General features: G+C 37.6%; 2 protein-coding genes and 1 non-coding gene across 3 annotated transcripts; 1 reads left to right on the plus strand and 2 right to left on the minus strand.

Annotated features, from left to right (window-relative positions):
- Window positions 1-7,913: 7,913 nt before the first annotated feature.
- Window positions 7,914-8,046, minus strand: LOC141424488 (small nucleolar RNA SNORA69). The gene has a single exon (XR_012449402.1). It is a non-coding gene; the product is annotated as a small nucleolar RNA SNORA69 (small nucleolar RNA).
- A 19,551-nt stretch (window positions 8,047-27,597) lies between these two features.
- Window positions 27,598-30,429, plus strand: Tas2r42 (taste 2 receptor member 42; the record flags this gene model as incomplete). The annotated part of the gene is given in 7 exon segments (XM_020151926.2): window positions 27,598-27,890; window positions 27,892-28,048; window positions 28,051-28,141; window positions 28,144-28,199; window positions 28,201-28,345; window positions 28,348-28,469; window positions 30,280-30,429. Coding segments are annotated over 7 exon segments (1,014 nt in total), but the record flags the coding sequence as incomplete, so codon positions are not given.
- Window positions 30,430-43,966: 13,537 nt separating this feature from the next.
- On the minus strand, window positions 43,967-47,289 carry Smim10l1 (small integral membrane protein 10 like 1). The gene has a single exon (XM_020151921.2). The coding sequence runs from the start codon at window positions 47,111-47,113 to the stop codon at window positions 46,907-46,909; it is 207 nt and encodes a 68-aa protein (XP_020007510.1). The 5' UTR covers window positions 47,114-47,289; the 3' UTR covers window positions 43,967-46,906.
- Between the last annotated feature and the right edge of the window lie 24,800 nt (window positions 47,290-72,089).

The following is a 72,089-nucleotide window of genomic DNA, read 5'->3' on the forward strand; positions in this document are numbered from 1 at the left end:
TTCAAATATTGAATAAAGCAGACTTAGTAAAATATAAATCAATGCAATTGAGTCACAATTATATGATTTACATGAATAGATTGGTACCTGTGGATACAGCTGAGGAAGGGGTTAAGCAGTTACCTGTATTAAAAAGGACATGGTTTTAAGTTAGTTCTTTTAAATGTTCTAAGAACAGATAATTATAATGCTGTTTTGCAGCATAGTAAAAAAAGGAAAACTTTGTGTCTATTTTCATAAAAGTTATCATTATTTTGACAATATTTGGCATAAGCAGAAGTAATTGTTATTGACATAACAAAAGATAGCAAATATATATTATAAATATAGATTATAATTTCCTTTAAGAGTTTTTATGTAGTAAAAAATTAAAAACAGTCTTGATTTTTAGTTTTTAATACAACTATTAAAAATCATTGTGCATGAGTTTTGATCAAGAGAATGAAATTGAACACTGGGAGGTGTATGTAAGATAGGTAGGAGATTGTGGTTAAAAAAAGAAAGAGAGACCTCATCTGAAAAATAAAGCAAAAAGTGCTGGGGCATGGCAGAAATGGTAGAACATCTGCCTAGCAAGTGCAAGGCCCTGAGTTCAAACCCTAGTACCACCAAAAAACAAACAGAGGAATTCATAATACTTATGGAGAAGAACAGTATATTTAATGACAATTAGAAATTTGTGAAGAATTCCTAAAGATATCCTAAAGGCTTAGGATAGAGACTGACAAGATGAAACGTAACATACACCGGAAAAGATGGCTACAGAGATGAGAAGGACTCTGCCTTCCAAGCCTTCCTGTCATTTAAGAGGTGGCCCTGTAGAAAAAGTGGAGATGATTAATTAAGATAATTGCATGTTTGAAAATCTGGGTGTTCAACACTCAGCTTCCTCTTCTGAAGCTGAGCTGTGGACCCTGTGAAAATGATGAGCAAGTTTTCTGTCCTAACTCCTCCAGGCAGTACACTGCCTCAAGTCACAGACCTAAAGATAAAGCCTGTTTCACAGACTATACAAATGATAAACACAGTTGTGTGTGGAGACTGACAGATCATTGCTGCTTTTGTGACAACCAAAAGGACTGATAACCACAATTTTAAAACTCCGAGGAGAAAGTGAATGTTGTCATAAGTTTCGGGAAAGGAACTGAGGACTTGATAGGATTTACTGAAAAGATTTTTCTTTTTACAGAACTGAGGTTTGAACTCAGTGCTTCCTGCTTGCTAGATCGGCACTTTACCACTTGAGCCATGCCTCCAGCCTTTTTTGCTCTAGTTATTTTGCAGATAGGGTCTCATTTTTTGCCCAGGCAGCCTGGACCCCTATCTTCCTGTGTTATGCTTCCAGGCTAACTGGGATGACATGTGCACCACCACACCCAGTTTTTTTCAGTTGAGGTGGGGTCTTGTGCAAACTTTTTGTGCGGGCTGGCTTGGAACCATGATCCTTCAGATCTCAGCTTACTAAGCAGATAAGATTACAGGAGTGAGCCACCAACACCTGGCAAAAAGATTCCTTTGTAAATGATTTACAGGAGAGCATCAACAAACAGAAGGGCATGGGCAATAATTTTTAAAGCCTCCTACATCGGCCTCTAAATTTATTAATTCAGAACTTTTTTGTAAATGGTACACACAGTAGTCAATAGTTCTGTGGAACTGAGAAAAGAAATATCCTTTATTCTTCAAGCTTGGTCATGCCCGCTGAAATGAGGTTAAATATTGAAGTAGCCAATATTGGCTACGATTAGCTATAAGAAACAGTGGCCTTTCTAAGGCATGGCATTTCCTGTTAGGGAAAGGCAACATTAGACTTAGGGTTCCATCATATGGTTGAGAGGCTGCAGTTATCCAAGGTGAAAAGAAGCAGGTACAGGATTGCGTGTTTTATGTGTTTTGGACCTTGAGGCTGTTATTGTTCCCAAACGAAGCCATGTAATAACTGTGGTCCATTGAAACTCAGGTCCATTGAAAACTAGAAAATAAAAATTGTTCTTTTGAAATGAGCAGTGAGGTGTAAACTTTGGGACAGCCAAAGACCTATTAGGTTTTAAATGACACAGAGAGCATTCAAAGGGATTTTCTATCATCTCTTTGCTCTCTTCTCAAAAAGATATTAAATAACATTAAATATTACCATATTAGTGCTATTGCCTTGCATGTGAGATTTTTTTAAATGTCTGAAAAAATGTAGATTCTTGAGGTTGGAAGCTTAAAAAGACATACAGGATAACAGAGTAGATGATTAACAATAGTAATACTACTACCAACCAGACAATTTTTGAGAGCAGTTAAATTTTATCTTTTGCATATACTCTTCCTATTTTGTCATCCTATTTTTATTTTTGGCAGCATTGGGGTTTGAACTCAGGGTTGCTAGGCAGGTAGTCTACCACTTACACCACTCTGCCAGCCTGTCGTCCTATTTTTAAATGGTTGTGCCATAGCTACCTTGTCAGATGCTAGAACTATCACATACTGTATTTTCTCTCTTCCAGCCTTCGATCAGTCATAGTTTTGTAAGTAACTGTATGTTTAATGGTTTCCCAATTCAAATACACCTTGGAAATACAGGGGATTGTTTCCAGACCACTGAGATAAAACAAATATCACAGAAGAATGAGTCATGGAAATTTTTTTGGTTTCCCAGTGCATGTGAAAGTTACATTTACACTGTTGTGTGGTAAGTGTGCAATAGCATTGTATCTAAAATATAATACACATATCTTCATTAAAAATACTTTATTGCTGCCAGGCACCTGTGGCTCATGCCCATAATCCCTGTTACTCAGGAGTCTAAGATTGGGTAGCTTGCAGCTAGAGAGCAGCCAGGGTAAAAAGTTCATGAGACCCCGTATCAACCAAAAGCTGGATGGAGTGGTGTGTGCCTGTTATCCCAACCTAGTCAGGAGACCCCATCTCTATGGAAAATGGCTGGTGTGTGGCACCCACCTGTCATCCCTGCAAGAGTGGAGAGTGTAACATAGGAGGGTCACTATCTAGGTCACCCGGAGACCCAGCAGAAAGGGCTGGGCATGGCTCAAGTGGTAGAATGCCTGCCTAGTAAGTGTGAAGCTCTGAGTTCAAATCCCAACTTTATTGCCAAAAAATGCTAACACTCAGTAAGTCATAATGTCTTAACTGGTGGGAGTCTTGCCTTCATGTTGTTGACTGCCGACTGGTCAGGGTGGTGGTTGCTGATGGCTGGGTGGCAATTTCCTAAAGTAAGACAGAAATGAAGCTTGCAGCTCCAATTGACTTTCTGTTCACATTAGAGTTCTCTGAAGCATGCCATGATGTTTGACAGCATTTTTCCCACAGTAGAACTTTGAAAATTGGAGTCAATCCTAACTCTGCTACTGCTTCAGCAATTAAGTTTAGAGATTATTCAAAACCTGTTTTTTTTTTTGTCATTTCAACAAGGTTCACAGCCTCTTACCCAGAAGGGATTCCATCTCAAGAAACCCCCTTCTTTGCTCATCCATAAGAAGTTAACTCTCCATCTTTGCATTTTGTTTCGTGAGATGGTAGCAATTCAGTCATCTGCAATTCCTTTCTCCCTTGAGTCTTGAACTGCCAAACTCATCCAGAAAGAATGGAACCAACTTCCTCCAAATGAAGTTTATTCTAATACTTTGACCTTCTGCCATGAGTCCTGACCCTCATAATCAAAAGAGACTTAGAAGATATGCCAATCAGTTGTAATGTAGGAATGTTGTTGGGATTCAGATCCAATAAAACAAACTTCTTTAAAAATAAATAAACACATTTATTATTTATGAAATGGTTGGATATTTGAACACTGACTAGATATTTGGTAATATTCAGGAATTATTGTCAATTTATTTTAGATGTATTAACAATGATTAAGGAAAAACATCCTGGGATGGAGGTATAGCTCAGTGGTAGCATGCTTAGAAGGTCCTGTGTTTGATCCCTGACCCTGAAATAAAAGCTTTCTTATCTTTTATTCATGTATGCAAATATTTCAGGATGAAAAATGATATGAAGTCTAGGTTTTGCTTATATTTATATGAGAGAGGAGCAGAGGCTGATGGTATTATTGTAACTAGCATGGATATGAGGTGATAATCATTGAAGTTGTATTATGGGTACATGAATGTATGTTCTTATACTCTTCATTTTTATGTATATTGTATTTTTTCATAACAAAAGATTAAAATACTAATTATAGCTCTGTGTTGTACATATACCAGAGGGAAAAATTAAACTCTGGAAATTATTTTTTTGTGGAGTTTCGATTGGCCAATGGTGTTGGATCTCTTCTCTTAGTTCTTCCCATTGACTCTCCACTCTTATCCACCCAGCTGTTACCAGAGAGCCTGGGTTGCATCAATCCACTCCTTTTACTTTGGCTTTCAATTGGGTTTGGCCAACAGGAAACTGAGTGTCACAGTAGACTGACCATGATCCTGGATGGAAGATTATAGCTCTTATTAGGCAACTTCCCTATTCTGCTCTCTGTCTGAAGGTTGTGGTAACTTCTGTCCTTTCAGGCCTAGCTAATGGTGTCCAGTTCCCAACTCCAGCTTACCTAACTACTCCTTGTGATTTCCCTATACACAGCCCACATCACTAATTCTCCTTCTGACCACTCAACCTGTGTGTGTTATCGCTGTGCTGCCAGGATCCTAATTACTAAAACGACCCAGAGTCCTTACATTCATGTCAATAGTTTTCTGATAGCCTGGTGCTGAATTGACCTGTTTCATGTCTGGTGACAGCTCCTATAATGACTGTGAGCAGGCATCTCACACCCCTGCTGTCAGTGTGTCTTGCTGTGAAATTTCTTAGAGCTATAAAATCTGCTTTTAGCACATTTGGTCCAGTAGGACAGTCACAATAAGGGCAGATCCCTAGCAGTAGGATTCCAACCCTTGAAGGAAATGGTACCAAACCTGCTGTAGTTTCTCCTGCAGTCTTTAGCCCCAAAGGGCTCTGCCATTCACTCCTCCAAGCCCTGCCTTCCCTCTGCTTTTGTTCCAGGTCATAAGTAGAGTCTATGCACACACATTTTGCCTGCTTTATATTGCTTATTTTAAAAGAATTCGTCACATATTTTAGGTGAGTCCTTTATCAGATATGTGTTTTGCAAACATTTTCTGGTTTGTCTTTTGATTCTTTTGCAGAGCAGAAGCTTTTAATAAGGTCCAACTCAGCAATTTTCCTTAATAGAACATGTTTTTGGTATTGTGTATGATTATCATTATCAAGCTTACCTAGATTTTCTCTTACCTTTTGTTTCAGATTTTTTTTCTAGATTCTCACCTTACATTTAGTTTTATAGTTCATTTTGAGTTAATTTCTGTGGAGAGGTGTAAATCTGTGTTTTTTGAGATATAAATATCCAGTTGTTCCTATATAGTTTTGGGAAACAACCCTTCATTCATTGAATTATCTTTACTCTTTTGCTAAGGTTTAATTGACTATATTTGTGTACTTCTAGCTCTGGGTTCCCCAGTCTACCTATTGGTCTATTCTTTCATCATACCATACTATATCGTTTACTTTAAGTAAGATTTTTAGTAAGGCTTCACACCAGTAGTGCTATTCTCTAAACTTTCTTCTTCTCCTCCTCTTCCTTCCCCTCTTCCTTTTCTCCTTCTCCCCTTCCCCTCCTCCCCCTCCTGTTCCCCTTCTCCTCCTCCTTCTCTGCTTCTCCTCCTCCTCCCTCTCTTCCTCCTCCTTCTCCTCTTCTTGTTGGGATTTTGATTGGTATTTGATTGAATGTATTTATTAAGGTGAAAAGTAAAGTCTTACCAATATGAAGGTTTTCAATCCATGAACACAGAATATCTCTTCACTTATTTAGATAATATTTGATTTATTTTATTAAAGTTTTGTAGTATTCTGCATCTCTTGTGGCTTTTCCATTTTAAAGCATTGGATTACATGTTTTCCTGACTACCATGAAGTTTTCATAAAGCTAGACACTGAAATTGCACTCTTCAGAATTGTGGGCTTTCTTTAGACTGAAATGCTTTTTTCTTAACACAATTGCCCTTTCCCATGACCTGTTAAGTCCAAAGTGAAGTCAAGGTGAGTCAGGGTAAAGCCAACACAGTTCTCTTACATTGTTGTGGAAGAGGTGCGTCTTACACCAGGGTCTTAGAGACTTTCTCCAATTAGGCTGAGAGGCTCTTACCACAGCGGGACAGTTAGCTCTCACTAACGTCACAGTCCTAAATGTCACCATCTCAGTGTCTGTGTGCTTCTTGGCTTTGAAATCCAGGATGTTTTCATTACTTCCAAGCAGATTCTTTCCATTTCATCAGATGGGAATTGTGTGATTTCGAAGAATTTTTTTGTCATTTGAACACAGTGAAAACTACTGATTGCTTCATGATGTTCTTTATGCATTAACTGTGAGACAAAATAGAGATTACTAGTTGCCTGCATAAGTCTTCTGGAGTCCAATAAGATTTCTAATTTCATCAATTCTTTTAAAAATGATCATTTTTTTGGCAGTAACAGGAGTTTGCATTCCAGGGCCTTGCATTGCCTGCCATAACTTTACAACTTAAGCTATGCCCCAATGCCCTTTTGGCTTTTAGTTATTTTTCATTTTCATGTAGAATCTCATTTTTTTTTTTTGCCCAGGACCAGCCTTGGACTGCAGTTCTCTTACCTACACCTCCTGTATAGCTTAGGATTTTTTTTTTTCTTTTTTTTTTTTTTTTTCCACCCTGCCCCCACCCCCTCCCTTACCACCCACTCCACCCCCTCCCGCTCCCCCCCTCAATACCCAGCAGAAACTATTTTGCCCTTATCTCTAATTAGCTTAGGATTATAGATATGAACCACCATGCTCAGCTTGCTCACTCACTGTGAGTCACCTGAGGGCTCAGGGACTGGTGTACCAGACCCAATACAAAACACAATGGAAAAGTGGCATTAGAGTGCAGAAGGTTCATGCTCCCAAGCTGGAGGGGAAAGAAATCAAAGTGTTCAGCTGGAAATACCTGCCCCTTGTGAAGCTTTTGGGCCCCTGTGGAAGACAAAGGAGAAGATGCCTTGCTGAAAGCCTTGCCACGTGAAAAGTGACATATTGCAGATATTAAGAACCCAAGGTCTAGAGCAAGAGGCCTGTGTTTGTAGTTCAATCCACAAATGTCTGACTTCAAGACCCTGGAAAGCTTACCTGACCATTTTTTGTGCCTTGGTATTTCTTTCCTATGAAATAAGGATTATAGTAATAAATTAGCTACATAACTAATATTAACATGTAAAACACTTTAGACAGTGCTTGGCACATGCTATTTATTTTTATTATTGCTGTTATTATCATGATGTCTGGGGGTCAGGGAGGGAGATTACTGTGCTCAATGGAACCATTTGACTTGAAAAAAAAAATTAAGCAAAACTCTCATCCTGGGATCTGAGAGTATTTTGTAGGCCAACTTATATAAATTAAAACTTCAGTTTTTTCCAATGAAAATGTTCTTGTTCATTTCTACATGTACATTGTGTGTTTCACTGATATTAAACTGTTTGTAGGGCTGGGATTGGGGAAGAAACTCATAGATAATTTGGTTAATTAGACCCTTGGAATTTTCAGTGCAGGTTTGAAAGAAAAAATATAATAAAGGCTTAAAGACTATAGTTGGTGAAATTGAAGCTAGTTTTCCAAAACATGGTCCTTTGTGCCAGTGGCTCTTCCTCTGTAAGGGACTACAGCAGAGGTAGGAACTATATTTCAAAATAATATCTGCCATTGTTAGTAAGGTTTGTGCAGTGAAAGAAGCATAGGCTATGATTAAAAAATCTGTTATATGTTGAATTCATGGGATAGAAATTAAGAGGAGAGGGAGTTGTGATTCTTAGAAGTGTATTTTGTTGGTGTTGACACTTGCACTGTCTGGCTACATTTGCATTGACTCCTTTTTTCCCCCCTGAATTGTCCATGTCAAAATGTCATGATTTTACCCTCATAAAGACAAACATAAAAAGCCATCAACATGACTTTTCTTTCAGCAGGATGATGGTGGTACTTCCACAAAATGAAGCATTGTAATTGCAACTTGCTTTCATTGAGTCCTTTTAAGAAAAGGAGATAAAAATCTGAATCCTAGTTGTATATATTTAGTGTGAGGAAGAATTATAGTAGTCATATTTAAATAACTTTTTTGGTGTTTTTGGATATAATTTCAGATTTACAGAAAAGTTGCATGAATAGTAGGAAGAACTCCTGTGGTAACTCCTTTACCCAAATTTACTAATTGCCAACATTTCATTTTTTCATTAGCTTTCATTCTCTCTTGCTTGTTTATTTTTTTAAAGTAGTAAGTTATAACATGATGCTCCTTACTCCTAAATACTTCAATGTATACATATGTTGTATAGATAATGTGTATATATATGCATATATATGAACAAAGACATTCTCTTACATTACCATATAAATGTGTAAAAATTTAAGAGTAAATTTTAACAGTAAAAATTTTGCAGTAAAGTGTCAATTATTCAATCCAGAGTCACAAGTAAATGTAGTTAAGTGTTCTAATATTGTCCTTTATAAATTTTTTTTTAGTAGTCTAGGATCCAGTCCAAGTCTGCATTTATTAGTGATTAATTGCATTAAACATCTAAATTTGTAGTAATTTTTTTCAGCAGCAAAAGAAAACTAGCACACTGACCAAATAAGTAAACCCATGTTTAGTATGTCCAGTGGTTTAGTTGAGTTTTCAAAACAATCGCTTCAAGATGGAAAGTACAAGTTATTTGTTGTTAGTGTCGGTGGCCTTCCCCCCATCTGCCTTTACCACAGGCTCATCTCCCTCGGCCAGCACTGTGAAAAAAAGTTCAGGGACCCCAGCCACTCTGGCCCAGGCCTCGGAGTTGTGAGTGGGGCTGTCCAAGATCAACGGTCCCAGCTCAGATGGCAGGGGAGAATTACCCAGCCACCCACAGAATCACAAGAAATAGTATTTTTTTTTTCATTTTTCTTTTATTATTCATATGTGCATACAAGGCTTGGTTCATTTCTCCCCCCCTGCCCCCACCCCCTCCCTTACCACCCACTCTGCCCCCTCCCTCTCCCCCCCTCAATACCCAGCAGAAACTATTTTGCCCTTATTTCTAATTTTGTTGTAGAGAGAATATAAGCAATAATAGGAAGGAACAAGGGTTTTTGCTGGTTGAGATAAGGATAGCTATACAGGGAGTTGACTCACATTGATTTCCTGTGCATGGGTGTTACCTTCTAGGTTAATTCTTTTTGATCTAACCTTTTCTCTAGTACCTGTTCCCCTTTTCCTATTGGCCTCAGTTGCTTTAAGGTATCTGCTTTAGTAAGAAATAGTATTGTTTGTTATTTTAAGTACTAAGATTGTGTGAGATTTTTGGGCAGTAACTACTGCTGATTGATAAGAGATTACCTCTGACTACCTTCAGTGAAAAGTTCTCTGGCTGTTAGAATCAGTCTGTCCCGTTACCCTGCTTTGTTTCCTGCAAAAACCTTTCCATTATCTAAAAGCTTACTCCTAATTTATTTTTTAAATGTTTTATGCCTTTATCAAGCATAGAAACTCCAGAAAGCAGGGCTTCATCTGACCTGTGACTTGTGGTGCCTCCAGCAACTAGCACACTTTCCAGTGCTGCAAGTGCACAGTAGACCGTTCAGTAAGTGTCAGTGTTAGGGTATGGGTTCTACCTCTTCAAATTGTTTCTGTCTAATGAACTGAAATGGAAGCATACAATAACTTGTGTTTCAACCCAATGAATTATTCTCACGACCCATTAAACTTATTCTTAATTTTTCTTTTTTTTTTTGGTTGATGTTCAGCCAATATGCTTGTAATTTGTATTGTGCTCACAATTTTATAAATAGATTTGCTGAAGATTGGGAAAATTATATCAGCTACCATTTTAAACTAGAAATCCAGTTATGACTCCTTAAGCAAGTTTATTTCATCATTTATAGCTTCAATTTTGGACAGTTTATTTCCCTAAAACCCATTCTTATGTTTTTTAAAATCTTGCCAATAGGTGGCACTGTTGATCCACATTTTTTATTCTGAACAGAAACAAGGTGTTTGGGCATATTGATTTATGCTGCCTGCAGTCCTCACAGTTTAACGTCAACTGCACTCGGCAGTCACAGACAGACGTTTGCTATGACAGACTTCCTTCCTAGTTTTGTATTTTGTGAGTTTGTTCCTGATTCCAGCATTCCAGACCTTAGATTTGGAGAGTTCCCAACATTTACTCTGTAGGGAAAGAAGTGCTGTCTTTTAAGTACTGGGAACATAAGAGTGATCAAAATATAAAGACTGTTCTCATAGAGTTTCATTTTAGAGCTGAGAAGGACAACAAACCAAAACAACACATGATCAAATCTAAGCATGGAAGTAACAAGTGCTAAGGGGTGGGTGGCCATGGAAGGCCTCATTGAGGAGGGATGTTTACATGAAAGCCTGTGGCACTTCCTGGTGAACCCTGAGGATTTGAGTCAGGGGGCTTAGCCCCCCAAAACCCTGAGACTGGGGGGCCTGGAGAATTTGATGAATGGCTTTAAGGGTAGTAGAGCAGTGGAGGTGTGGGTAGAGGGGGAGTGACCAGTAGTGGGGTGGACAGGGGGCTGGGTTGGGCATGGTAGACAAATCACATAAGACCTTGTAGGGGATACTTGGAGGGCTTAGATCAGGGTCCTGACATGGTCTCACCTGCATATCAATGGGATCACTCTTTGAGGCTTGAGTGCTCTCCCCACCCCCATGAGGAAGCTACTTGGTGACAGTAGGAGAGGTGAAAAACACTCATGTTTGGAAATATCTTGAAATGAAAGTAGGTTTGCTGGTCTTCTATGAAAAAAATTCATGCGCACCCTAGTGACTTTTTACATACTAACAATTTACTTTTGTGACTTATTTTTACTTTGTAAAATCAAATAAATAAGTACATGAAACATAGCGCATATTTATTTGATCTTAGCACAAACTTGCAAGGCAGAACTTATTTTACTTTAGTAAAAGATTACTTTATAACAACTTTTGTGATACAGCTTGGGTTCTTGGCTTTCGCCCTCATTCTCATCTGGAGCTGCCATATAACTCAGAGAGAGGATTTAGGGCTCAAGAACCAATCCAAAAACTGAGTAATTTTTTTTTATTTTTTAATTATGATATATTCATTGTATGGGGGGAACTCATTATGACAATTCTGAATAGGCTTATATTGTACATGGGTTAGATCACTCCTACTGTCTCTCTCCCTCTACCTCCTCCCTACCCCACTCATTTGCAAGAGGTTTCTTTATTCTATTTCATAAAAATTTATGAAGTTCATCCATCATATTCCCTCGCCCTAATCTCCTTCATTCACCCTCTTTCCTCCCACAAGTACCCCCCCACTATACCTATTTTACAGTCCTGTCTTTCATTATTAATATTAAATCAATCAAAACAGAGTAATCGTAAAAGGACAGAATGTGGTTGTGACACAGTGTGAAAGAAAGCAGCAGCTTAAGGCTGAGACAGGACAGGAAATATGGTTGAGTTAGATATTTTGATTTATACTCTTCCATTTACTAGGCCCTGAGATAAATTTCTGGCCTATGCACCATTAGGTGACAAATAACCATGCCAGCTCTGGGCTGAGGGTCTGTGGAGGAAACATGTGGGCTCTACAGTCCATATTGGAAGGGAAGAGAAGAGCACTGGTGATTGGCAGGTCTTGAGCCATTCTACTTCCTAGTCACAGCTTAGTGTCTGCAGAGTTACAAGTAAGGGAGAAAGAGTCTTGATATCTGATCAGGTTCTTTCGCTTTCACCATCTCCCAGGTGATGTCTGGTCTTTCTGGCCTGACTTCAGCAAGAATCCTGATAGGCCAGTTTAGCCAGAACATCTACGAGGCCCGGGTTTGGAAGCTTTGCTGAGCTCTGTGAATGAGCAGGAGTGCTTCCTGATCAAAGATTCAGAGATAAGGGTGATGAAGGGAAAATTTATGAATACCAAATAATAGGTGAATGTATTAACTACAGCAGATCATTAGTAAATAATCAAATTCAAACTCAGGCAGGTCCTTCTCTGTGCCGCTGTGCCAAGGTCATGAAGTTTTGGGGTCTTGGAAACATAACTGGGCCAAGAACTATATCTAACAGGTTGACTTAATTCTCTCAAGCTTGGCCATATGCAAAACACTTTGGTTATCGGTGTTGCTGTTAGGTATACGTATAATGATTATTCAGATATAGATGGCATTGGTAACTTAGTTAAAGTTATTAAACTTCTTGACATCCTCAGATTAGTTTCAAATTATTCAGCTCTCTGCTTTGCCTCAGCTCTCATTGTTTCTTATTGGTTTGCAGTGGGATTTTCTCGCCATGCTGTTTTTCTCTGGCTGGAATGAGGATTAACAGATTGCTTTTGTTTTCTTATTGGTCTACTTGTTTTTCTATATAACCAACATTTCGATGACTGAGAGATCAAGTTATTTCTGGACCAACATTCGTATAAAATATAAGAGAAACTTTAGTTGAAAAGTCAGTGTGAATAAAGCTCAATTTTCTCTTGATCAGATAGATTCTCATTAACCTGGCATCTCTGTTCACTGTACTCTCTAGGCTTGTGTTCCTTGTTAATTTTATCCTTAAGGGCCTGGCACATGGAGCTCCAGGCTTCTGGCTCCAAAGACAACAGAAGGCCATATGAGAGCTGTGAATTCTATGATTCTCTCCTTCCTCTTGCTCTTGCTTTTTTTTTGGAGTTTTCCTATTTATTTTATTTATTTACTTTTTTGGTGGCACTGGGGTATGAACTCAGGGTCTACTGCTTGCTAGGCAGGATCTCTCCTGTTTGAGAAACTCCACCAGCTCTCCCTCGCTTTTTTGTGATGGTTTTTTCGATATTGGTTCTCTCAAACTATTTGCTTGGGGCTCACTTTGAACTGTGATCCTCCTGATCTCTGTCTCCTGAATAGCTAGGATTCTAGGTCAGAGCCACTGGCACTCCTGAATCCCTATTGTGTTTAAGCTACTTTGTACCAAGAGGAAAATGGCCCACCTATCTCTTAGGTCACTCATTCATCCTGATTGCAGGACAAGGTTAGGAAAGACTTCTAGAGGTTGCTGAGGCAACTAAAAAAAAAAGCTTCAAAATAGAAAAAAAGGAACCCCCTACCTCCACACACAGACTTCAGAATTTCTAACTTATTTGTCCTATCTTTGAGCATCAATGAATTTTCAGAGTTGTCAGAACTATAATTCAAATAGTCTCAGGCAGCATTTAGTCTGTGGTTAAGCAAGAGAATTTGCTCACTGTAGGTTTTGGTTTTTTGGCTCCATTCTTAAGGGCACTTGGGAATCTGGTGACCAGTATAAGGACAAGAGGTGGTCACTGTTTAAGTATGAAATTCTCTTCCAAGCATCCTGTACAAGTTTATAAGCATTGTTTGGGGAGTGCTTTATAATTTGATGGTTTCCATCTGGTTTAATTTGTTCCAAAGCCTGGCTTTAGCTGTGTGACAATGAGATGTGAAGACTCTTAAATAAGTTTGCTTGTGGTCTCCCTGACACTAAAAATTTACTTGTAAATATCTTGGTAGCTGATGATTTGAATATGAAATGTGTCATAGGGACTGAGGATGGGGGTGCTGATTAGCAAATATTTGCATCCATCACTGCTTATTTTCTTTTTCATTTTGGTGCATTCATCTTGTGACATCTTTGAGTCCTTAATCTTGCTTAATCAATTCATAGTTAAAAATGAGAATGACTTTAAATATTCTGATTGTTTAGATATTATCACCAAACAAAGAACTCAAAAGAATTTTAGTAATTCTTCATTGATGCTGAACAAAGCCTTCTGGTTTTAAGACAATCAAAAATTTCCTTCACTTGATCCCTACAATGGTCAGACCATCTTATACCTACACAGGTACTGCTGAATGATGCAATAAATCATGGAAGAAAATTGAGCTTGAGAAAGGCCCAACAATCAGCCCTTGATAAAATCCAGTGGAGAAAGAAAAAGAAAAGGGGAAATTCAAAATATTACTTTAAAGGGTACTATGAGCACATGATAAAAGCGAGAGCACACAAGGGAGGGGTGAGGATAGGTAAGACACTTAAAAAACTAGCTAGCATTTGTTGCTCTTAATGCAGAGAAACTAAAGCAGATACCTTAAAGCAACTGAGGCCAATAGGAAAAGGGGACCATGAACTAGAGAAAAGGTTAGATCAAAAAGAATTAACCTAGAAGGTAACACCCACGCACAGGAAATCAATGTGAGTCAATGCTCTGTATAGCTATCTTTATCTCAACCAGCAAAACCCCTTGTTCCTTCCTATTATTGCTTATACTCTCTCTACAACAAAATTAGAGATAAGGGCAAAATAGTTTCTGCTGGGTATTGAGGGGGTGGGGGGGAGAGGGAGGGGGCTGGAGTGGGTGGTAAGGGAGGGGGTGGGGGCAGGGGGGAGAAATGAACCAAGCCTTGTATGCACATATGAATAATAAAAGAAAAAAAAAAAAGGGTACTGAAATACAATTTCCGAAAATTTTAAGTATAACAACTTGGAGAATATACACTGCTCAAAGAGAACTTAGTGATTTAGGTCAATTCAAAGATTTCTCTCAGAATAGAGTAAAAAATTATACTCATGTAAGTAAAAATTGTGAGCAGAAAGAAATAAAGTTAGCAAGGAAAAGTTCAGGGATCCTATAGTCACATGAAAGAAATTATAAAAATAGAAATTATGTACATACAAAGAAATAGGAAAAGTGCTCCCAAATGGAAGAAAGAGTGAATGTCTATTTAAAATGGTCACTGAGAGGAGAGCCAAGATGGTGACTAGGGTACAGAAGCACAAAGCCTAAGCATCATGACTCCAAAACCTCCCTGAGATGTTAGAGCCTAACTTGGGTAATTCTGACTGCTTCTAGCCAAAATGATAACTGCTGTCACACTAGGCGCAGGAAAAAATTCAAAGACTGACCCACAAATCAGCCTTTAATTGCACCTAACAGCTGTGACCTGCTGCACAGCCAGCAAGGTTGGTCCAGCCCTGGGGAAACCCTCCTTCCCCATGGAGATTTTTTTTCTTCTTTTCTTTTTTCTTTACGTCTCTTCTCCTTCCTCCATCAAGTGGAAATAAAGCACCAACCAGAATGAAACTTCTGACATCCTGAACCCCTAGCCTGTGGAAAGCCTCCCTATACCATGTTACACTGAGAAAATTTGGTGCCATTTCCCTCTGCTGGCTCCAAACCTGCCTGTGTGTCAATTGACAGAACAAACAGGTGAGCACCATGCACCAGGTAGAACTCCCTTATCCATCCCCTAGGAACATAAACCAGCACAGCCCCTGGGCAGACTGATTCTCCCCCACCCCCAACGAATCTGAATAACAAACAGCAAGCTGTAATCTAACATGGACAGTGGAGAGCGTGGGTGGAATGCTGAAAGTGCACTGGAGAAAGGGGGGAGGCAAGGAGCTAAACTTAGCACTGAACTATCAGTAAACAAACACAGGAAAAGCAGAAAGGCTGAGAGTGGGTGGGTGATAAGCCATTCCCAGAAGCAGGGAGGCTAGTGGATCACAGAGCTCATCTCCTTAGCCAGAGAGCAGCATCCAAAATTGAACTGCCCCACAAAACTGAAATACAAAGAGCAAACTATAGTAAAACATGGACAGTGGAGGGGTGAGTGGAACACAACTTGTCCCAGAGAAGGGGGTGAGGCAAAGAAATAAACTCCCAGCACAGAAATTCCAGTAAACAAACACAGTGACAAGCCACCTCCAAAGCAGGGCAGGTAGTGGACTACAGAGTTGATCCCCTGAACCTGAAGGCAGCATCTGAACTGCCCCATTTCACTGGGGGAAAAGCTGACCAAAACAGCTGCAGCTGAAGGATAACAGAGCTATCAGCTGGGGAAATCAATAGCTCTGACCACCCTGCATGATCTGGCAAACTTACTTCACCTCACAGTTTCAATTTAACTGGTAGGCAGAAGAACAAAACACTACTCACAAGCTAGTCACCTAGTGAGAACACGTCAGAGCTTCTGCTTACATGTCAATACCAGGACTGGATGCTGGAGGAGTAACTCCAGAACTTAAACAAAGATTGAAATTCTATTGTTCCTGAACCTGTTTTCTTGTTTTTTTTTTTTTTCCTGTTTTTTGATTGTTTGTTTTATTATTGTGGGTTTTAAATTTTTATTCCTATTTTATTTTTTTCTTTCTATACTATCAACTTTACCATCATCATCTTCTCATCCTTACTCTCACCCCTTCACTCTCCTTCCTTTTCCTGTGATAAAATCCATTGCTCTCCTACTCTTTCTGCCCCTTCTCATCTACTCTCTCTTCCTGCCCTCACCCTTCCCTCTTATTCTCCCCCAACCTGTCACCAGATTACCCCTCCCTCCTACAAACCCATCACCTGCTGGCCAACCTACCATACCAACTTTACACAACCCCAACCCCCTGCAATCCCTGACACAAGCACCCTACACTACAACAACAGAAATATACCCAAACACACACAAGGGCCACAAAACCCAGCAGCCCCTGCACCATTTCCTTCACTCACCCACCCCACATCCTATCTGTCCTTCTAGTGCCACCCTATCCAACTCCGCAGATTTCTATAGCTAGCTTAACAAATGTTGCCCACCAATTCCCACTGCTTATAGATATCACCAGCAGGAGACTTCCATATAATATATAAAGTACTGGTTGGGTATTGAACCTGTGAATTAGTTATTGCTAAATTACACTTCCAGATCAGGGACATAAATAGTGCATCAACCTAGCTAACAACCACAACACAAAAATTAAATCAAGGGAAAGAAAATGGGTGACTAGAACCACCAACTAGCCTATCAAAAACATAGTTGCACAGTACCAAGTGGAGTGAAGGGAAGAAGAAGAAGGGATGGAAACCACAGGATTCAGAGGGAAATGAAGAAAATGGATACCCAGTTCCTGACCCCAATGAAACAAAGATAAACGACCCAAGGAACCCAGTGTTGCTCACAAAAACATCCTCAAAGAAGAAATCTTGCAAATAATCACTGAGAATTACATGGAGAAGATATTAGACGTGGTTAACCAAAATGTACAAGATGCACCCAAGAAATTTCAAGACACCAAAAATAAAGAATATGAGAAGACACAGAAACAAATAAATGAACTCAGAGGAACCCCAAATAAATACCAAAGTGAAACAGAGACCACTATAAATAGAGAGATAAATGAATTAAAGTGAAAATAAAAAATATTAAAGAGGAAGTGACCATGATATGGAAAACCTCAGAAAAAAGAATCAAAGAGAAACACAAAACACAGTGGAAGGCCACTCCAGCAGACTAGAACAAGAGGAAGAAGGAATTTCAGAACTTGAAGATAAAATGCAAATTAAGGAAAAAAAAACTGAAGAACTGTTAGTCAAACAACTCAAGACCTGTGAAAGGAATGTGCAAGAACTCACTGACCCCACCTGAGAATCATGGGCAGTGTAGAAGAAGAAGAGGTCCAAGCAAAGGGATTTGTAATATATTCAACAAAATAATAACAGAAAATTTCCCAAATCTAGAGAAAGGTTTGCCCATTCAGGTACAGGAAGCCTCCAGGACACCAAACAGACATGACCAAACTAGAACCTCCCCATCGCATATTATCAGTAAACCAACAAGCACAGAGAATAGGGAAAGAATACTGAAGGCTGTAAGAGAGAAAAAACAAATAACATATAAAGGTAAACCCATCAAAATCACAGCAGATTTCTCAAAGGAAAGCTTAAAAGCAAGAAGGTAGAACAGAAACTAAAACACGATAAGCAGAAACTAAAACAATATATGACCACCAAGTCACCACTACAAAAGATTCTCTAAGGAATTCTACACACAGAATAAGAAAGCAATCAAAACCACAAGAGGATGGGAAATATTAAACCACAGGAGAAGAAAAGATAAGGAATCAGAGAGTAGCATTGATTCAGCCCCACACAAACAAATCCTTAAAGCAACAAAAACAATTAAATGGCAGGAATAACCACATATCTGTAAATATTAACACTGAATGTCAACGGACTCAACTTCCCCAACAAAAGACACCATTTGGCAAACTGGATTAAAAAAGAAGATCCAACAATCTGTTGCTTTCAGGAGACCCATCTCATTGACAGAAATAAACACTGGCTTAGGGCAAAAGGCTGGAAACAGATTTAATAAGACAATGGCCCCTGAAAACAGGCAGGAGTAGCAATATTTACCTCGGACAAAGTAGACTTCAAACTTACATTGATCAAATGAGATAAAGAAGGATACTTCATACCAATAAAAGGGGAAATACACCAAAAGGAAATAACAATTACCAACCTATATGCACCTAATGTCAGTGCACCCAATTTCATCAAACATACTCTGAAGGACTTAAAAGCAAATATAGACTTCAACACAATGGTAGTGGAAGACTTTAATAAACCCCTATCACCAATAGATAGGTCATCCAAACAAAAAATCAATAATGAAATTCTAGAACTAAATCACACCATAGATCAAATGGACCTAGCTGATGTCTACAGAATATTTTATCCAACTTCCGCACAAAATACATTCTTCTCAGCAGCCTGTGGAACTTTCTCCAAAATTGATCATATCTTAGGGCACAAAGCAAGCCTCAGCGAATATAAGAAAACAGAAACAATCCCATGCATTCTATCTGATCACAATGCATTAAAACTAGAACTCATGGAATTGGAGAACATCATTCTGAGTGAGGTTAGCCTGGCCCAAAAGACCAAAAATCGTATGTTCTCCCTCATATGTGGACATTAGATCAAGGGCAAACACAACAAGGGGATTGGACTTTGAGCACATGATAAAAGCGAGAGCACACAAGGGAGGGGTGAGGATAGGTAAGACACCTAAAAAATGAGCTAGCATTTGTTGCCCTTAATGCAGAGAAACTAAAGCAGATACCTTAAAAGCAACTGAGGCCAATAGGAAAAGGGGACCAGGAACTACACAGAAAAGGTTAGATTAAAAAGGTCATCTGTGCTAGTCACCCCTGGAAATTGGTTTAATTCCCTTAAGTCATGGTCATAAACAGCTTGTAGCTAGATTTGGATGACAAATCCATCTATTATCTATTCAAAACAAAATGATACAAGAGGAATAAAAAAGGAGAGAGATGGGTTAACACATATCAGATACACTGCACGCTAAAGCAATACAAGGCTGAAAGTTTTAATATCAAACCAACTAAAAAGCAGAGAATTTTAGTAATACAGTTGGCAATATATAAGTGTTTACAAAATGTGTCCATATATTGTCAAACCATACAAAATATAACCCTTTATATTCATTAAAAATCCATCAGCCTATTAATGTAGTAATAGAATTGGAAATCTGTATATGTGTATTTGCACCCATTTCTGTATTTTCTACGTTTTAGTATCTGAAAAATTGGGGGTTAACTCTAAAATACTTAAATATAAATGTACTCTGTCATGATATAATGAGAAAAATAGGAGATATAATTTAGTAGATAAAAAGGGAGCCTGGTTGCCTTTTTGGGCATTTTATATTGATGTACACAGCAAGTAAATCACAGATTTATTTGTCTGAATATATAAGAATATTAAGAAAATTAGCCTCTGACAGTGTCCAGTTGTATCTCAGATGGCAACAGTGTACATCAACTTCCGTCTTCCACAATGTAGCTATTAAGAAATTCTTGCCATGTTCAATCACAGGCTTGAATGTCTGAAAACCTTTCAAGTTTCTCTACTTTGGCGCATTATTCTCATTACAGAGGGGGTGAGCTTGTTCAAAGTATACTGTACATATCTATGAAATTATTACAATGAAACCCCTTGTATAATTAATGTATGCTAATTTAGAAAAATGAGAAAAGCTACAACAAAATTTCACCTAGAATTCTGCACAATGTTTTGACTGGTATTCTTGCCTTCATTGTGTTAACCCTACAATCAAGTCCCAGCCCTTCAGCCTCAGTAATCTTTAAAAAATGCAGTTCTTACCATCTCATAGTTTTGCTTAATCCTACTAAGCCTTTTCATTAATTTTACAGTGAAGACTAAAATTACTTGTATAGTCTTCTTGTCCAACTTTTGACAGAATTTCATTTTCATCTCATACAACAGTCACTTCCTTACTCCACAATGGCCTCTTTTACAACCAGGGAAGCATTCATTTCATTCTGCCATGGAGTCTTTGGACATTCCCTCAACCTAGGACACCTTTACATCTTATCTCATCTCTACTACTGACTCCCCTTCCTCAGGTCTCAGTTCAAATGTCACCTCTTCAGGAAATTTAGTTATGATTACAGTATTGTTACATTACTCATCTTTTTCAAAATTACTTACCTTAGCTTATACTTGCCCTCTAATAGAATGTCATTTTTCTCACTGCATGAAATTCTAGAAGTACCATGCTTTCCAGGTTTCCTCAGGTCTACTGTAGTCTATACTTTATAGACATTCAATAAATATTTGCTGATTTGCTGAAAAGATTTTTGACTCCACTGGGTTTTGGGGGCTGAGGGATCAGGGTTAGCTTTGAAAGTTTATGTCTGTTTCTGTGTTCACTGAAATAATCAGAGAATAGAAATATAAAGAGGAACTGAGAACATTTGTCATTAAAAAATGTCAATATTTTTACATGCACATTGTAATTGCATTGTTTGAAGAGCGTCTGGAAAACATTTCTCTTTCTCTTATAAAATTAACACTTCCAGCCTGAGTTTGTACTGTTTTTGTTCCAGTACAATGTTGTTCTTTAAAAAATTGAATGACTTTGTGTGAGTTACACATCTCCTGTTTGTCACAGTCTCTACCTTGCCTATTGCATCAGTCTTCACTTGTCTATTTCATGGCACCTGGAAGCACTGGAGATTGCGAACACTGAGTAGGTTGCCAGCCTTCTGAAAATTAACGTTAGATATGGGGTAAAATGAGTTTGTAGGGCTGCCTGATGTTGACAGTGCTGGAATTCCTGGGCTTTTAGTGGAGCTGATATAACCTCGGCCCCAGGCAAGCTGCAGAAGGTTGTGATGTAGGACACAATGCTGGGTGTCTTGCTAGGAGCACTGGTGGGGCCCTTGTCTATGGATATGTGGAGCTGGGGGGCTGTGCTGACCACTGAGGCATGCTGATCTCTGGGCCTTCTCTTTACTCCTAATGTAAAACAATGCAAAAGAGGCACCCCTATGAAAGAAAACAATAAAGCAACTTCATCTTGGATATGAAAAATATAAAAAGTCCTCAAATAATCAACTTAACTGCATTTCAAAAGTTTTTTAAAAATAGTATTTAGCTAAGCAGAATTATTCCTATATAGGATGCTTCAAATTAGGAGTCTGTTAATGTAATTAATCTGATTATTTCATTAAACATAACTGCCATATTTTCCATCTCTGGATATAATACAAATGTATTTGACATAACTCAGGGTACATTTCTGTAGATGCTAACTTTTATAAGGGTTACTATAACAAATAAGAAAATTTATGTCTAAAATTAGAACCCTTTACATATTATCATTAAATTCAGAATCAGCTAAAGACATTTAAAATATCTTATTATTCGTAGTTTTCTAGAACTACTGAGTAATAAATAAGATATGAACAGAAAGGATAAGTATTATAACAGAAGAAATTATTTGCAAATGTTATAATTATCCACTTTTAGCATACAGTAGAATCTAAATGGAAGTACTTTTACACCCAAGAACTATACAAAAAATCAGCAGTTTTTCACACAAAACAGTAATCAGAAAATGTAATGAAATATTGTTTATGCAAAATAGAAATCAATTTATAAAAACTATAAAATCCCTGCCAATAAGTGTGATTTTTAGAAATATGCAGTAGTTATGTGAAAAAATAAATTGTTTCTGAAGGACATGATAATCATGAATAAATAGGAGGCTGTAATGGTTAAGTTTCATGTCAACTTGACTGGGATAAGGGATACCCAGATAGCTATCTACTCTTATTTCTGTTGTTATAATTATTTTATAATTAGTAAAATGAACTGGCATTATTGTCTATGATTTCCCCATAAAAAATAATTACATTTTGTTTGGCACACTTCTAAAATCATTCAGGTATTTTAAAAAAGACTCCTAAGTAAGTGGAAAGTGAAGATAAATAACCTAGCAGATACTACACTGAACCTTAGTGAGGATGATTTAACAAGTATAAACATCCTTTATGCTAACATAAGAAGGGAAAATTCAGGCCAATGGAGTGTGAGGCCTTGAGTTCAAACCCTAGTAGCACCAGAAAAAAAATCAAAGAAGGGGAAATTCTGACAAATTTATTCTTTGGGAGTTCAGTTTTTAGATTTATTAGATAAGAAAATATTACAGATATTCTATACCTTGACAGCAGTAATGCTTTAGATATAGATTCTCTTGGTACTCATGGGAAAAAACCAGAGAATAAGGTCTACAGTGCAACATGTTAAGTGTATTTGTAAATTGCAAAACACTTTGTATGCCTCAGACTCTATTCTTCCTATGATAGGCCCTGTTTTTTTTCACCTAAATAGTCTTTATTCTCTTCTTTATTTATTACTATATTATTGTTGCACTGGGGATACATTGTGACACATAACATAGTCATACTTGGCCCCTTGATCAAGACTTGTTTATCACCTTCCTCCCCTTTATTGTCTTAAGGCACATTCCTTCCACACCTAAGTTGTTAAGAGTTGCTATCAGAAGTATGTTGATTTCTCTTAAATGCTTTTCCCCCATGTACAGAGATGATCACATGACTTATTCCTGTTATTCTGGTACAATGTTTATTAGTTCCGTGTCAAACCATCCTTGCATACTAGAGATAAATCAGACTCAAGATGATTTTAATCTTCTCAAACTTGTTATGACTAGTCTTTTTTTTTGTTTGTTTTGTTTTTTGCTATAATAAGTGATCTATTATGGAGAATGGTCCATATGAGCTTCAGAGGAATATGTATCCTCCTACTGTTCAATGGAAGGTTGTATATATGTCTGTTAGGCCCATTTAGCATAAATAAGATCAGCCTACTATTTCCTTATCATCCATGTACACCATCTGACCATGATTGAAACTATGGCATTAAAGTTGCCTGTTGTTACTGTGCTGCTGTGTACTTCTCCCTTGCTATCTGTTGATATTTCTTTATATATTTAGAATTTCTAGTATGGGGCATAGAGGCATAGGTAATGCCTTTCTGAATAGGACTCCAATTGCTTAGGAAATAAGAACTGACAAAAGCAATTGTATCAAATTAAATGTCTTCTGCACGGCAAAGGAAACAATCTCCAGAATGGGATAATATCTTTGCCAGCTATTTTTTGGAGAAAGAATTAATGTCCACAATATGTAAAGGGCTCTAAAAAGTAAACTCCAGTTAATAAATGGGAAAAAATTCAACAGACAGTTCTCAAAAGGTCAAATGGAGAGTAAATACATGAAGAAATGTTCAACATCCTTACATAAAACAAAATGAAAATCAAAAGGACACTGATATTCCACCTCACCCCACTAGGAATGGCAATCATGAAGAAAACAAACAACAAAGGCTGGTGAGAGGGCAGGAGGAAAGGGGTAAGCAAATTAGTGGAGCCACTAGAGAAATCAGAATGGAGGCTCCTCTAAACACTAGAAATACAACTGCTATATGATCCTATGAATGCAAGTCAACAAACTAAATGGATCCTTCACACCCATGTTTATAACACCACTATTCCCATGGGCCAATCTATGGAATCAGACTAGGTGTCCATCAGCTAATGAATGGATACAGAAACTGTGGTACATGGACACAATAGAGTGATAATCAACCTCAGGGAAAAGAGTAGCTGCAGAAGAAATCCCAAGTGACACATAAACCCATGACGAACATATAGTAATCATTAATTAAGAAAAATTATCACTACACCTCCAGTGTTCCTTAGAGGAATAAAGGAGAAAAGATAATGCTTCATGAATTAGGAAAGCACTACCTAACAAGGGTAGCAATGGAAAGAAGATGGGACGATAACACTGGTGATCAGAACAAGATGCATGGTGAAATAAGGATGGAAGGGGAGGTGGATAAAGTAAATACAAGGGGACAATATGAAGGAACAAGGAAATATATAAGATAAAACTAAAGGGGTAGTGAGAAAGGAAGGATAATTGAGGAAAAAAACCAGTCTGTCAATCTCACAACCTACCAATATGATGATATTAAAGGATTGTGTTAGGGGAAATAGAGAAGAAAAATAGAGACAGAATGATCTAATTGCAGATGCAAACAAAATAGAAAGTGGGGGAGGGCAATTGTAGAGGGAGGAGAAAAAGATAGTTAAGAATTAAGTATTAAAAAGTGAGTGTTTTACATCATTTATAATGACTGCAAATTAAAGAAAAGATAAAGGAAGGGAAGAAAGAAGGGAAGGAGGGAAAATACTGAAAAAAAATCTATGCAGAAAAACAGAAAACAAAGTCAGTATTTTCTTATTGTTGTGGTGGCGAGTGTAATCTACTCCTTCCTAGAGCAGTTTTGGAGGGTTTTGTTCTGTTTTTTGAAGTGTAAACTGTTGAAAACAGGAGAGGTTTTCTGGTTTGGACATTTAGCTCAGTAGAGAGTGGTCACTGGCTCCCAGAAAACCCACAGCTTCTTCTGTCCACCTGGAAGGTTCCCACCTCAGTGAAGCAGTATAGGATTGTGGGTTTTCTGACCCTCCCCACAACCATACCCCATGTTTCCATAAAGATTACTAAGACCCACCTGGACCTAGGGGCAGAGCTGCATGGGCATCAGGGCTCTCTATTTTGACTCACTAGTGTTGCTTCAACACATCTCAGACCCTCCCAGAAGTGCTTTGTTAGGTCCATGTGGCACAGCTACCCAGTCTAGCTCAGGGCCTGAATACCACACTGTCTCACCATGCTGCTCCTCGAGCACTGCCTTCAGGCCTGGACTCACTACCAGCTCCTATACCACCCAACAGAGCCTGCTGATGTGTTCATGGCCATGGGGGTGTGAACAAATCCTCCGTGCCCTTAGTCTTGACTAAATGCTTTTGGCAGTATGACTATGAGAAAAGCCTTCAATTGTTGTGTCTATGGGGCAGTATCTCTGGTGGATGTTACTTAGTCACCATTGTGCCTGCCCTCTTTTCATACATCTTAACATTGTTCAGGAACTGCATAGGTGTGGACAAAAAACACGGAGGAGCAATATATAAAGTCCTGTGTAACTGTAATGATTCCTTACAAAGAAATAGAAACAGTCATGGTGACTGAGTTTTTTCAAGAATGTGATATGCAACCATGATTTTGGATGTAAGGTCTAGATTTAAGACCAATCATTGATTATGGCCCTGTTTACTGTTTAATGTTTCCTGAATGTCATGCAGAAGGATTTTCAATTCGTATTTGAGTTGGGTGTGGTTTTCAATGCCAGTATCACCACCGATTTGGGGCCTGAGGCAGGAGGATCATGTCAATCCAAGGTAAAAGGACAGTGGGGACAACACAGGGGCATCCCATCTGGAATAATTTCCAAGCTATTTCTCTCATAAAGGAGCCAGACATATTCATTCTTGTCATGTTCAGCTTTGTTTTAATATTTTTTAAAGCTGCTCTGTTCTGAGATGGTTTTCTGTTCTGGAAGTCCTGGGTGAGGGTTGCAAAGCTACAACCCATGTTGGAAGATACTTCTTTCATGATATAAATACTGGGCATTTTCTCCCTAAGATAAGGCAAGGGACAAGAATATGCATTCTCAGGTATGTTGAAGGGGCTAATGGAGGTGCATGACCATCTTCTGGTGTCCTGTGTCCTCCACACGGCACCCAGAGTGACTGCAAGTCACAGCTCCACTGGCAAGGACACCTCACATCTCACCAGGAGTGAAAGGTTGGGACTCAGGACGTTAGGACTGATTAGGTCCTGTTTTGACTATTAGTTTTTCTCACCTACTGGGATGAAGAAGAATTTAAGTTGACTTTTAAAATTTATAATTTATAAATTTTTTTCCCTAGATCTTTCATAGCTAAAGATAGAGACAAAATTTTTTTAGGCAAAGAATATGCAAAAGAGTGATGTGTATTTGCATCTTAGCAAAGAACAGTGTCCTGTCATCATCACCTCACCTGGAAAACTAGAGCCTGTAGCTATGGACAAAAGGAAAAAAAATCAAGTGGGTGCACCAGATTGGTTTATACTGAGAAAACTTGATAAAATGAACATGTCCTAATAATATGGTAATGATCCTTGCAGGCACTCTACCACTTGACGCATATCCATCGTCCTTTTTTGCTCTGGTTATTTTGAAGATATGGTCTTGCTTTTTGTCCATGCCATCCTGGACCATGATCCCCCTATTTTAGGCTTCCTGCCTAGCTAAGATGACAAGTGCATGCCACCAGCTTTTCACATTGAGATGGAATCTCACAAACTCTTGCCTGGGCTGGCCTGGAATCTTGATCTTCCAGATCTCAGTCTCCCAAGTAAGCTAGGATTACAGATGTAAGCCACTAAGCACCTGACTTTCCATTAATCTGTTGGATTACATTAACTGGCTTTCTAATGCTTCATTATTGAGATATCACTAACTCTTTAATCTGTGGTAGTCTGCCTTGTATTCAGTTCAATTGCTAAATTAAGTAAGGACCTCTTAGTCTGCAGTTGGGTTTGTCAGTGACCGTCCCCTGATGTCATGAAGTATTGATTGTTTTCCTTTACATTCCTTCATTTCTTGAGCTTGGTTGCCTTGAAACCCTACTTTCTTGGTGTCCCTCTTCCACCTGATTGCTTCTTGATGTTCCCCAGGGTCCTTGGTTCCATCCTTAATGGAATCAAGTATGTGCTGATGAGTCCCAAATTCTGCTTGTTGTCCAAATTCTTTTTCTGAGCAAAAGGGTCACAAATACCTAAGTGTCTCCCACAACTTTCCACTTGGATGAATTATAGACACTCCAAAATGTTCAAAACAGAGCCTGTCATCTAATATTTTTCCTTTTTTCTACCCTTTGGCCTTTAAACCTGCTGTGTCTGGTGCTTCCCTCACTGGGAAGAATGCTATCAGTCTAGGTACAAAAGGAGAAGCAATGTCATTGTCGACATGTTTTCCTTTTCCTTGCCCCCAAATCTGCCATTAAGCATATTGATTCTTCTTCCTCTTATATGCTTTTCATAGTCGTGAATTTCTCTCCATCTCTAGACATAAATCTGGCCAAAGTTATTGTTCTCAAGTTTACCATTGAAAATGTCAGTGGTAAATGGACACAGAACTGTTTGGTTAGAATTTAGTAGTTCTCTAAAAGAAATAGGAATGTTCGCATGAAGGTATGTGAGACTGGATTCCTTAGCTGATCTTTCTGGATTAAGATTGGGATTACAGTAAAAACAAAGAAAAGGATTTCCTTAAACATATGAGACTATGTTCAACAGGAGGAGGCTCTGATTGAGACTGAAACTACAAAAAAAAAAAGCAATAAAGATAAGTATCAGAAATAAATGCAAATGTTTGGTTGTGAGTTGATCAATAAGACAAAGTTTTTTTTTCTTTTTTCTCATTTATTCATATGTGCATACATTGTTTGGGCCATAAATTCTGAATTTTTTCCTCTATGGAATTGTTCTTGGATTGAATAAAATGTATCTGATACTAGAAATAGCAGAATTCATAATCGGAATGCTGAAGAATGTGTTCTTTGAACTGAAAAATTGTTCTGAATTGATCAAAACTCCAAAGATCTCCTTAGGTGACTTCATCCTCACCTGCTTGGCTGCCTCTAGAATCAGATGTCTGTTGGTGGTATTGGTTGATTCAAGTGTAGCAGAAACTGTCTCCATATTTCTATGACACTTGTAAACAATAAAATCTAGTGATGGACTTTGGTGAGTGACTGATTACTGTGACCTGGCTTGTCACTTGTCTCAGCATTTTCTACTTCCTCCAGATAGCCCACTTCTGTTTCCTTTTCCTCTGACTGAAGTGGAGAGAGGATAGAATGTTTCTCGTACTTCTTACTATTTCTTTGTTCCCACTGACTTTTGATTTTCTTACTGCTAGAAACATTGGCTAATAGCTAGTTGAATATCTGTGATAGATCAAAGCAATCTGACTTAATATTCTGATGAAAGTAAACTCTTGATGCTAAAAGCCTAACTCTTTTTAGCTTGACTGATTTGATCCACTTTGTTCTGTCACTGGCCTCATTGTTTTTTTTTATTTCTGTCCTTGGTGAGACATACCGGCAATCGGGAACTCAGCTCCCCAGACTCTGGGGACCCAAGCTCCTTAATGAAGTTGTCTTTCTTACTTCTCTTCATAATTCACTATTTTTTCATCCAAATGGCACACTGGATGATTTTATGCTTCAGAAGAACAAGTTCATTAAGTTTGTTATGTTAGTATTAAATATCTTCCCCTCAGGTCATTCATCTATTCTTATTCTGGGAAACAGCAAGTTGTGACAGACAGCCTTGAGGGTATTGTTTCTTTTAAAAAATTTATTATTATTATTATTTTGGCGAGACTAAGGTTTAAACTCAGGGCTTTGTGTTTGAAAAGCAGATGATCTACAGCTTGAGCCATATGTTCAGTCTGTTTTGGAGATGGGGTCTTGACAACTAGCTAGCTTCTAAGACTTTAGCCTCTGAAGTGGTTAGGATTACCACCTGGCATACTATGGCATCTTAAAAGCTACCTGAAAAGAACAAATCTTGTCAGGTAAGACTTTGCAGAATCTTTTCTAAGAGAACACATGAGGAGCGTTTGAGGGTCACTGCTGCTGCTTTTTCTTTTATGGGTTCCTTTAAGTATTGTTGAACTTTTCTCTGTCTAGGCTGATTTTGATAATAATTAGCAAATAGGGCATATAATTTTCTATTTAGAGCATTGACAACCAATAGTTTAAAGTCTCAAATATTATTTCAAAGAGAATATAAATTATTTAATTTTGTGGGCAAAACAGATATAATTGTAATTCTTTAGATACCAAAATGAATTATAAAATGAAATAGGAAAAAGATGGATAAAATAGTGATAGAAAATTTAGTTGAAAAACGAATGTGATAGTGGGTAAAACAAAACTCCATAGCTTAAATTTCTAATCTTTTAAAAGGAAAAAAAAGGCAGTATATCTTTATTATTTGAGGTCTTGTTGATAATAAAGCACAAAATTAAAACAATTTTTTTCTGAAGTTTATTTTTTCTTTCATTTTATCATTTTTCATTTACTCACACATGTATGCATGTTTGGGCCACCTTAATTTGAACCTCCAAATCATAATCAGTTTTGAAGTTCCCAGGCACTTCCTAAGTTCGCTAAATTCTAGTACCTGCAAGATGTATTTTCACAGTGACAGAAATCAATGATTCTACCATGTTATATGGCAGAACTAAAAATAAACAGAATTGTTCCTTAACTCAGAATCATGTTCCGTTTGCTATTACATTTTAAAAGATGATGTTGACATTTTGAGAATGATCATGTTTATGTTTGTGCATGCATTCTGATCACTAAACCTCTTAGAAAAACAAATAGACACAAGGTCAAGAGGGAAGGCACAGAAAGCAAAGATTATGGTAGAACACCAAGTTTGCTGTAAATTCAGGATGTGCATGTGTGTACATAGAGCTGACTGCCATAATCTAAGTTTCTACACAGTGACTATAAATTATGTGTAAGGCTAGGATGGAGAAATTTACTATGAAAATTTCAATATGATAGCAGGAATTATAACATTATATGGACGCTATACATGCATATATAATGGAATTCTTTAGCTATGGACTTTACTGTTGATATTGTGTTAAAGAAACAAAAAGTTGCAATTAAATGCTGGTATGTGCATAAAGGTTAAATCTGATGGTGTTATAAATTAAGGCACCGCTCTATGGCTGTGTCTTGGGTCTGGGAATGATGTTAGAATTAACATTTTCTCACCCATATATATAAACCTGAACTGTAAGTACATCTGAGCTATGTGGTTCTTTCATATATCAATAAGAAGAATGAGGTTAAAAATGGTTTTACTGCTAATACAACATCTGTTTTACTTAGTAATTTGTGTTTTACAAAATAAAGTGTTATCTATGTTATTTTGGGCACTAAGGATTTTATGACAGATTATAATTGTAATTATCTTGCCTTTGACAAACTTGGCAAACATATGAAGAGGAGCTATAAGGAATAGGGATCTAGTCTTTGCAACAGAAGAACAGAAAAGGACTAGTAAAAGAGGCTCAGATAATAGGCTAGGGTTATTGTAATTGATGGACTGTGCATATTTAAAGGGCCAGCTATATGAAGCCCTGCATCCCCATTGTCCTGATAACGAGGCCTTTCTGGGGGGCTCACCAGCAGCCATGCCACATGTAAGAAGAGCCACTAGCAACACTTGTGTTGGCAGGCCCATGCCTCTCGGAGAAGAAAGACTGACATGATTATAACCCACCCTGGGATCAAGAGTTGGGGAAAGAGGATAATTATCACTGATTCTTGTTGACTGACTTCTTACCTGTCAAATAAACATTAATTTAAAATATCTGGGTGAAATAATTGTTTGTTTCCATTCATCTAGGTAGGTTATTGTCAGGAGAGAAAGCAATAACCTCTAAATCATCTTGTCTCAGATCTGAGGCTTAGTTCTGAAGGCATCTGATAAACAATAATCGGATCCTAAGGCATACTTTCTTGAGCCTTTCTGAGTGCATACATCAAATACATACTCGTATCTATTCTGATCTCTTAAGAATAGGGCATACCTATTTCCTCATCTGCTATTTCTTACTAGGTAGCTTCTCCTACCGCAACCTTGATTAGAAGCTATCTCCTCTGATCCAGGCTTATGCTCAAAGGGGTGTTTGTAACATCACACAGTCATCTCCAAATTCTCATTCCAGACACTGGAAGACATGTCTGGAGTGAGCCATGTCCTATTCAGGACTCTAAGACTAATCTTCATAAGAACAATTTGATCTGAGTTTGTTAGCTGCATTTAAGGAACATAATGAGCCAACCCCTCCAAACAACACAAAACAAAATAAAAACCCAACACAGATGCAGCCTGGGGAGACTAAGGAAATGCCTAATAACCTGTTTTGAGCCCAGACTCTAACGCCTGCCAAATATGAGGACTGGTGAGAAGTTAGACTGGCCCAGTCTTAAATTTGTCATGAGTTGGAGCCAGTGGGGATGTTTCCCTTTGAGGATTTTGAGGAACAGCTGCATCCCTCAGTTTTGAAAATGAAAGGGGTATGGTAGGTGAAATAAAAATCTCCAGTGAACATGAGAGGACTGCTCATGAATGGCAGTGGTTAACCTGAGCAAATCTCCAAGTATGGAAGATGAAATCTCTGTCTCTTTGAGCTGTGACCCTGGCCCCAGCTGAGTGCTTATTGGGTTAAAGTTTAGTTAAAAAAGACACTAACCAAAAAGCCCCCCAAAGCCACTGCTTTACATATGTGATCATCAAAGGAGATGGTGCTAGCTCCAAGTTATAGTTCAACAAGAATCAGGAGGCTATTTCTTTCTTACAAATATATGGAAAATCTTGCTATTGACAGGACATAGAGAGTGTCACAGGTACAGGAATACTGCTGTTGGCTACTCTGAGACTATTGGGAGTCCTAAATATGTGACCCAGGGAAGGGAGAACCATAGAAAGAGCAGATACAAAGTTCTGGTGAGTTATTTCACTGGATATGTTACAGACAGGAGGAGGGACAAGCATCATTTAAGAAGATTGTATAATTCAAGTTAAAAAATAGCAGATAAGATCTTCAAGAGTCTTTATTTACATTCTCAGAAGCCAAAATTCTTTATTACATTAGTATCACTCCACATGGGAGGTCAGTGTTTTGCTTGAATTTGGCCAAAGTGGATTTCTGAATATACTTTCTCAGTATTCCTTGGGGGAAATGCTAAATCATGAAATCAATATTTATAAATTTTCTGATTTCAACTATAATTATGAGTTTAGACTCTTTTGGTTTGGCACTATACCATAAACATTAATCAAGTGTTGTCTGCCCAAATATTTTGTGACAATATAAACACTTTCTTCATCATTTATAACTCAACCATTGAAAAATAAAGTGTATAAAGGCAGTTCAATGCAAGAGATGAAAAAGATCTGTAGTTATGCAGGTTTAAAACATTATGACTATTGCTTGGTCTTCGAATTCCACTTGTTAGTATATGACAGAAGTGATTTTTATGCTTGTTTTTTGCATCCTTCATTTTCAGTTTCATCATCAGTGTAACTGTGAATTCAAATGTTCCTTAATAAGTATCTCTTGATTGGCTATCTTTTTCTTTCTTTTTTGGTTACTAGAAAACCATGCCTACCATTGGAGTGTTTTTTCTCAGGTGGCCTTTATCCTACTTTCAGAGCAGTTTCGAGATGTCAGTGATTTCCAGGGCATCTTGCTTTTCATGCCATGAAATCTAGAGTTTTGTACCTCTGTCCAACTGCATGGACTAGAAGTAGCTCTTTGTCATGTAGAAAAATACAAGGGTCCCCACATCCTTGATGAAAGACCTGCACGTTTTGTCTGGCTTCTGAATTGAGCCAGAAGGATTATAGAGCTGTTATTTTTTCCCAGGATTAGGACAGAAATGATTCATTAGTTTATACTTAAGTTGTAAATTTTCTCTACTTTCTAGGAGTTACTTTTCTTTCTTGCTCTAACATTAGTTTCATAGTCAAGTCATAGTCACTTTTTTTTCTGTGTCCCCTGTAGAATAACCACCTAAGTTACACACATTCATTTAACAATTGGTTAAGACCTACTATTTGCCAGGCCCTTCCTAGCCTATGAATTGGAACTAGATCAATGAGCAATAACCAAGAAGTCCCTTCCATCATGGAGGTGGCTGTCAAGATAACTGGGGCTAAAGTTATTTGCCAATCAGTTAAAATTGGTGGAATGGGGAAGACATTGTCACAGCACCAGTGAGCAAAATACTATCTTGTCCATAGAGGGTATTTATAGAATTGCAGTTTATATGTAGAAAGATTCCCTAGCCGGGGTTGGGGGGAGCTGTAAGGCACACATCAAGGAACTTTCAGAATGCCAACACTGTACCTCTTATCAATTAAATCAGAATCTTTGGGGTGGCTCACAGGCATATATAGTCTTGCTAGGTAGCCCAGATTGGCTTTGTTGAACCCATGATCCTCCTATTTCTGTCTCCCTAATGGTTGGGATTGCAGGCAAGTACCACCACTCTCAGCTAATATGTATTTTTAAAGCTTTGAAGTTAGTTGTAATGTGCAGTCAAAGTTGAAAACTATTGTATTATGGTTACAAAATGACAAGGATAAATAATAATATAAAATAAGATATGTTTTATGGTGAATTTTTGTGACAGAGAATTTTACCAAAGTAAGAATTAATGGAGAGGAGACTCTCTTCCCATTCACTACCCTACCTTTTTTTTTGCTGTTTTTTCACTTTATTTTTCTTCTTATTTTTTTCCAGCTGATAATAGGTTATTTAGAATCTAACAACTAAAAACTTACTGGGAGCCAAGTTCAAAAATTCAGAAAAATAGCTTAGATAGAGGTGTGAGTTTTTTTACCTTTGTATATGCTTTTCATTATTTTATAAAATTTTCACTTTTTTCTACTTCTTCAAGAACTTCCAAAAACATCAATTGTCACTATCCTTATGAAACAAGAATTAACTATTGCCCATAGTTAATTTTATAATTGTGCATTTTGATCAAACTTTTATCATTCAAAAGAAATAATCTATTTAATGTTGCTTGTTCTACTATCTTGAACACCAAGATATTGCGTTTTTCATTACACTTACTTCTTCTATAATAGAATCTAAAACATGGTGGGTTTTTTATGTTATGGAACTAATAAATAATGCATACGTTGTAGATTATTTTTAGAGACTTTTACTAAAATTAAGATACTTGAATCCCAATGGCATTGAGTTTCTGGTGAGGAGGAAAGCACAAACCAGTGTAAACGAATATGTTCACACTTGCATGTTTGCATATGTTACCTTGTCTTTCCCGATGTCCTCATAGAGGAAGATTGCTGTCAGTGCCAATGATGAGTGGACACTTTTATTGTTCAGTTTGGAAATCAGTAGCTGACTGAAAGAAATATTAAAGTTTTCATTAAAATCTATGAGACTGGATTTCTTTGCACATATTTCAGGCCTATGGCTGGAATCACTGTAAGAAAACAGAAAGGGCTTTTGTGAAGATAAGTGAGATAGCATCAACTAGAATGTTCTGAATTACTTTGAGCATTTTCAATACAAAAGTGAAATGCAGCAAAATTATTAGTGAAACACAGTATTGTCTTTCTACAGAAATGTCACCTGGAATTGGAAATACCTTTCTGATAAGGACAATAGGAAGTTTCATACTTTGGGTGTTGGGGGATGGGTTCATCCATCTTTGAATGATTCTGTTTGACTCATACTGATGATCCTGACTCTGCATAAGCGTAGGCTTATGTGGGAGTTTGTCTTAGTTTTTAATAAGAAAGTGTAAAAAGTAAAAAAAAATTAAAATAGAAACAGATTATACATTGAGGACATAAAAAGGGAAATACTTTCATACAGCTATACAATGTGTTTATGTTTAAATGTTATTTCAAGAGTGAAAAGTGTTAAAAATGAAAAAATGTATAAAGTAAAAAGTTATAGGAAGCTAAGCTTAATTTATTATTGAAGAAAGAAAAACACCTTTTCTCTTTTTGTGGTACTGGGATTTGAACTCAGGACCTCACACTTGCTAGGCAAGTACTCTATCACTTGAGCCACTCCACCAGCCCCTTTTTGTGTTGGGTAATTTTGAGATAGGGTTTCATGAAATATTTTCTCCAGGCTGGCTTTGAACTGTGATCCTCCTGAATTCTGCTTCCCCAGTAGGTAGGATTACAGGTGTAAGTCACTGGAGCCTGGTTTTTTTCTTTTTCTTCTCTCTCTCTTTTTTTAAAATCAGTGTAATTATACAAGAGGTTTGATTGTGATATTTTCATACATACATATAATGTACCTTGATCAAATTCACCCCCTCTATTTCTCTTTCTTAACCCTTCTTTCCTATCCCTGCTTTAAATAGTATTGGGTGTTTCATTATGCTATTTCCATACATACATATATATAATATACTTTGATCATATTCACCTGCTGTCATCCTCTCCTTTCCCCTCTGACTGATTGCCCTCCCAATCTCCCTTTTACAATCATGTCATATTACTACATATTATGTCTGGTTTCCACATGTATTTGTCTTTCTGAGCTTTGCTTATCTCACTCAACATGAAGATCTCCAGTTGCTCCTATTTTCCTGCAAGTGACATAATTTCATTCTTCTTTATGTCTGAATGTTTGAATAATACTCCATGATGTAAATGTAACACATTTTCTTTATCCATTCATTGGTTGTTGGGCACCTAAGCTGATTTCGTAGCTTCACTATTTTAAATACGACCGTTGTAAACATGGATGTGCAGGGATCTTTATTGTATGTTCCTTTGTGTATATGTTCAAGAGTGGTATAGCAAGATCATATGGAAGCTCTACTTTTAGTTTCTTGAGGAACGTCCTTATTAATTTCCATAGTGGCTGCAATAATTTACGTTCCCACCAAAGGAAGTGTTTGTTTTTCTCTGTGTCCTTGCCAGCAGTTTGTTTTTTTGGTGACAGCCATTCTGACTGGCGTGAGATGGAATCTCAGTGTTGTTTGGATTTGCATTTCCTTCATGGCTAAGGGTGTTGAACATTTCTTTATGTATTCACATCCCAACGTGTTTCTTTTGATACTTGTCTGTTCAAGTCATTTGCCCACTTACTAATTGGAATACTTTGCTCATTTAAATAATTGGGTTATTCATTCTTTTGGTATGTGATTTTTTGAGTTCTTTGTATATTCTGGATATTAATCTTTTGCTTGGAGAATAGCTTGCAAGGATTTAAGTCCCATTCTGTGGGCTGTCTCTTCATTCTAGTAATTGTTTCCTTTGATGTACAGAAGCTTTTTAATTTGATGTAGTCCCATTTGCTAATTCTTGCTCTTATTTCCTGAGCAATTGGAACCCTATTCAGTAAGTTGTTGCCTATGCCTATAGCTTCAAGTATTAGGAAAAAATATTTTAATATAAATTTAGTATGGCCTAAGTCTACAGAGTTTATAAAGCTACAGGAGTGCCTAGCAGTGTCCCAGGCCTTCCACTCACTCCCCGTCAGTCACTGACTCACTCAAAGCAACTCACAGTCTTGCAAGCTCCACTCATGCTAAGTGTCCTACGTGGGCATGACATTTTTTTAAAGTTTTATGTCAGTTGTCTTACTGTACCTTTTCTACATTTAGATACACAAACAGTTTCCCTTCTATCGCACTTGCCTATAGTAGTCAGTATAGCCACATGCTGTACAGGTTTGAACTTTGGTGTTTAGGTTTTACCATCTAGGCAAGTGTAAGTGCATGCTGTGATGTTTGTACAATGATGAAATCACATAAGCAACATTCCTCAGAAAGTGTCCCTGTTGTGAAATGACATATACTTATATATATTTTTTTAAATTTGTATTGGGGTTTGAACTCAGGGCTTCACACCTGCAGTGCAGGTGGTCTACCACCTGAATCACATCTCCAGTCCTGTAGCTGTACTTTTGTCATACCGCCTGCTATAGTTTGGATGTAGTTTGTCCTGGCTAAAACTGAAATTAAAATTTGGTTACCAATGTAGCAGTGTTGGGAGATGGGGCTTGCTATAGTTTGGGTCTTGAATGTGCCTAAAAGCTCATGTGTGAAAGGTGTGGTTCCACTTCCCACTGTTGGGAGGTGGTAGAACCATTAGGAGGTGCCATCCACTAAGAAGTCCCTATGTCATTGAAAGCATGTCCTCAAAGGAACTCAGTCTTTTCCTCTCTTTCTGCTCTTGGATTAAGGCATAATCATTTGCTTGCTCCTAACATATACTTTTTTTTTTCATTTTTAAATTTTTTTATTCATTTACTCACATGTGCATACATTGTTTGGGCCATTCCTCCCCTCTGCCTCCCACCTCTTCCCTCTCCCCCCACAACCCCCCTCGCTTCCACGAAGAACCTGTTCTGCCCTTATCTCTAATTTTGTTGAAGAGAAAGTATAAGCAATAAAAAGAAGGACAAAGCATTTTTGCTAGTTAAGGATAGCTATACAGAGAGATGCCTAGCATTGCTTTCATGTACAAATATGTTACATCCCAAGTTGATTCATCTCTACCTGAACTTTCCACTAGTTCCTGATCCCCTTCCCATATTGAATTCTGTTGCTTTAAGGTTTCTGTATTAGTTCTGCATTGGGGACATCAAACTCTTTCATGTTTTGGGTTTCCTACCTATCCCCATACCTCCCGTTTGTGCTTGCCCCTTAGCATGTGACCCAAGTCCTACAACATTACTGTATTTGCCCTAGATCTAAAGTCTGCATATGAGGGAGAACATATGATTTTTGGTCTTCTGAGCCTGACTAACCTCACTCAGAATGATGTTCTCCAGTTCCATCCATTTACTTGTGAATGATAACATTTCATTCTTCTTCATGCTGAGTAAAATTTCATTGTGTATAGATACCACATTTTCTTAATCCATTTGTCAGTAGTGGGGCATCTTGGCTGTTTCCATAACTTGGCTATTGTGAATAGTGCTGCAATAAACATGGGTGTGCAGATGCCTATGGAGTAACCAGTGTTGCATTCCTTTGGTTATATCCCCAGGAGTGGGATTCCTGGATCATATGGCAGATCTATGTTCAGATTTTAAAGAAACCTCCAAGTTTTTCCTCAGAGTGGTTGCATTAGTTTGCATTCTTACCAGCAGGGTACAAGGGTTCCTTTTTCCCCACATCCTCTCCAACACCTGTTGTTGTTGGTGTTTTTTTTTTCTGTTATTTATACGTGCACACAATGTTTGGGTCATTTCTCCCCCTTCCCCCTACCCCCTTCCTTACCCCTATTCCCTCCCTCTCCCCACCACCCCCTCATTACCAGGCAGAAACTATTTTGCCCTTATCTCTAATTTTGTTGAAGAGAGAGTATAAGCAATAATAGGAAGGACCAAGGCTTTTTGCTAGTTGAGATAAGGATAGCTATACAGGGAGTTGACTTGCATTGCTTTCCTGTGCTTGTGTGTTACCTTCTAAATTAATTCTTCTTGAACTAAACTTTTCTCTAGTTCCTGGTCCCCTTCTCCTATTGGCCTCTGTCACTTTAAAGTATCTGCATTAGTTTCTCTGCATTGAGGGCAACAAATGCTATCTAGTTTTGTAGGTGTCTTACCTATCCTCACACCTCCATTGTGTGCTCTTGCTTTATCATGTGATCAAAGTCCAATCCCCTTGTTGTGTTTGCCCTTGATCTAATGTCCACACAAGAGGGAGAACATATGACTTTTGGTCTTTTGGGCCAGGCTAATGTCACTCAGAATGATGTTCTCCAGTTCCATTCATTTACCTGTGCCAGCATCACAAGATGCCCCAACAAATGGAACCATTTGATCATGGATTTGAACCTCTAGAACTGTGAGCCAAAATTAACCCCTCTTTATTTCATAGATAATATGTATCACAAATTTTGTTACAGTGATGGAAAGCTGACTGATACAGCATCTTCAGGAGGTGCTAATGTTTTTCTCATCAGAGTGAGTGAGTTCTTGTGGACTGCTTGAGAGTACAGTTGTACAGGGAGCACCTCCCCTTGCTTCTCACACACACCTGCCTTTCTGCACCCAACCACTTGACACTGTTGCTTCCCCTTTCACCATGTGATTCCTTCCATTGATTCCTTCCTCAATGGATGCTGAGTAGATGCCAGGGTCATGCTCTTGGGTCCCCATAACTGCAAGCCCAAATCAACCTCTTTTCTTTTATAAAATACCCTCCTCCCATTCATCATGCTAGACCCTTTATAAGACATTTTCTAATGGTTATCCTTGGGATTGCCTTCTGATAGAAAAGGCAAAAATCATATGAGGAAAATTTCATTTATAATGTATGCTTTTCAGTAAGAAAGTTTAAGATTGCTTTGTACTTATCAGAAGATACTAAGAATATTTAGTTTCAACTTTTGGACTTATAGTTCAGTATTACTAAACTTTCATTTAATGACCAAGATAAAACATTTAAATAACCACACACAGTCCTTGTCTTGCAAGTGGGACTTAGCTACAAGCATCCCATTAGAATGAAGTCCTTCTGTCTCATGCACTAACCTTGAAGAGATGGAGCAAGAAGGAGCAGGGCCTTATTTTCAGTAGTGGAAGCAAGAAAATTACTTTTAAAAGATGAAGCCTGGGTCATAGGCTGGTACAGTGAGTAGGAATATATTGCATTCTCCTCATTAAAATGGAGTTTTGAGATTAAGCTCTGAATCACCACTTTCCATAATAACAGCCTGGGTTGGAAACCCAAGTCTGGATCCAAGAAAATTATGACTATCCAACTAGTGTCATATAACCTGAAGAGAATTAAATCTTATCCTGGGACCAAATATTTGGAAAATACCTAATTGTCATTGATTTCTTGCTGGTCACTTCCCCCTAAAGCAAACTTGTAATCACGAGCTTCTTGTTTTAGCTTGTAGGTCACGAGCTTCTTGTTTTAGCTTGTAGTTTGGTTGCACTATTGAGGTTTATTTTTATTTTTTAATTTTTTTACAGTATTGGGGTTTGAACTCAGGGTCTTCACCTTGAGCCACTCCACCAGCCCTTTCTGGTGAATGGTATTTTCGAGCTAGGGTCTTGCAAACTATTTGCCCAGGTTGGCTTTAAATCATGATCCTTCTGATCTCTGCCTCCTGAGTAGCCAGGATTACAGGTGTGAGCCATCAGTGCCCAGCTTACACCATTGAGTTTTAATGAGTTGTCCAAACAGGATTCCACTCCTACGTTAGGCTTGGAATTTAAGTTGAGAAGATATTGTAAACCATTCAAGTCATGTTAATTTGAAATTTTCTGAAATGAAATATTCTAGTGGATATATGCATGGATCAATGCATATTTCAGAATAAGTTATAGTCTATTGAATCTTTGATGGTTCAGGTGGGCTTCTGCTGCTCTTCATTAATCTCATGTCCTTTGAGCTAGGGACCTCCTAAATGGAAGTACAGAACAAGGGGCCATCTGCAGAACCCATGCTTCCACATCTCTTCAGCCATAACACTCACTGGTTCATGCTGTGTGTAGGACTTATGCCTGAGCTGGGAAGCCAAGAGTACACTTTCATTTAAAGAATTGGTCAGGTGGTTGGTTTGATCAGTTCAGAAAAAAGTTAGACTTTTTGGGGGTGGTGGTGATGGTCTTATTTTGTTGAGGAAACCTCAGGTAACAATTTTAAATTTAGCCATTTTGGGGAACACCAATATACATATGCAGCTTCACAGAAGACAAAACCCCTATCTGATCTTGCACATTGGACCCCCTATTCCTTATGTGTAAGTGGGATGGTTTTAGAAATAATTTAATTTCCCTTTCAAATAGATAAAACCTGACTTCTGAGTTTTAGTTTCCTTTAATTGTATTTCTCTTTGACTTCAACTGGAGATAAAACATTTGTTTTTCATTTTGTCCATTAAAAAGCTAAAATGCCCTCTTGAAAAAAAGATCTTTTTCACTTTGAATATTTTCTTTTTCTGTTCTTTATCTGCTGGACACAGTCTCTATTCCTGGACCATTGATTTTAACATAAGAGAGAATCACTACAATATTCCATCATTGCTTTTGTGATGACTCTCCTCATTTTGAGTGATGAAAAGTTACACCCAATTTCCTTCCCTAAAGTATGAAAGACCATTTCCATTCCTCTTTATTACTTATTAATTCATCCAACTGTCTTATTGTGAAAGAAATCTACATATTTTGTGTTGAAATGCATAGAGATGGTCAAACTTTTCAAATGCTCACTGCAGATACCTAATGAGGACAGAAACTAGCAGGGTACCCTCCAGATGTTCTGAACTATGTTGGTAAGAATTCCATAGTTTCTTCATTTGTAATAAGCAATTGGAATGCATTTTTGGCCTCCCATTTGTCTCAAGAACACTGCTGAGAGTGTTCTCCACTGTGGAGTGGGGTAGAGAGAAGCTTACTTAGGTTTGAAAGGAATCATGGCCTGGTCTGGTAGCAGTCTTGTTGAGCAATAACCTTGAACAAAATATTAATTGAATGTCTTTAAAAAGCCAGAAATTCTTCTCTTAGACCCAGAGGCTAGGAAGATAAAGGCATTGGCAAAGTCAGTGTCTGGAGGGGGTCCACTTCCTTGTTCAGAGATGGATGTCTTTTCACTGCAACCTCACGTAACAGAGGAGGTATGGGAAGTCTTTTTTTTTGGCTATACTGGGGTTTGCACTCAGGGTCTCATGCTTGCTAGGCAGACACTCTACCATTTGAGCCATCCCTCCAGCCCTCTTTTGCTTTTATTATTTTTTCAGATAGGGTCTTGCACTTTTTGCAAGGGGGAGGCCTCAGACCATAACCCTCCTACTTGTGCCTCCCATATAGCTGGGATGACAGGTGTGCATCACCATGCCCAGCTTGTTGAGATGGTGTCTCACTAACTTTTTGCCTCGGCTGCCCTAGAACCACAGCCTCTCAAGCAGCTGGGATTCCAGTATGCACCACTGCATCAGCTCTGGATTCTTTAAAAGGGCACTAACCTCACTAATTAAGGCTTTTCATGACCTAAGGCCTCATTTCCTAAAACCAAAGATTTCAGTATATAAATTTGGGGTACATAAATATTTGGGTAACAAGTTTTTTTTTTTTTCCAATTCAAGAAACTTCACCACACTCATGCTACTCCAAGTAACATAATGATGTGCTTGAATCCAACCCAGTTATTGGGAATTCTAGCAGTTATCGCATGGGTCCTTTTTTATGCTTCCCTTGCTTGGAACCTCCTAAATCTAGTCTTTAGACAACTTTTCATGCCCAGCGTTTTTGGAAATAAAACCTTTCTTTCCCTCTCCTTTGCTCCTATAATCCTCAACTTTTATTCCTATTCCTTTCTGCCTCTATGTGTAGGCCTCATTTTTTTCATTTTCTGTTTTTGGTGGGACTGGAGTTTGAACTCAGGGACTCACACTTGCAAAGCAGGCCCTTTACTGCTTGAAGCCACACCTCCAGTCCATTTTGCTCTGGTTATTTTGGAAATGGGTCTTGCAAACTATTTCCCTGAGCCCTCAAACCATGATTCTCTCTGTCTCAGTCTCCCAAGTAGCTAGGATTACAGGTGTGAATCACTGGTGATCAGCTTTTAAAAATTTTTTTAAATTGTCTTATTATTCATATGTGCATACAAGGCTTGGGTCATTTCTCCCCCCTGCCCCCGCCCGTTCCCTCTCCCCCCCCACCCCCTCAATACCCGGCAGAAACTATTTTGCCCTTATCTCTAATTTTGTTGAAGAGAGAGTATAAGCAGTAATAGGAAGGAACAAGTGTTTTTGCTGGTTGAGATAAGGATAGCTATACAGGGAGTTGACTCACATTAATTTCCTGTGTTTGTTACCTTCTACGTTAATTTTTTTTATCTAACCATACTGTTGATGCTTTACTCAAAACTCCTCCATTGAAATCAAACTGTGAGATTTTGTAACAGGAAATTTAGTTAGGGCTCCTCAGGGCAGCAGGACATGGATCAAAATTCAAGATTGCCTGATCTCTGTTCTGTGGAGGGAAGGAAAACATTTCCTTTGTTTTAAGAAAATATTCTTTCTCTTCTCACCCTTTGCTCCCTAGGCTCCATTAAAATAGGCCAATAGATTTTAAACAGCAGAAAATATAAAGTACTTGAGTTTACATACCAAATCACATTGAATGTCCTAGTACAGAAAGTCCTTAGAGTTATAAAAAAAAATCATGAACTATTCCTTCAGGTAATACTTCTCTTTGAAAATTTAAGAAACAGGATTACTTGTAATTATCTGCATATTTAAAGAAATGGAACTCCCTTATAAAATATATCTTTAGGGATAACTAGAGATTCAATGCTGGTTTGGTTGGTTACCATGATCTTGGGAAGTTAACCTCTGTGACCCCTCTTTGCCTTACCTGAGATATGATAACAAAAATGATCTCCTCACAGGGTTCACGTGAGAATTATGAAGACAATGTACTGAAATAACTTTTCATAATTTCTGGTATCAAAAACAATAAAATTTGACAATGTTGACACTGATGACGTGTTCTTTAAGTAATTACACATAGCTATACCTTGAATTAAAGAATTTCCCCCAGGCATTATAGCTCATGCCTGGAATCTGAACTACTCTGGAGGCAGAGACTGGTAGATTCATAGTTTGAGGCCAGCCTGGACAGTAAGTTCTTAAGACTCTATCTCAACCACTAAAAGCTGAGTGTGCTGGCACATGCTTGTCATCCCAGGTACATAGGAGTTGTAAACAGGATGATAAAAGAGATGGGACTATGGCTCAAGCAGTAGAGCACCTTCCTAGCAAGCACAAAGCCCTGAGTTCAAACCCCAGTACTGCCAAAAAACCCAAAATGTTCTCTATCCCTTAGGTTATGTTGTTATGTTTACTTTTTCCCTTTCAGAGTTAAACTACAACACAGTTACCATTCCTCAGAATTTATCAGTTATACTACTTAAGCAAGTTTTTCTTTATTGATAATAAACACTCCACCTTGGCAGTGTCATGCTTGAGGGCTCTCTGGACCATTCGGATCATTCAAAATTCATGATGTCCCATAAACACTCAATTTATGGGCAATAAAATGGAAAACCTGGATTAGCAGCAGCATATTGGTGCTTTCTTCACTGAGGGCCACGTATAGAATAACCAACCAAGTTGACATTTATTTATCTCTTTAACAATATCCATTTTCTACTTTGCATCAGTGTTCTACACTTGGAGATAGAGCAGGAGACAAGCAAATCCTTGGCCTCATGCATGATACCTGAAACACAACTACTTGCGAATTAGAAATAAAAGTGTAGTTAAGGTAAAAATCTCATTTTCTTTCTGTGAAACTTTACTAAATTGCATCACATGGGAAGAAAAACACACATCAAGGTTTAAGAACAATTGTGAAGAATTAAGGATAAATTGCCAATCATACATTTAATCCCTACTGATACTGCAGGGTGTAAAATTGGATAGAATACATGGTTTCCTTCTAGAACTTTTGATCTAGTGGAGGACATATTTCATCTGCTATAAAGCATTATAATTTCTTCAGTGTAACAAACAGCTGATATCAGAAAAAAAGCTGAAGGAATTACATATCATGTAGCCACTAAAAGTGAAGGGCTCACTCTGTGTCACCATTTCAGAATGAAAGCAGACCTTTTCTTTTTTTTATTACAACTGAGACATTAGTGCCTCTAGGAAATAGTTATGCCTAACATTTTAAGTCCTTTTAGTATTACCATTTCATCAACTTATGTACATTTTTGATATTTTAGACTAAAATATTTTGGCTCCTGCACTCTGATTGAGAAGTCTTTCTTGAATATATAAAGCAGAAACAAAACCAGATAATCATTGTACAATTAGGGAAAAATAGGGCAGCATACGGAAATGTTAGAGTTGCTAGACTGATTTAAAGCAAGCTCCAATCTGGTCAGGTGAATCTGCGAAAAATTACTGTAAAAGGTGCCATTTAAGCTTAGCCTTAGAATAGGTGGAGTATCTGAAGGAAGAGGGTCAGAGAAGGCAGACAGAAGAGCATATGCTTCATACAATGTGGCTGGAGACAGGAATAAAGAGTATAGGAAGAACAATTACCCTAAGCCAGACATGGTGCTGAAGGGGGGCAGGTCATTTTATTTTAAAATCATAGAGAATTATTTATTGGACACAGTAAGTAGAATCTGTAACATTGCAACTAGTTTAAATCTTTATCTTGGGTAACAATAGCTCTATTCTGTTGAAAAATCTCAACTAGAATAATCCTAGAGGCGCGCATTCGTTCCCATACCCCAAGGTTGGTACTCTGTTTGTCTCTTTTAGGACTAAAAACTTCCTCTAGCAAAGGTTTTCCATATATTGTTTTACATAATGTGATACTGTGCTATATTACTGTGAATATATCAAGAAGGTAGTTTTATTTCTAATTCTCAGACTAATCTTTCAGGTTGGCATTTTTTACCCAAGTTTAACAGTTGAGGAAATTGAGGTGTAGGAAGACTGATGGATTCATCAAAGGCCACAAAACTAGAGTATGTATCCTAATAATCTGAATTCCATGTTATTGTAGTAGCTCTTAACCAGTGATGTACATATAAATTATCTGGGGAACTTTAAAAAATGAACGTTACTTAGTTTTCAATCAAAGAAGAGTAGATACATAGATAAAAAGAATCAAATGTTACTGCTATACGGATAGTGAAAAACAGCAAACCTTTGCTTTTTTTCTACCCACCCAGATTTCCTTTTGCTAGAGATGGTCCCCTTTAACTCTTAGCTGTTTCTGGTTGTAGTTTTTTTAAATTTACTTTTTGTTGAATGAATGATATATTTACACTGCCTTTTCTGTATTAGATCTTTGTTTTGCAGTACTGAAGATCAAATCCAGGGCTGTGTGCTCTACACTGAGTTACACTCCAGCCTTCTATATTAGATCTTAACTGACTTTTGACTATTATACATAAATCTCCATTTTCCCAATGTTATATAATCATTTCTTGTTAAACCATTATTCAGTATTTACATAATTTATGAGTGACTATATGACCAGTATTATTTACACTTGAGATATGCAGTTTAGTTTTTGACCTTTTTATTTTTCTTAGGGTTTATGATTACCTCAGTTTTGTTTTCGTACTTTTGAAAAATCTGCAATTATTATTTCCGACTCTGAAAAATCTCTGGGATATATTCACATACACTAGGTCCTATTTTTCTTTTACAGATATTACACCTGAATCCTACATTTTTAGCCATTTCCTGTTGACTTCATGCTGTTATTTCCTCATCCTCTCTCTTTTAAGTTACACTATTATTTTAGAAATTTTATGGCTATCTCGTAAGTACCAAATGTCCTTTCCTCTTCACAACGGATTGTAAATCTCAGCTTCCTACTTTATAAGGACACCATAACCATTCCATTTACCTTTCCCTCCCTTCCTCCTTCAATACTCCCATTTGTCAATTGTAATTTTACATCAAGGTTGGTAACATTCACACTTTACATAATTAAGTGTTCCCTTAAAAGATGAAAACCATACACAGCATTTGCACGATGATGAGTTAAATGTTATTCACGGAATAGCCACGCTTGGTGCTATGACTGGATTTCCTTTTCTTTGGCTGCAAGGTCTTAACACACGTGCTCCACACAGGAACAATGAAATACTACTCCATTTTCTCCCATTCCCACCATTTTGTTCAAAATTCTGCACCTTTTCATGTATAGTATTTGCTGGATGTTTTCCTGTACAGTTTTGTTTTAGCCAAAAGTTTCAATGTTTCTTCTTGAAGAAACACATTCCTTTCACATCACATCCTGAACACCATCGGCCTCTTCAATGTCTTGCCTGCAATCCAATCCAACAGTCCGGAAGTTTGCTGATTTCTTAACTAACAGTGAGTTTGTTACATTCAATTTTTTTCTGAAAAAAAAATACTTAAAAAAAAATAATGCATCCTGTCCCTTTTGTCATATCCTAAAATTGGCCTGGGGTTTAAGGATTCACAACTTCTTAAATATCTTCATGGATCTTAAGTTCTGCGTTTCATGAGCATGTCTTCCCTCTTTCTAATCCCTGCAGGATCTGAGACTTCGCATCACCATCAGGGAAAAACGTCCCGGAACGCAGTGCGCAGGCGCAGAGCCGTCTTCTCTCGCGAGACTGCAGGGTAGTCACCCGCGACTCCGCGAGACCGCAAGGTCCCCTGGGAGTCGGCCATCATGCTGGAGCGAGGAGGCCGGCAGTTCAGTCATGGTTCTAAATGTGTACCTGCAAGCGGATGTTGAGGATCACCGAGCCTGCGACGTAGAAGTACGGAAAGTTCATGCGCAGCTGCCAGGCCAGCTCGAAGAAGGCGAGCAGAGTGCGGGAGAGCCCCTTGCAAAAGACCCCGTACGAAGAGGTCACCGCTGCCGAGCTCGCGGCCCTGACGGCCATGGAGGGCGGCGCCGCTGCAGGAGCCATAGGCTTGCTGTCAGCGTCCACTCAGCAGCTGGAGCCGAGGGTCGCTGCAGACTCCGGAGCCACGGCCGGGACCTGAGAAACCCGGGGCAGAGCGGCCGCCCGCTCGCACCTGCGCCTCCGCCGCGCCTCCGCCGCTCCTCCCCTACCGCGCGGGCGGCGGGCGGCGGCGTGGCTCCGCCCCTTCCTGTCTGCGGCTGCTGCGGGGGTTTCGCCGTTTGAGCTCCGCCAGTGCCTGATCATCAGCTGGAGGTGTTACGTAACGCGCTGCTTCCTCTTTCAGAGGTGAAAGCCGAGTCAGATGATGTGATTTTTCCCAAAGGCACACGCTTTGTAAGGACCAAAGATGGGTTAAAACTCGGGTTCCTCCGCTGTGCGGTCTGAGCTCTTACCCTTTTGATTTTATAAGGTTAACTTTGATATTAGGGCAGCATGGCCTCCCTAGGGAAGCCAGTACAGGCACAAAGTCTCTATTCATCATACACCATAACTGTAAAAAGCCAAAATCATAGGCTGTGGATTTATGTATAGTAGGACTCTAGGTTGCAAGTGACAAATTACATTTATTTAAGCAAACAAGTGCGCAAACACACATATACATACTTATTTTTTTTTGTAGAACAGATGTACAAACTTACACCCCTACTCTTGTAAACCTGTGAAAAATTCATATTAGTTATGGAATCACTTTGGCATGGAATGCACTTGTGAAACCTTGGCTGGACCCCAAAGGGTGGAATACTAATATCTACTTCCACACCCTTAATACCCCTATAGTCATATCCTAATGTGTCTCCCATAGTGACACATTAAAATACCACATTTTCTGGTATTTAAACGATGCATATTTCATTATCTTCGCCAATCTTCTATTTTAACTAGAAAGCACTGTATTTTCATTGTATGTAGCCTCTACATTTATGGTTTATGCAAACCTGTGGTTTCTGATTATAGCCTTCAGATTACAACCTAGTTCTGAAAATCATTGTTAAAATATTCCACATCTTGCCTCCTACACTGTATCTGTGGCATCTATTCAAAGCACAATTACTATAGCCTAGAGCATTTCTGTTTTTGTATATCCTACTGATATGACATACCAATAGCATGCCATTGTTCGAAATTTGTAAAACCTAATTGTGTGCCCACAGCTATAATTTCTTTTGCTCTTGTGGTACTAGTACCATCCTAACAACTAGACAGAGGGGCTGATTAGTTATGAATCCCCAAAATACCGCAGAGCAGTGTAAGATAAATGGTGATCAACTCTGAGAACTAGGAGAATATGTATAGTTTTCAGTACATGGGCACAATTTACTCTCTGAAAATTGAAAGAGTCCGTATTCAGCATTCACAACTACGGAAGTCATTAAGTCCCTGGATCTTCAACATTTGTAGTTACGTGCACTCCATGTTTCTTCTACTTCTCCTTTTTGCTGACTCCCTCTACTTCCACTGGCCCCAGCTCTGATTAACTCCACGGAAATCCTGTCTTCCACCCTGACCTTGGGAATATAATACCCACTGAAAAAATGGCCAGATTGAAGGCCTGTTCTAATGAGAGGGGATAGGCAAAGACCAGTCACAAAGTTTCAGATCTTAACCCATGTCCTAGAGCTGTTGAAGGATTTCTATCAGATGAAACTGATGTGGAGGTGGGATAGGACCAATATTTTAGATGGTTGTGTTTTTTATGTTGTCTCTTGAACTTTAGAGTTGAAGGGCGAATCTACACGTCTTTCCAACAGGTACATAGGAGGAAGCTATGAAAAATAATACATGACTCAAACCATTTCTGTGGATGTTACTTTATTGTCTTCACTTGGTCTTTCCCAGTCTTTTAAAATCCCCTGTTTTTTTTTACTCTGTATTCCAGCTTTAATACTTTTAAAAGTCTTACTTAGCTTGATGATCCTTTGGAAAAGTTTTAAGGTGAGTTGTGCTAATTCTGCACAGAAGTGTATTGTCAAATTCTCAATTCCCCTATTGAAAATCTGCCAACACTAATGGTCTATAATGTAAGAAGCAGATTTAGAATGCAAGCATTGGATTCAGTGCTTAGATGCAAGCTTAAAGGCAGGAGAAAAATGTGTGACACCTTACTGATGTTGCTGTGGAAAATAATATACTACTTGACATGACAGAAAACCTTGGCTTTCTGAAAGCTGTACAAATTTGTTTTTTGTAGTAGGTAACAAACAAATCCAGTAGAAGTTCATAGAAAAACTTTTTTTTTTTTTTTTGGCTGGGGCATGACAGCTTTAATTTTCTTTTAAGAGACAGAGTCTTACTGTGGTGCCAAAGCTGGCCCTGAACTCCTGGGCCCAAGTAGTCCTCTTTCCTCAGACTCCCGAGTACTTGGGATTATAGGTGTGTACCATTACGCTCAGCTTGCCATAGCTTTAATATGTAAGAATAGTTTGGCATCATTGTAATTTTCAGTGCAGTATTATAGTAGCTAAACATATTCTTTTAGTTAGACATTTCCAGGAAGATTTTTCTTCTCTGTTCTCCCTGCAGACATACATAATGTGTCTAGATCCTTAGCTTTGAGTTTGCCTTTTCAGCTCTTGTAATGGCAAATTAAGTTCTCAGAACAGATTCTTTTAGAGAAGATAATGAGTGCATACTGATATTTCTAACTCACATTTTATATGCTTACATTTTTTTCCTCTGTGCTGAAAATCTTGGTCTGTAACAATAATTTCTGTATGCATCTGTGCATATATATAGTTTCAAACTAACAATACTTAGGATATTCTGGCAACACAATTATTTGCACAATTTAAGATGTCTCTTAGGATCTTTCCTACTGGAGATAAAAATTCAAAATAATCATGTTTTAAGATCATATGAGAGAATACATCCTTTTAGTTAAAGCATTGATCAAACAGATTCTTCATCTTATTTTTGATTTTTAGGGATTAATATTCCTTTGAGTTTGTAATTTGGTTTATTATCCTTCAACACATTTTCATGGTAGTAGAGCAAAAACTTAAAGTGTATTAAGAGAAGTGTAGCTTCTTTTTGTCCTCTCATCTCTTGCTTCCTTTTCTATAGATAACCATTGAAAATTTAGTTTTGGATTTGGCCTGCTACCCTTCTTAGACAATACACAGCCTACTACACATTAATGGTATTCTGCTTTTTATTTTTACGTAATAATTACTAGGAATGACTAGATAGTACTACATAGCAATTTTGTAATTTCATTTTACAGCTGAATAATACTCCATTTATTCTTTCTATTTGTAGTTAGTCATGAATTCAGGGTATAGAGGCTTAGAAAATTTCAGCACATTTCCATATTTGCCCAGGGGTTAGTTGACATTATGAGAGAGAGAGAGAGAGAGAGAAGAGAGAGTTTGTGATAAGGCAGTATTTATGGGGGCTATTGAGTTCTTGTACATCACTTTTCATATTTCAATTACTATAGAACTTGGTCACACTTAACTGTACAGGAGGATGGGAGATGTTCTTTGTAATCAGGAAGAGAGAGGAGGAGAGTACGGATTTGGGTGAGCTGTGTAGAATCCACCAGTCATCATGCCTGTACTTAAATCACTATGTGTCCATTCCATACATAGAACACATCTATCCCCTTCCCCAGGAATATAACAAAATCCCATATTTAAATCATACCACCTTTAAGTCCAGAGTTTTTGAGTAATAGGCAGTTTGTCATCACTTCTGGATGTGGTCTCTTGGCCTAGAAATAAAAACAAAAAGCACAAGGTGGATACCCTCTTCCATCCCCCACCTCCAGTTTTAAAGTTAAGTATGGGCTAATAGACATGGATAAATTTCTCCCATTTAGAAGAAAATAAAATGCAACTGCTGATGGTCTATAGCAATGAAAAGCCCTCCTTTGTAGGTTCTGTGGAGCCACTGCTCTGGCTTTGCAGAGAAATTTCTGAACAGTCCCTGTGTCTGAACTCTGGGAGAAGCTCCGTCATCCTCTGCTCCCTGTGGCTCTTGGCTCCACCCCCTGGATGTGATCCATCATCATCCTTGATGACATCTGAAATGGATGATGGGGAGAATACCCTCCTGGTGGTTACAAATTTCAAGCTGCCTACTAAATAGTACAAATATGGGAGCTAGAGAGTCATTTTGATTTATTAAAGTTTTTACTGTTCCACTCAGTACTTACTGACAAATACAAAATTCTCAAAAACTTAGGAAGCTTTTTATGTATTTGCTTTCAGGTACTTCCATGTTCCACATATAAAAATTTCCATAAGGATTTTCCTCATGCACAAGTTTGTGTCTCAATAAATAAGTACATTTTAAAAAACTTATCCCATACCTCTTTCATCCACTTTAATAGCAGCTATCTTGAAGGCACCTGGCAGGGAAGAGCCTCTACATTGAATGGCAAAGTCTTCACTGGGCCTTTACTGTTACTGGGTGTTTTTTTTTTTTTTCCCAGTCTCATTTTGGCTTGAAAACCAAAAGCTATGAGATTTTTACCACCCTGTGAAACCTCAAATTTCTGAACTCTTCCTTTTAACTTCAATTTGGAATCTGGTCAGTTCTTTCCCTTTCTTATCTTCTCTCATAATGTCTTGCTAAATATTTTGGAGAAAAACTCTGGCACAACATTTTGGCTTTCATTAACCACTTTTTGTAGGGTCAGAGGCTCATTAACCATGGCTTGACTATAAGTTATTGTATTTGTTTGTGGCACTGAGGATCAAACCAAGGTCTTGGGCTTGTGAGGCAAAGGCCTGACTACTGAACCACATCCCCATGCTTTTGCTTTATAGTTAGTTTTCAAATAGGTTGTCATATTTTTGCCCAGGCTGGCCTACCTATGCTTTCCTCATAGATGTGATTGCAGGTAAGTGGTGCCATGCGCAGCTTTATTGGTTGAGATGGGAGGGGTGGGGTCTCATGAACTATTTGCCTAGGCTGAGTTTGAACTATAGTCCTCATCTCTGCCTCCTGAGTAGCTAGGATTACTGACATGAGCTACCAGTGCCCAGCTAGATACCAAATATTTTGGACAGTTAACTATATTTGTATTGTTACTTCCAGAGAACACAAATTGTATTCACACAGTAAAAAGTGTGTGTGTGTGTGTGTGTGTGAGAGAGAGAGAGAGAGAGAGAGAGAGAGAGGGAGAGAGACTACATGAAACATGTGAGCTGGGGTATTTTGTTAGCATAATTTTTTTTTAGTACTTGGTCAGAGAAAAGAAGACATAGCTATTGCAAAACACATATTTTAGTGTAATGGTTGTATATATGTGTGTTTATGTACTGCACCTTTGACTGCTGTAATAAAACAACCCAGATTTAGTCCTTGAAATATAAGATAGAAAATTTTCTGTTTTAAACTTTTAAAACTTAAATTTATTTTAACAGATACACAAAACATAAAATTGTATTAATGGGGATCTTGTGATGTTTTGATACATGTACATATTGTGTATTGTTAAATAATGTAAAATATGTATATCTCCTTAAACATCATTCCTTTTTGGGAACACATTTAGGCTCCTAGCTTTTGGAATAAATAAAGATTATGTATTGTATTACTGTATGGAAAATATGTACATGTCCACATGAAAATTAAAAAAATTACCCTCCACAAGCCAAAAACTAGAATACTGTTTGTTTGAGATTACTTTTTCCATAACTTTTAGAATGTAGTAAAGAAAAAAAGCAGGCAAATCATTAGAAATATGTTGGTATTATGTTAGTCTTGATGAAGTACTAGGTGAATGTATTCCAGGCTAAGCCAGGATGGTGAGAGACCATGGGGGAAGGAAGTATGTTAGCATTCTGTCACAGTGAACTCTGCTACTCAGAAAATTAGACTGAGATCACAAGTATCACAAAAGGTTCTTCCCTTTAGCTACCACCACCAACAGCACCACAACAGCCACCACCACCATCATCACCATTATCATGCATCTCATTTAACAATTTTTGGAATATTTACATAATAATTTGGACAATGTCTAAGTAATTTCCTAAAGATTATTATTGTTTTCAAATTGCATTAGTAAACACCAAGGTTCACGTGAAGGGAAAGATATTAAGGCTTAGAAATTGAGCATATTTTTAGTTTAAAATGCATACCTTGGACAAATGGTTTATAGATGATTTTAAACTTATCAGAGGTTAAATGCCAGAAAGATTTAGTATTCAGTGCAAATAAAATTCCTTTAATAAGAAAGATAATGCATTTCACAAAGAAAGCTCTTGTTTAAGCTTTAGAGTCAATGGACCAAATAGAAGAAAGTCTTCTCACATCTTCAATTTCACACTCTGGTGACGATGGAGTTCTAAGGAACAGAGCTCATTTCTAACAATATAGGGAGTGTAAAGGGATTTACTTAAACATTAAGTCATATTGTAGGGCAGTGTTGCTGTGGTTTATACTTCATTGGTAATCTGTGGTAAGGATCCAGTAATAGGTAAATTACTATCCAAGAAAAGCTGCTCTCATCAAATTCATTTCCAGTTTCTTTCAACTGAGTGTAGAAAGACTGGAACATGATTTTATTCTATTCTGTGACTACCCTTCTGGGAAAAGAAAGGAATCGTTACCATCTTCTTGGCAAGTACACTGAGGCAGCAACAACAACAACAACAAAACTTGGTGTTAGCAGATTCCTCATAGGGAATTATTTACAGAAAGAAAGTTTGGTTTTCCACTAAAACAATAAGCTGAAGAAACAATCAGTGTTAAGAATTGCCTAGATTGAGTTGATAGAAACATAAAGAAACAGAAAATACAGGCTAGAGTTACAGACATTGAGGCAACATATTTTTTGAGTTCTGGAAGATTAGAAGAAAGTAGAGAGAAATGTGGCAGAAGCAATATTGCTGTGATTTTTCCAAATGTGATAAAATATACCAATCCAGATTATTTAGAGACCATCAGCCTTCAGGCAGTATAATTAAAAAAAATTAACATTAAACATTGAAGGTAATCAAAGATCAAGAGAAAAATCTGAACATTAGCCAAAAGAAAATGGTATGTTAAGGAAGATAACTGTTTGAATGACAGCTAATTTTCAACAGAAAAAATGGAAGGCAAAGTTCAATAGAGTTACATCTTCAGGTTTTTCCAAAAAATAGCAGACATTTCATAAACAGAAATTCACAAGGATGTTTTCCAGATAAAATTATTGAAAATAAAAAGTTGAGAATGCAAGAAAACATACAAGTTTGCCATGGAAATGGGAAATATGTGTGTAATTGAAATGAATGCTGACTGTAAAATAATAATGACTTGGATTAAAAGACATCATGAATAAAATACATATGAATAATAGTGTGTAGATTGGGAGTGAAGTATGTTGGTTATTTTTTTTTATAACAAATTAAATCAACTTAAAGGAGGAAAGGTCTGTTTTGGCTGGTGGTTTCAGTAGTTTTAGTTCATGTTCAGCTGGCTCTATTGCTTTGGAATTGAGGCAAGAGAGAACATCATGGTGGGAGTGTGGCAGATGAGGCTTCTAATTTTATGATGGCCAGTAAAGCAAAGAGCAAGATAAAAGAGCAAGAGACTGGGGACAAGATATATTCTTCAAGGGAAACCCCTCCACCCAGTGACCTACTTCCTCCAACTAGGCCCCAACTAGTCTATTCATAGTTGATTAGAGTATATTAAGTATTCCACTGAGGAAATTAGAGCCCTCATGATCCAATTGCCTCTCAAGGTCACACATCTGAGCACTGTTGCATTGAGGACTAAGCCTTCAATACATGAATGTCCAGAGGACATTTTGTATCCAAACCCCAACAACATGAAAGGGGTACATGTAGTTGAATTATTTTCATTTTCTGTGGGTGAGTCTGGTATCATATTCAATGGCTTGGAAATTCTACTGTGTAGAATATACCTAGGGGAGGTGCATCAGAGCATACAAAAAAAATGTTCATGGATGGTAGTCTCATTCAAAATGATACTTTCCCTTCCTCCAAATAGCCCACTGTCTCTAATCTAAGGATGGATCAATAGTTACAGTACTTTTACACAATGCAACAATGAAAGGGAGGAACCACATGTATATACAGCAGTGAATAAATTTCATCAATATAATGTTCAAAATGAAGCTAAAGCAAGAAGAAACTATAGGAGAGGATTGAATTATATAAAACTTAAAATGCAGAGCTGGGTATGGTAACATAATCCTACTACTTAGGAGGCCGAGGTAGGAAGATTGTGGTCCAAGGCCAGCCTAAGCAAAAGCATGAGACCCTATCTGAAAAATAATCCAAAGCAAAATTGTTGGTAGAACACTTGCCTAGCAAGTGCAAGGCCCTGAGTTCAAACCCAGTACCACCTAAATAAATAAATTAATGAATAAACAAATGAATAAATAAATAGTAAAAAACAGGTAAAGTAAGCCATTTCATACTCAGGTGGAAGTAAAGTCAAAGAGATTATCATTATAAATTACGTATGGTTACCTCATATCAGTTCCTGATTACTGGTTACCCCAAGAAATGTAGAGAGAGATGTAATGATTTGAAAGTAGCATGGAGGTTAACTTTGTTTTTTGCAATGCTCCCTTTCTTTTCTTCTGATTTTTTTCAGTGGTACTAGATTTTCAACTCAGGGTTTCATAGTTGCCAGGCAGGTGCTGTACTGCTTGAACCATGTCTCCAGCCCTTTTTGCTCTGATTATTTTTGGAGGTAGGGTCTTGATTTTTATCCACATCAGCCTGGATTGCAGTCTCCCTATTTTAGGCTTCCTGCCATTACTAGGCTGACAGGTGTGCACCACCACACCCCTATTTAGATGGGGTCTCACAAACACTTTTGCCCAGGTTGGCCTGGAGCCATGATCCTCTTGATTTCAGGCTCCCAAGTAGCTAGGATTACAGGCACCTGGCTTGCAGTGCTAATGTCTTCTGTTATATGGCAATGAGATGTTAAGGTTGCAAACATAATTAAGCCCATTAATCAGCTGACCTTGAACTGTGGAGATTATCAGTGGATCCATTGTAATCCCAAGGATCTTGTTAAGTGAAAGAGAGAGACTGGAAAGTGAGAGGAGAAGTGACAAAGGAAGTGGAGAGGGAAGAATGTGATTTCTGGCTTTAAAGAAGGGACCTTTGTGCTAATGAATACAGCAAGTGCCTGGGAGCAGTAAAACACAAAAAAATAGGTTCTCCCTAAAGGTCCTGCTCACACCTTGATTTTATCCAGAGGCACTCATTTTGGACTTCTGACTCCAGGACTCTATGTTTACAAATATGTATTGTTTAAGCCACTCAGTTTGTGGCAATATGTTTCAGAAGCATTAGGAAATGAAAAACCTCTTTTTTGAGGATCCAAGATAGCAGCTAGGGTACAGTAGCATACAGCAGGAGCTCTGTGAATCAAAAACCTTGCTGAGATGCTGGAGCCACACTTGGCAGAAATAAAGCACCAAGGAGAATCAAAACTTTGACACCCTGAACCCCTAGCCCACAGAAAGTTTCTCCATGCCACGTTACACTGAGAAAACAGGAGGGCTGCTGCTGCTGCCAGCTGCCATCTCCAAACCTGCTTGGGAGACATTTGGGAGACCAAATAGGTGAGTGCAAAGTGTCACATGGAATTCCTCCCAGCCACCCCTGGGATAAACCAGCATAGCCCCCTGGGCAGACTGACACTCCCAACAACAACAACAAAAAGCTGAAAAATAACCAAGGAATGGAAAACTAGCACACAGCAGATGGGGCAGGAAGCTGAAAGTGCATCAGAGAAGGGGAGAGGAGCAAGGAGCTGATTGCCACATGAACTTCAGTAAACAAAGGCTGGAAAAGCAGGCAGGCCAACAGTGGGCTGGCAATAAGCTGCTACCTGAAATAGGGCAGGTAGTGGTCCACAAAGCTCATCTCCTGAGCCAGTAAGCAACACTAAGCCAAATGGCTCTGCAAAATTGAAAAATAAACAGCAAACCATCACAATACACCGACAGCAGGGAGCTGACTGACAGATCTCTGACCTTGCCCTAGAGAAAGGGAGTGAGGTAAAGAAACAAGCCCCCAGTAAACAAGCACAGTGAAAACCCAACTCCAAAGCAGGATGGCTGGTGGGCTACAGAGCTGATCTCTGGAACCTGAGGACAACATACAAACTTAAAATGCCACACCTCACTGAGTGAGGAGTTGACCAAGCAGCTACTGCTGAAAAAAGAAAAAAAAACCCTACCTAACCACTTGGCAAGACTATGACAAAGCTTCAACTTAAATACCAACACCAGGACTGGATGCTAGAGGAGTAACACCAGAGCTTAAACTAAGATTGAAATTCTAGTGTTCCTGAACCTGGAATTTTTTTGTTTGTTTCTTTTGTATCTTGTTTGTTTGAGTTTGTTTGTTCATTTCTCCCTGTTGATTTGTTTGGTTTTTGTTGTTGTTATTAGTATTATTATTATGAATTAGTTAACAGTAAATTACACCCAGACCAGGGGCAGAAATAGCATACAAACACTTAGCTAAAAACCCAATACTGCCACATAACAAAATTAAATCAAGGGAAAGAAAACAGGTGACTGACATCACCAACTAGCCTATCAAGAACATAGTTGCACAGTACCAAGTGGAGCAGTGGGAAGAAGAAAAAGGGATGGAAACCATTCTCCACCCAAAAATATTTTAATACAGGATCCAGAGGGAAATGAAGAAAACAGATACCCAGTTCCAGACTCCAATAAAACAAAGATAAATGACACCAAGGAACACAATGATGCCCACAAAAACACATTCAAAGAAGAAATCCTGTAAGTAATCACTGAGAATTTCATGGAGATGTTACTATACATGGTTAACCAAAACATACAAGATACAATTAAGAAATTTCAAGACATTAAAAATAAAGAATACAAGAAGACACAGAAACAAATAAATGAACTCATAGGAGCCCTCAATAAACACCAAAGTGAAACATAGAACATTATAAATAGAGAGATAAATGAATTAAAGACAAAAATAGACAATGAAAAAGAGGAAGTGACCTGTGATATGGAAAACCTCGGAAAAAAGAATGAAACAGAATCACAAAACACAATGGAAGACCACTCCAGCAGACTAGAACAAGTGGAAGACAGAATCTCAGAACTTGAAGATAAAATGGAAATCACTGATTCCATCAAAGAACAAACCTGAGGGTCATGGACATTGAAGAAGAAGAGGTGTAAGCAAGAGGGAATTGTAATATATTCAACAAAATAATAACAGAATATTTCCCAAATCTAGAGAAAGTTATGCCCATTCAGGTACAGGAAGCCACCAAGACACCAAACTGATTTGACCAAAATAGAACTACCCCATGACATATTATCATTAAAACAATGAGCACAGAGAAGAGAGAAAGAATATTGAAGGCTGTAAGAGAGAAAAAGCAAATAACATACAAAGGTAAACCCATGAAAATCACAGCAAATTTCTCAACAGAAACCTTAAAAGCAAGAAGGGCATGGAGTGAGATCTTCCAGACACTAAATGAAAATAACTTCAACCCTAGGATACTCTACCCAGCAAAACTATCAGTAAAAGTAGATGGAGCAATAAAAGTCTTCCACAATAAGCAGAAACTAAAACAATATATGACCACCAAGTCACCACTACAAAAGATTCTTCAAACAAAACCATCAGAGGACAAGCAGTACCAAACCACAGGAGAAGAAAAGACAAGGACTCAGAGAGTAGCATGATTCAGCTGCACACAATCAAACCCTTAAACAACAAAGACAACTAAATGACAGGAATCATCACATACCTATCAATATTAACACTGACTGTTAATGGACTTAACTCCTCCATCAAAAGACACTGTTTGCCAAACTGGATTAAAAAGGAAAATCCAACAATCTGCTGTTTACAGGAGACCCACCTCATGGACAGAAACAAGCACTGGCTGAGAGTGAAAGACTGGAAGAAGATTTACCAAAGCAATGGACTGTGAAAACAGGCAGGAGAAGCAATATTTATCTCAGACAAAGTAGACTTCAAACTTTCATTGATCAAATGATATAAAGAAGGACACTTCATACTAATAAAAGGAGAAATACACCAAAAGGAAATAACAATTATCAACCTATATGCACCCAACGACAGTGGTCCCAATTTCATTAAACATACTCTGAAGGACCTAAAAGCACATATAGATTCCAACACAGTGGTGTTGGGTAAAACCCCCTATCACCAATAGACAGGTCATCCAAACAAAAAATCAATAACGAAATTCTAGAACTAAATCACACCATAGACCAAATGGACCTAGCTGATGTGTACAAAATATTTTATACAACATCCACAAAATATACATTCCTCTCAGCAGCTCGTGAAACCTTATCCAAAATTGATCATATCTTAGGGCACAAAGCAAGCCTCAGCAAATATAAGAAATAGAAATAATCCCCTGCATTCTATCTGATCACAATGCATTAAAAACCAGAACTCAACAACAAAACAGCAGTAGAATACATGCAAACAATTGGAAGCTGAACAACACATTGCTCAATGATTAGTGGGTCATTGATGAAGTAAAAGAGGAAATTAAAAGTTTCCTGTAAGTTAATGAAAATGAAAACATGACCTACTAGAACCTATGGGACACAGCAAAGGCTGTCCTCAGAGGAAAGTTTATAGCCATGAGCACATATATTAAAGAACAGAAAGATCTCAAATCCATGACCTAATGCTACATCTCAAACTCCTAGAAAAATAAGAACAAGCAAACCCCAAAACAAACAGAAGGAGAGAAATAATAAATATAAGAGCTGAAATCAATGAAATAGAAACAACAACAACAACAACAACAACAACCATACAAAGAATCCATGAAACAAAAAGCTGGTTCTTTGAAAAAATAAACAAGATTGACAGACTCCTAGCAAATCTGTCTAAAATGAGGAAAGAAAAAACCCAAATCAGCGTCAACATGCCCAAGCCACATGAGTCCAGGCTCACTAAGCTGACCTTCTGAGTATGATAGCTGTAACTTCACCCCTGCCTTCAAATCTTGTGCAATTTTATCTCATGGTCAACCTCAACTTAGAATCAAACAAGAAAAGGAATTCTAGAAAAATAGTCCCAGTTTAGCAAAGCTAACCTAGTACCTGCTTGCCTCATGACCAGTTTTCTTACAATGTCACTTTCTCTCATCATCTAGGTACTTGTCAGACTCTATGTTTGGGTTTAGGACAACTCAAAAACTATGCTGTCACTGGCTCTGCCATCTTCTCTGATTTCTTCAAATCTTGAATTTTCTATGGTAGGATTTTACCATCAGTGGTGGATGACAGTGTCGGTAGAGCTAAGATTACATGATGAAGCTTAACTGCTAGGGGAAAGGATATTCTAGTAATGACCAGAGAAATTTTATGGCTAGTAAGAGTGTTTTTAATGTCCAGGTGATCATGGTGCCCCTAAGACTGAAATAAATGAGTGTCCCAAAACTTTGAAAAAAAAAAACCAATGCCCTAGTATGGCAGAAAAAATCAGTTAAAATAAACTTAGAGGAAGTATAATTACTTAAAGAGGGCTTTTTTAGACTAAAGAAATATTCAACAGGGTAAAAAATATTTTTAATATATGTACATAAGAATACCAAAACAAATGAAACATAACTAAAAGAATAACAATGAAATATTGGTGACTCCCCAATCATAGTGAGATTTATTACCAAAACAAAATGGAACTAGTAGTGAAATCAAGAATTGAAACAACATAGCAGGTGATTTTGATTTCTCTCTCTCTGCCCTTGAACTTAACTAAGTACATGTAGAGATTCTTACCAATACATCTTGATTATTTTTTAAATGTGGACGATGTATTAAGTAGCAACATCTTAATTTTACCTACCAAAGACCATAACTCTCTTTGGTATAGCACATTAAAACAATAAATCAGTTATTAAAAGTCAACTAAAATACTGCATGTTTTCTTTCATATCCAGAAGCTATATCTGAAGAAGAAACTGGTGTGAACATAAGTGGGATACTATTTGGGGAGTGATCCAGAGGGAAGTGGGAGGGGAAGAAAGTGGGTGCAGGTAGAGAATATGATCTGAGCTCATTCTGTGCATGTCTGGAAAGGTCATAATAAAACCATTTAAAAATTTTAAGAGTATCAAAAGAGGAGAATGGAAGGAGTGGGTATAAGAAAGATAATATAGGGGGTGAATATGATCAAAGTATGTCATATCAATGTATGGAAAATCACAATGAACTCCTTCACAGTGCACCATTAACTTGACTAATAAAAACCAGCTCACCTTGAATTTGGAAAGTGAAGAAATGTTCTCTACTTAAATGAGTGAAATCCAACACAACTTATAATATTAGGTGAAGGTAAAATATACCAAGATAATATGTTAAAATCATTCTCTATATGGCTTCATCATTTCACTCTTATTTCATGAATAACATGCTTAGCAATGGTTTGGGTCCAATGCTGTCAAACCCATTTTACTACCCTAGTTATCCTACTATATTTAAAAAGCTGAACTCAATCAGATTTAGGAATTACAGGAAGATGCTAAATGGGATCCAACTCAGAATATCAGTTTGGATACCATTTCATGGTCAGCTCCTCTATTACTTTCTCTGTGTAATCCCCAATTTTTATCACTATGCCTCTAAATTTTTTATCTATGAAATGGAGACAAATGATAGCTTTTTAGGGTGGGAGGTGTTAGGAGACCTAATTGGGATAATGCTTTTATGAAATGTCTTACACAAAGGATATGCTCAAAGATCTTGTCAGCCATTGTCATCATAATAAAATTATTATCGCCTAAGGAGGAATCTGGAGGAATCTTCTAATACTGCCTGTTCATCATGGAGGGGGAAGAAACTCAACTCTGGCTGACAAATGAAGACCTTGAAAACCAGACTGTTATTTTCTATACCTAATCAGGCTATAATTTAATTAGTTCAGTTAAAAAATCTGATTTTTGTAATCATTATAATGGGTCAATATGTACACTGTATGAACATTCATTATTGCACTTAAGAAGGAAATGTTCATTGACAAAGTATGAAAAGTGGCAAAAGCTTAATTCAGTAAATGTTCACAGCAAAGACAGCAATGAAACACCTTTCTTTAGGACAAAATTCTGGGTTTTTTTTCTTTGAAAGCCAAGAAAAGATTTCATTCTATACATAATTGTCCTATTCATTGTCCAATTTTGATCCTAGGAAGATTCCAAATACCTTTATTAATCACAACTGTAATCTAAGTAATGAACTTCCCTTGCACAGAGAAAATCAGAAGTTAGTTAATTGAGGACTATTAAAAATAACCATATAAACTGACCCAGAAAATTCTTAAGTGCATATATGACAAACCAGTATGAAAGGTTTAGAAATTTCAAGTTTAACAACACATTTTCTAAAAAATAGAACAAATGTCGCATTAAAAAATTATGGGGGCCTATCTTCAAATCAAGTCTGTTAAGGTTCTCTAATCTGTCACAAGAAAAATTTCGATAGCATGAATTTTGTTTATTAAAGAAAAATGCTCCTGAACTAGAAGTTTCTGTTGTGGTCTTCTGAGTCTGGCTACCCTTGCTCAGAATGATGTTCTCCAGTTCCATCCATTTACCTGCAAATGATAAGATTTCATTCTTCTTCACAACTGAGTAAAATTCCATTGTGTATAAATACCATATTTTCTTGATCCATTAGTCAGTAGTGGGGCATCTTGGCTGTTTCCATAACTTGGCTATTGTGACTAGTGCTGCAATAAACATGGGTGTGCAGGTGCCTCTGGAGTAACCTGTGTCGCATTCTTTTGGGTATATCCCCAGGAGTGGGATTGCTGGATCACATGGTAGATCTATGTTTAGATTTTTAGGAAGTTTCCAAATTTTTTTCCAGAGTGGTTACACCAGCTTGCATTCCTACCAGCAGTGTATGCTTTTTCCCCACATCCTCACCAACACATGTTGTTGTTGGTGTTTTTGATGATGGCAATTCTAACGGGTGAGGTGGAATTTTAGTGTAGTTTTGATTTGCATTTCCTTTATGGCTACAGATGGTGAGCATTTTTTCATGTGTTTTTTGGCCATTTGAATTTATTCTTTTGAGAAAGTTCTATTTAGTTCAGTTGCCCATTTCTTAATTGGCTCATTCATTCTGGGAGAGTTTAGTTTCTTAAGTTCCCTGTATATTCTGGGTATCACTCCTTTGTGTGATGTATAGCTAGCAAATATTTTTTCCTACTCTGTGGTGGTCTCTTTAGTTTAGAGATCATTTCTTTTGTTGTGCAGAAATTTTTAATTTTATAAAGTCCCATTTGTCCATTCTTTCTCTTAGTTGCTGGGCTGCTGGAGTTCTATTGAGGAAGTCCTTTTCTGTACTTATTAGTTCCAGAGTGTTTCCTGCTTCTTCCTGTACTAACTCCAGCATTTCAGGTCTGATATTAAGGTCCTTGATCCATTTGATTTGATACTAGCACAGGGTGATAGACATGGATCTAGTTTTAGTTTCTTGAAGATGTATAACCACTTTTCCCAGCAGCATTTGTTGAAGAGGCTGTCTTTTCTCCATCGTATATTTTTGGACTCTGTCAAAAATAAGGTGGGTATAGTTGTGTGGATTCATATCTGGGTGCCCTATTCTGTTCCACTGGTCTTCATATCTATTTTGTGCCAGTTCCATGCTGTTTTTATAACTATTGCTTTGTAATATAGTTTGAAGTCGGGTATTGTGATACCTCCAGCATTGCTCTTTTTGCTGAATATTGCCTTGGCCATTCACAGTCTCTTGTGTTTTCAAATGAACTTCAGGGTAGATTTTTCAATCTCTGTGATGAAAATCATTCGGATTTTGATGAGAATTGCATTAAACATGTAGATTGCTTTTGGTAGTATAGCAATTTTTACTATGTTGATTCTACCAATCCATGAGTATAGAAGATCTTTCCATCTTCTGTAGTCTTCCTCAATCTCTTTCTTCAGAGGTTTGTAATTCTTCTTGTAAAGGTCATTCACATCTTTTGTTAAGTTTACTCCTTAGGTTTTGATTTTTTTTTTGAGGCTATTGTAAATGGAATTGTTTTCATGTATTCCTTCTCAGTTTGTTCGTTGTTGGTGTATAGAAAAGCTAATGATTTTTGTAAGTTGATTTTGTTTCCTGCCACCTTGTTATAGCTGTTTATGGTGTCTAAGAGTTTTTGGGTAGAGTTTTTTGGGTCTTCAAGGTATAGGATCATATCATATGCAAATAGGGATATTTTGACAATTTCTTTACCTATTTGTATTCCTTTTATTTCTTCAACTTGCCTAATTGCTCTGGCTAGAAATTCCAGTACTTTGTTGAAAAGGAGTGGGGATAGTGGGCACCCTTGTCTCATTCTGGATTTTAGGGGAAATGGTTTCATTATTTCACTGTTAACTATGATGTAAGCTGCAGGTTTGTCATATATAGTGTTTACAATGTTGAGGTACATTCCTTCTATTCCTAGTTTTCTTAGAGCTTTAATGGGTTGGATCTTGTCAAAGGCTTTTTCTGCATCTATTGGGATGATCAAGTGGTTTTTGTCTTTGCTTGTATTAATGTGCTGTATTACATTTATAGATTTGTGTGTGTTGAACCACCCCTGCATCCCTGGGATGAAGCTGACTTGGTCATAGCATATGATCTTTCTGATGTGTTGTTGGATTCTGTATGCCATTATTTTACTGATGATTTTTACATCGATATTCATTAAGGAAATTGGCCTATAGTTTTCCTTTTTGGAGGTGTCTTTGTCTGGTTTTGAGATGAGAGTAATATTGGCTTCATAAAACAAGTTTGGCAGTATTCCTTCCCTTTCTGTTTCATGGAACAATTTAAGGAGGGTTGGTATTAATTCTTCTTTAATTGTCTGATAGAATTCGGCAGTGAATCCACCAGGTCCTGGACTTTTCTTTTTTGGGAGACTTAATTGCTGCTTCAATTTCATTTTGTGTTATAGATCTATTCAGGTGATTAATATCCTCTTGGTTCAGTTTTGTATGTTTGTAAGTATCTAGAAATCTGTCCAATTCTTCAATATTTTCATATTTATTAGAGTATAGGCTCTCAAAGTAGGCTCTGATGAGTTCCTGGATTTCTGTGGTGTTTGCTGTTATCTCCCCTTTGGCATTTCTGATTTTACTGATTTTTTTTTCTTTCCTCATTTTAGTCAGGTTTGCCAGTGGTATGTCAATCAGCTTTTTGTTTCATTAATTCTTTTTATGTTTTTTTTTGTTTCTATTTCATTGATTTCAGCCCTTATTTTAATTATTTCTCCCCTTCTGCTTGTTTTGGGGTTTTCTTGTTATTGTTTTTCTAGGAATTTGAGCTGTAGTATTAGATCATTGATTTGAGATCTTTCTGACCTTTTAATATAGGCACTGATAGCTATAAACTTTCCTCTTAGGACAACCTTTACTGTGTCCCATAGGTTCTGGTAGGTTGTGTTTTCATTTTCATTAGCTTCCAGGAAACTTTTAATTTCCTCTTTTATGTCATCAATAACTCATTGATCATTGAGCAATGTGTTGTTCAGCTTCCAATTGTTTGCATGTTTTTTACTGCTGTTTTTGTTGTTGATTTCTAGTTTTAATGCATTGTGGTCAGATAGAATGCATAGGATTATTTCTACTTTCTTAAATTTGCTGAGGGTTGCTTTGTGCCCTAAGATATGAGCAACTTTGGAGAAGATTCCGTGAGCCCATGAGAATAATGTATATTGTGCAGCCATACGATGAAATATTCTGTAGACATCAGCTAGGTCCATTTGGTTTATGGTGTGATTTAGTTCTAGGATTTCTTTCTTTATTTTTTGTTTGGATAACCTATCTATTGGTGATGGGGGGGTATTAAGGTCTCCCACTATCACTGTGTTGGAGTTTATATGTGTTTTTAGGTCCTTTAGAGTATGTTTGATGAAATTGGGTGTGTTGATGTTGGGTGCATATAGGGTGATAATTGTTATTTAATTTTGGTGTATTTCCCCTTCTATTAGTGTGGAGTGTCCTTCTTTATCTTGTTTGATCAATATAGGTTTGAAGTCTACTTTGTCTGAGATAAGTATTCCTACTCCTGCCTGTTTTTGGGGGCCATTGGCTTGGTAGATCTTCTTCCAGCCTTTCACTCTCAGCCAGTGCTTGTTTCTGTCCATGAGGTGGGTCTCCTGTAAACAGCAGATTGTTGGATTTTCCTTTTTAATCCAGTTTGCCAGTTGGTGTCTTTTGATGGGGGAATTATGTCCATTAATGTTTAGTGTTAATATTGATAGGTATGTGATGATTCCTGTCATTTAGTTGTCTTTGTTGTTTAAGGGTTTGATTGTGTGCAGCTGAATCATGCTACTCTCTGAGTCCTTGTCTTTTCTTCTCCTGTGGTTTGGTACTGCTTGTCCTCTGATGGTTTTGTTTGAAGAATCTTTTGTAGTGGTGACTTGGTGGTCATATATTATTTTAGTTTCTGCTTATTGTGGAAGACTTTTATTGCTCCATCTACTTTTACTGATAGTTTTGCTGGGTAGAGTATCCTAGGGTTGAAGTTATTTTCATTTAGTGTCTGGAAGACCTCACTCCATTCTCATCTTCCTTTTAAGGTTTCTGTTGAGAAATCTGCTGTGATTTTGATGGGTTTACCTTTGTATGTTATTTGTTTTTTTCTCTTTTACAGGCTTCAATATTATTTCTCTATTCTCTGTGCTTGTTGTTTTAATGATAATATATCATGGAGTAATTCTATTTTGGTCAAGTCTGTTTGGTGTTCTGTAGGCTTCCTATACCTCAACAGGCATGGTTTTGTCTAGATTTGGGAAATTTTCTGTTATTATTTTGTTGAATATATTAGGCATTCCTTTTGCTCGGACTTCTTCTCCTTCTTCAATGCCCGTGATTCTCAGATTTGGTCTTTTAATAGAGTCAGTGACTTCTTGCATATTCCTTTCACAGATCTTGAGTTGTTTGACTAATAGTTTTTCAGTTTTTCCTTTAATTACTATTTCATCTTCAAGTTCTGAGATTCTGTCTTCTGTTTGTTCTATTCTGCTGGAATGGCCTTTCATTTTGTTTTGTAGTTGTGTTTCATTCTTTTTTTCTGATGTTTTCTATATTGTGGGTCATTTCCTCTTTAATGTTGTCAATTTTCCTCCTTAATTCATTTATGTCACTATGGCATTTTCTGTTTCATTTTGTTTTTTTATTTAGGGCTCTTATGATTTCATTTATTTGTTTTTGTGTTTTCTCATTTTCTTTATTTTTGTCCTCTTGGAATTTCTTGAGTGCCTCCTGTACCTTTTGGTTGACCATGTCTAGTAACATCTCCATGAAATTCTCAGTGATTACTTGCAGGATTTCTTCTTTCAGAGTGTTCTTGTGGGCTTTGTTGGGTTCTTTGGTGTAGTTTATCTTTGTTTTGTTGGAGTCTGGATCTAGGTATCTGTTTTCTTCATTTCCGTTTGAATTCTGCACTAATTTATTTTTTGGGGGAGAATGGTTTCCATCCCTTTTTCGTCTTCTCATATGTCCACTTTGTACCATTTCTGTCCCTGGATTATGTGTAATTTAGTGTTAGCTGAGTTACAATAGTGAAACTAACAAAACCAAGGAAGAAAGTGAAATAGAAGGAAAAAAAAGAAAAAAGAAAAAAGAAAAAAAAAGAGAGAGAGAACCAAGGAAAACAGCAGGGAGAGATGGTGGATGATCAAAGAGCCAACCAGACAGCCAAACCTTTAAAGGAAGGCAAAAAAAGAAAAAAAAAATCACGTGTTCAGGAACAGTGGAATTTCAGTCTTAGTAGTTCTGCTGTTACTCCTTTAGCATCTAGACCTGTTTGTGTCTCCTAGGCAGGTTTGGCTCCCTCCTGTGGTGGGTGGCAGGTGGGTGGGGCCCCATGGGGCTGTGGGCAGAGGCCTGTTGTTGAGGCGATTTAGAGGGCCTTTGGAGCATGGGCCTGGTGTGCCTGAGGAGATTGTGAGGGCCTGTGGATCACCACCTTGGCAGGCATTGGGCATGGCCTTGCGGAGATTGTGTGGGCCTATGGATTGCTGGTGTGGCAGGCCTGAAGTTTGTGGCCCATTGGAGATCATGCTGCCCTGTGCAGGCCTGAGGGTTGGGAGTTTGGGGGAGATCTAGGGGGCCTGTGGAGCTTGGCCCTGGTGGGGCTGAGGAGTGGGCCAGAAGATAGGAAGTCCCACGACCAGTGGAGCAGTGGCTCTGTGGGCCTATGGGTGGGGTTTGGCTTGCAGTGCCAGCTGTTCTGTTAGTAAATTGTGGCATGGAGGAGTCTTCCATGAGCTGGGGGTTCTGAGTGCTAAGTTTCAGCTCTCCCTGGTTCTTTACTTCAGCTAAGCATGTCTCTATCATCTCAGCAAAGTCCCTGGTTCATGGAACTCATGTAGTCTGCGGCTGTTTCCCAGTTGCCATCTTGGATCCCTCTACAAAATTCCTCTATAATTTGTTAATTTATATCTCTGCACACACACACACACACACACACACACATCCACCATGTTTCCAGTCTTTGGTTCTAGTAAATGAACATCCTTGTGAAAGTGTTTCAGGTAAGACATGACATTATTTATCTTGACTGAATAAATACATAAGAGTGAAAGAATTAGACAGCAAAGAATATATATATTTAACTTTATAACAAATAGTCAAAATATTTTCCAACATTGCTGAATTACTTTGTAGTCATAGCAGATATATACGATTAGGTTGCTTCACAATATTGCTATTAGAATTCTAGAATTATAAGGGTTTTAAATAGTATTTCATTGTAGTTTTAATTTACATTTTCCTTATAAGTAGTGGTGTTAAGCACCTTTTATGAATTTACTACATCTTGTTTGTTCAGGACCTGTTTAAATCTTCTATTTTCCATAAAATTTCATGTTCATTTTCTTAGTATTGACTAATATATGACTGTTTCATATAGATGCATCATAAGAAAGAGTTCTTTGCCACCTCTCTCTCTGTCCCTCTCCATCTATCTTTTCTACAAGTCTGTGGCAAGCATTTTCATTTTCCTGATGTTGTCTTTTTATGAAGTCTATCATCTTTTTCATATTTAGCATTTTTAAACATACATATATCTAAGGTAAGAAATCTTTGCATATTAGAAGATCATAAAAATATTTTCCTTGTTTTTGTAGAAGTATTATTGTGGTTAGCTTCTGCATTTAGGTCTCTGGTTTCCTCAAATTATTTTTTGTCTGGTGTCAAGTAAGAGTTGAAGTTCATTTTTTCCATACAGTTGTTCAGTTTTTCAGCATCATATAGTTAAGAGAATTTCATTTACAATTGAGTGGCTTTGGTCTCTGTTGAAAATGAATAAAATGTATCTAATTAAGTCTATCACTAGACACTCTATCCATTGTGTATTTGTGCAAGCAAACAGAATTAATTACTGAAGTTCTACAGTGGTGAAATCATGGGAAAAATTTTAAATGTTGATGCAGACTAATTTAACAATTAAAAATTTAGTGTATCATGCTTTTGGTCTGCCTAACCCTAGCTTAACAAACTTTTCTCTTATGTTTTCTTTAAAAGTTTTGTAGTTTCACTTCTTACATGGGTCTAAGATCAATTTTGAGTTAATTTTCATGTTCAGTATATAATGCAGACCTTGACTCATGTTTATTACCTGGACATTCAGCTTCCCAGCATCTTTCATTGAGAAAAATAATCATTCCCCATTGTATTACCTTGGTACCTTTTTCAAATTCAATGGGCCATGAATATAAGTGTTAAATTCTGGACTCTAGTTTATGTTTCTTGGGTCTATATATCTATCTTAATGCCAGTACCACACCATCTTGATTAACAGATTTTTTAGTAAGCTTTGAAATCATGAACTATTATCCTCCATCTTAGTTCTTTTTAAACGATTCTTTTGACACTTGAACACTTTCCATTTCTGTATATACTTTTATTAATAGCCCTTCCCTTTCTGCAAAAATAAACCCTGTTTGGACTTGATGGGGATTGCACCAAATATGTAACTTCATCCTTCACCTCAAGAAACTCCTTTCTGTTGGATTTCAGTTCAGCTGGTTTTCTTTACTTGCATAGCTATCTGCTGAATTTAAAATAAAATTTTAGACATTTATTGCAGGAACCCTAGATGTTGCAGAAAGGTATCATGCCTTCTTTAATGTGTTATATTCTACTAATAAGTGAAAGTTCTCACAATTTTTAAGTAACAAAAGATCAAGTGAATAATTAACAATCTCTGGCTCCTGCTATGCATCAGAGAGAAGGCACTGGAAGAACTTTATGTAACTACCCTCCTGTCCCCAGTCTCCCTCCCTTTGTCCCCTTCTGTTTCCCCGATACTTCCAAATAATTAATGTCTTTTAAAAAATATAGATTCCACAATATTGTGAAAATGGCTATATTATCAAAAGCAATCTACATGTTTAATGCAATACCCATCAAAATTCCAATGACATACATCACAGAGATAAAAAAATCAATCCCAAGTTCAAGTTCACCTAGAAGCACAAAAGACAGTGAGTAGCCAAAGCAGTACTGAGCAAAAAGAGGAATGCTGGAGGTATCACAATATTCAACTGCAAACTATGCTACAGAGCCATAGCAATGAAAACAGTATGGTACTGGCACAAAAACAGACATGAAGACCAGTGGAACAGAATAGAGGATCTGGATATGAATCCATGCAGCTTTACTCACCCGATTTTTGATAAAGTTACCCAAAACATATACTGGAAAAAAGACAGTCTCTTCAACAAATGTTGTTGGGAAAACTGAATACTGCATGCCAAAAACCGAAACTAGATCCATGTCTTTCACCCTGTACAAGTATCAACTCAACGTGGATAAGGGATATTAACATAAGACCTGAAACTGAAAATAGTGCAGGAAAGAGTTGAGTATACACTGGAACTTATAGGCATAAGCAGTAACTTCCTAAATAGAACTCCAATGGTGGAGCAACTAAGAGAAAGGATTGACAAATGGGACTACATGAAACTAAAAAGCTTTTGCACAAAAACAGAAATGGTCACTAGATTGTAGACACTAGATTGGAGAAAATCTTTGCCAGTTTTGCATCTAACAAGGGATTAAAACTAAGGATATGCAGAAAGGTGAAAAAACTAATGTCTTCCTCCCCCAAAAAATCAGTGACCAATGAAGAAGTGGGTAAATGTACTAACCACACCTTTTTCAAAGGAAGAAGTCCAAATGACCAAAAAACACATTCCTGCAAATCAAAACCACAGTAAAATTCTGAGACACTCCTGTAAGAATGGTTATCAATAACACAAACAACAGTGAATGTTGGCAAGGAACCCTCATACTCTGTTAGAGGAAATGTAAATTAGTACAACCACTATGGAAAACAGGATGAAGTCTCCTCAAAAAATTAAAAATAGATCCGGCATATGATCCAGCAATTCCATTCCTAGGTATATACCCAAAGGAATGTAAGTCAGATTAGAATAAAGACACCTGCTCACCCATATTTCTTGTAGCATTGTTCACAGTAGCCAAGTTATGGTAACAGCCAAGATGTTCCACAACTGATGAATGGATTAAGAAAATATGGTCTTTGTATATAATGGATTTAATTCAACTGTAAAGATGAATGAAACTTTGTCATTTGCAGGTAAATGAATGGAACTGGAAAACATTATATTAAGTGAAGTTAGCCAGGTTCAGAAACCAAAGGTCTCATGTTTTCTCTCACATGTGGAAAATAGACCTAATAAAAATAAAAGCAATATTTATAAGTACATATTAATCTATACAGAACATGTATCCAAAAGTGGGACTGGTGGTGGAGACCAAAGGAGGAGGAAAAGAAGGAAATAAAGACAGTGAATGATAATGAAGGACATCACATCTGTATAGGAACAAGACACAATGAAACACACTGAAAACTGTTAAACAATATAGGATAAGAGAAAAAGGCGAGGAAGTGCAGTAGAGGGGGGTTACACAGACTCAAGCAAAATGCCTGTACAGGTATAATATCAAGGCAAAACTCCCAGTGAACAATGAACAGACA

Source organism: Castor canadensis, chromosome 6, assembly GCF_047511655.1.
Source record: "Castor canadensis chromosome 6, mCasCan1.hap1v2, whole genome shotgun sequence".
In the NCBI taxonomy this organism is placed as follows: Eukaryota; Metazoa; Chordata; class Mammalia; order Rodentia; family Castoridae; genus Castor; species Castor canadensis.

What these genes read in the sequence shown, in the direction of transcription:
- Smim10l1 (XM_020151921.2), bottom strand. Translation starts at nt 47,113, where the DNA reads ATGGCTCCTGCAGCGGCGCCGCCCTCCATGGCCGTCAGGGCCGCGAGC.